Source organism: Syngnathus floridae, unplaced genomic scaffold (assembly GCF_059516105.1).
Source record: "Syngnathus floridae isolate MCC-2025c unplaced genomic scaffold, RoL_Sflo_1.0 HiC_scaffold_131, whole genome shotgun sequence".
NCBI classification, from domain to species: Eukaryota; Metazoa; Chordata; class Actinopteri; order Syngnathiformes; family Syngnathidae; genus Syngnathus; species Syngnathus floridae.
This window is the reverse complement of record NW_028284157.1, coordinates 1-64,246: the sequence shown is the minus strand read 5'-3', so window position 1 is coordinate 64,246 and position 64,246 is coordinate 1. Positions and strand designations below refer to the sequence as shown.

General features: G+C 45.5%; 2 protein-coding genes and 5 long non-coding RNA genes across 7 annotated transcripts; all 7 read right to left on the bottom strand.

Moving 5' to 3' along the window:
* Positions 1-8,840: 8,840 nt before the first annotated feature.
* On the bottom strand, positions 8,841-9,743 carry LOC148377540 (janus kinase and microtubule-interacting protein 3-like; the record flags this gene model as incomplete). Its single annotated transcript, XM_088368203.1, has 4 exons — positions 9,630-9,743; positions 9,349-9,411; positions 9,164-9,262; positions 8,841-9,074 (listed from the first exon to the last, which is right to left on the bottom strand). Coding segments are annotated over exons 1-4 (465 nt in total), but the record flags the coding sequence as incomplete, so codon positions are not given.
* A 45-nt stretch (positions 9,744-9,788) lies between these two features.
* On the bottom strand, positions 9,789-10,615 carry LOC148377539 (uncharacterized). The gene is made up of 4 exons (XR_015856640.1): positions 10,481-10,615; positions 10,326-10,396; positions 10,085-10,189; positions 9,789-9,940 (listed from the first exon to the last, which is right to left on the bottom strand). It is a non-coding gene; the product is annotated as an uncharacterized LOC148377539 (long non-coding RNA).
* Positions 10,616-32,558: 21,943 nt separating this feature from the next.
* On the bottom strand, positions 32,559-33,521 carry LOC148377538 (janus kinase and microtubule-interacting protein 3-like). The gene is made up of 4 exons (XM_088368202.1): positions 33,408-33,521; positions 33,127-33,189; positions 32,942-33,040; positions 32,559-32,852 (listed from the first exon to the last, which is right to left on the bottom strand). Exons 1-4 carry the CDS (start codon positions 33,474-33,476, stop codon positions 32,559-32,561), a joined length of 525 nt encoding a protein of 174 aa, XP_088224328.1. The 5' UTR covers positions 33,477-33,521.
* A 45-nt stretch (positions 33,522-33,566) lies between these two features.
* LOC148377537 (uncharacterized) lies at positions 33,567-34,393 on the bottom strand. Its single transcript, XR_015856641.1, has 4 exons — positions 34,259-34,393; positions 34,104-34,174; positions 33,863-33,967; positions 33,567-33,718 (listed from the first exon to the last, which is right to left on the bottom strand). It is a non-coding gene; the product is annotated as an uncharacterized LOC148377537 (long non-coding RNA).
* Positions 34,394-40,131: 5,738 nt separating this feature from the next.
* LOC148377536 (uncharacterized) lies at positions 40,132-47,303 on the bottom strand. Its single transcript, XR_015856638.1, has 4 exons — positions 47,247-47,303; positions 45,314-45,402; positions 40,457-40,486; positions 40,132-40,266 (listed from the first exon to the last, which is right to left on the bottom strand). It is a non-coding gene; the product is annotated as an uncharacterized LOC148377536 (long non-coding RNA).
* Positions 47,304-56,644: 9,341 nt separating this feature from the next.
* Positions 56,645-57,230, bottom strand: LOC148377535 (uncharacterized). The gene is made up of 3 exons (XR_015856639.1): positions 57,111-57,230; positions 56,831-56,893; positions 56,645-56,744 (listed from the first exon to the last, which is right to left on the bottom strand). It is a non-coding gene; the product is annotated as an uncharacterized LOC148377535 (long non-coding RNA).
* Positions 57,231-57,269: 39 nt separating this feature from the next.
* LOC148377534 (uncharacterized) lies at positions 57,270-58,096 on the bottom strand. The gene is made up of 4 exons (XR_015856642.1): positions 57,962-58,096; positions 57,807-57,877; positions 57,566-57,670; positions 57,270-57,421 (listed from the first exon to the last, which is right to left on the bottom strand). It is a non-coding gene; the product is annotated as an uncharacterized LOC148377534 (long non-coding RNA).
* Between the last annotated feature and the right edge of the window lie 6,150 nt (positions 58,097-64,246).

Sequence of the window (64,246 nt, the reverse complement as noted above, 5' to 3'; positions counted from 1 at the left end):
AAAATAAAGATATTTCTGTTGATAATCGTCGCTGCTCAGTGGCTCACGGCCATCGCGCCAACAGATTTGAATTTTGGCGGAGGTTCGGGCAATTACGTCATATCCACGGCACATGACTGCGACGTAATACCCGCTTATCTGAAACGGCAGTTAAAAGTAGAGTTACATCAAGTTTTCTTGGAACCTAAACGAATGAAAGAAAACTATCATTTGGCCACAACCAACATTCACAGATACAACACAACGTGCGGGGTTGGGGTTAAAGATTGAGTGAAGGGCCCTCGTTTTAAACTACTGTTTTGAAAAGGAGTGGGAACAAGTAAGACGTATTTAATTTATTTAATGGGAAGTAGTAAGATTTATTAAATTTATTTAATCTACTTTTCTTCCCAGGCAAAATTTGATGTGCTGCAATTCCAAATTTCCAAAGTGAATGAAGGAATGAAGTCCTTTAAATTATGATTTTGTATAAATACTAGGCATTAACACAAAATCGACGGCACAAAATGGGCAGACTTTACTTGTTTGAAAAGGACTGGTTACAAGACAGACTTTTTTAATTTATTTAATGGGAAGAAGACTTATTTAGTTTAATTGATCTATTTTTGTTCCCTGGCAAAATTCGATTTGCTGCAATTCCAAATTTCCAAAGTGAATGAAGGAAAGAAGTCGTTTAAATTATGATTTTGTTTAAATACTAGGCATAGACACAAAATCTACGGCACAAAATGGGCAGACTTTACTTGTTTGAAGAGGACTGGTTACAAGACAGACTTTTCTGATTTATTTAATGGGAAGAAGACTTATTTAGTTTATTTAATCTATTTTTGTTCCCTGGCAAAATTGGATTTGCTGAAATTGTATTTTGCCAAATCTTGCCTTGAGACCTGATAGGAAGTATTAAACGCTTAGTTAAATCAATACAAGTTGGTAATAAGAGCGAGTAATGTTGGTTGAACCGATGAATGAAGGTTGAAAGCAATTTAAATTATGACTTTGTATAAATACTAGATATTAACAGAACATCTACTGCGCGAAATGGGCAGAGTTTACTTGTTTGAGAAGGAGTGGCTTATTCAAAACTAAGATTTATTTAATCTGTTTGTTCCCAGGCAAAATTGGATGTGATGCAATTCCAAATTTCACCACATGATGGTGCCCAATTTTGACTTCATAGGACATATTAAACACTTAGCTTGTTATTATGTTCAAGGTAATCAGATTTGTTTATTATTCTAATGGCCTCTTCAAAACTATTCTGGATTACTACTTTGGATCTATTCTACATTACTTGGCAACAACATACTCTGTAACAGATTAGGCAGTATAATCATATCTGTTAACTTGAGAGTGCCCACACTCAATCTACTTATCGTGATGTGTTAAATCAATTACTGTTAGACATTATTTGTCTGATAATCTACCAAATCTTTGAATTGAAGAATTTGTGATTTAATTAATAGCTTGTTGTTATGTTAAGGGTAATCAGACTTGTATATAATTCTAATGGCCTTCTTTTGAAAACTATTCTGAATTACAACTTTGGATCTTATATTACTTTGCAACAATCTACTCCGTGACAGATTAGGCAGTATAATCACATATGTTAACTTCAGTGCCCACACTGTATTTATTTATGGTTATTTGTTAAATCAAGTACTGTTAGACATGAAATAGGAAGTGTTTAACATAAATGTTATGGCTACTCACCATTGTAGCTCGCTCCTGGTCAATGATACGAGCCTCTTCTTGCAGTGGAAAACTTGCAGCCAACAAACACCGTGGAACCTAAAGGAATGAAATTAAACATTAACATTTCGCCTCGACCAATTTTCACACGTACAACGCAACGCGGCTACACTTCTGCTATTACAAACGTAAATCTCCTTAACCACAATGAGTGTTACTTACCGTGTACGCTCTAGACGGTCCAGTTGCAAGCAGAAAATAAAGATATTTCTGTTGATAATCGTCGCTGCTCAGTGGCTCACGGCCATCGCGCCAACAGATTTGAATTTTGGCGGAGGTTCGGGCAATTACGTCATATCCACGGCACATGACTGCGACGTAATACCCGCTTATCTGAAACGGCAGTTAAAAGTAGAGTTACATCAAGTTTTCTTGGAACCTAAACGAATGAAAGAAAACTATCATTTGGCCACAACCAACATTCACAGATACAACACAAGGTGCGGGGTTGGGGTTAAAGATTGAGTGAAGGGCCCTCGTTTTAAACTACTGTTTTGAAAAGGAGTGGGAACAAGTAAGACGTATTTAATTTATTTAATGGGAAGTAGTAAGACTTATTAAATTTATTTAATCTACTTTTCTTCCCAGGCAAAATTTGATGTGCTGCAATTCCAAATTTCCAAAGTGAATGAAGGAATGAAGTCCTTTAAATTATGATTTTGTATAAATACTAGGCATTAACACAAAATCGACGGCACAAAATGGGCAGACTTTACTTGTTTGAAAAGGACTGGTTACAAGACAGACTTTTTTAATTTATTTAATGGGAAGAAGACTTATTTAGTTTAATTGATCTATTTTTGTTCCCTGCCAAAATTCGATTTGCTGCAATTCCAAATTTCCAAAGTGAATGAAGGAAAGAAGTCGTTTAAATTATGATTTTGTTTAAATACTAGGCATAGACACAAAATCTACGGCACAAAATGGGCAGACTTTACTTGTTTGAAGAGGACTGGTTACAAGACAGACTTTTCTGATTTATTTAATGGGAAGAGGACTTATTTAGTTTATTTAATCTATTTTTGTTCCCTGGCAAAATTGGATTTGCTGAAATTGTATTTTGCCAAATCTCGATTTGAGACCTGATAGGAAGTATTAAACGCTTAGTTAAATCAATACAAGTTGGTAATAAGAGCGAGTAATGTTGGTTGAACCGATGAATGAAGGTTGAAAGCAATTTAAATTATGACTTTGTATAAATACTAGATATTAACAGAACATCTACTGCGCAAAATGGGCAGAGTTTACTTGTTTGAGAAGGAGTGGCTTATTCAAAACTAAGATTTATGTAATCTGTTTGTTCCCAGGCAAAATTGGATGTGATGCAATTCCAAATTTCACCACATGATGGTGCCCAATTTTGACTTCATAGGACATATTAAACACTTAGCTTGTTATTATGTTCAAGGTAATCAGATTTGTTTATCATTCTAATGGCCTCTTCAAAACTATTCTGGATTACTACTTTGGATCTATTCTACATTACTTGGCAACAACATACTCTGTAACAGATTAGGCAGTATAATCACATATGTTAACTTGAGAGTGCCCACACTCAATCTACTTATCGTGATGTGTTAAATCAATTACTGTTAGACATTATTTGTCTGATAATCTACCAAATCTTTGAATTGAAGAATTTGTGATTTAATTAATAGCTTGTTCAGGGTAATCAGACTTGTATATAATTCTAATGGCCTTCTTTTGAAAACTATTCTGAATTACAACTTTGGATCTTATATTACTTTGCAACAATCTACTCCGTGACAGATTAGGCAGTATAATCACATATGTTAACTTCAGTGCCCACACTGTATTTATTTATGGTTATTTGTTAAATCAAGTACTGTTAGACATGAAATAGGAAGTGTTTAACATAAATGTTATGGCTACTCACCATTGTAGCTCGCTCCTGGTCAATGATACGAGCCTCTTCTTGCAGTGGAAAACTTGCAGCCAACAAACACCGTGGAACCTAAAGGAATGAAATTAAACATTAACATTTCGCCTCGACCAATTTTCACACGTACAACGCAACGCGGCTACACTTCTGCTATTACAAACGTAAATCTCCTTAAACACAATGAGTGTTACTTACCGTGTACGCTCTAGACGGTCCAGTTGCAAGCAGAAAATAAAGATATTTCTGTTGATAATCGTCGCTGCTCAGTGGCTCACGGCCATCGCGCCAACAGATTTGAATTTTGGCGGAGGTTCGGGCAATTACGTCATATCCGCGGCATTTGACTGCGACGTAATACCCGCTTATCTGAAACGGCAGTTAAAAGTAGAGTTACATCAAGTTTTCTTGGAACCTAAACGAATGAAAGAAAACTATCATTTGGCCACAACCAACATTCACAGATACAACACAACGTGCGGGGTTGAGGTTAAAGATTGAGTGAAGGACCCTCGTTTTAAACTACTGTTTTGAAAAGGAGTGGGAACAAGTAAGACGTATTTAATTTATTTAATGGGAAGTAGTAAGACTTATTAAATTTATTTAATCTACTTTTCTTCCCAGGCAAAATTTGATGTGCTGCAATTCCAAATTTCCAAAGTGAATGAAGGAATGAAGTCCTTTAAATTATGATTTTGTATAAATACTAGGCATTAACACAAAATCGACGGCACAAAATGGGCAGACTTTACTTGTTTGAAAAGGACTGGTTACAAGACAGACTTTTTTAATTTATTTAATGGGAAGAAGACTTATTTAGTTTAATTGATCTATTTTTGTTCCCTGCCAAAATTCGATTTGCTGCAATTCCAAATTTCCAAAGTGAATGAAGGAAAGAAGTCGTTTAAATTATGATTTTGTTTAAATACTAGGCATAGACACAAAATCTACGGCACAAAATGGGCAGACTTTACTTGTTTGAAGAGGACTGGTTACAAGACAGACTTTTCTGATTTATTTAATGGGAAGAGGACTTATTTAGTTCATTTAATCTATTTTTGTTCCCTGGCAAAATTGGATTTGCTGAAATTGTATTTTGCCAAATCTCGATTTGAGACCTGATAGGAAGTATTAAACGCTTAGTTAAATCAATACAAGTTGGTAATAAGAGCGAGTAATGTTGGTTGAACCGATGAATGAAGGTTGAAAGCAATTTAAATTATGACTTTGTATAAATACTAGATATTAACAGAACATCTACTGCGCAAAATGGGCAGAGTTTACTTGTTTGAGAAGGAGTGGCTTATTCAAAACTAAGATTTATGTAATCTGTTTGTTCCCAGGCAAAATTGGATGTGATGCAATTCCAAATTTCACCACATGATGGTGCCCAATTTTGACTTCATAGGACATATTAAACACTTAGCTTGTTATTATGTTCAAGGTAATCAGATTTGTTTATTATTCTAATGGCCTCTTCAAAACTATTCTGGATTACTACTTTGGATCTATTCTACATTACTTGGCAACAACATACTCTGTAACAGATTAGGCAGTATAATCACATATGTTAACTTGAGAGTGCCCACACTCAATCTACTTATCGTGATGTGTTAAATCAATTACTGTTAGACATTATTTGTCTGATAATCTACCAAATCTTTGAATTGAAGAATTTGTGATTTAATTAATAGCTTGTTCAGGGTAATCAGACTTGTATATAATTCTAATGGCCTTCTTTTGAAAACTATTCTGAATTACAACTTTGGATCTTATATTACTTTGCAACAATCTACTCGGTGACAGATTAGGCAGTATAATCACATATGTTAACTTCAGTGCCCACACTGTATTTATTTATGGTTATTTGTTAAATCAAGTACTGTTAGACATGAAATAGGAAGTGTTTAACATAAATGTTATGGCTACTCACCATTGTAGCTCGCTCCTGGTCAATGATATGAGCCTCTTCTTGCAGTGGAAAACTTGCAGCCAACAAACACCGTGGAACCTAAAGGAATGAAATTAAACATTAACATTTCGCCCGGACCAACATTCACACGTACAACGCAACGCGGCTACACTTCTGCTATTACAAACGTAAATCTCCTTAAACACAACGAGTGTTACTTACCGTGTACGCTCTAGGCAAAATTGGATGTGATGCAATTCCAAATCTATCTGAAACGGCAGTTAAAAGTAGAGTTACATCAAGTTTTCTTTTTTAATCAACACAATCATTTACAACCGTTGACCAGAAAGAATCGTCGAAATTCGACGTCCCCCACAAACGCCACGCTCACTCGCTTTTCAGGGCAACAAAAGTACTTCTTTTTAAAAACGATGAGTTGTACTTACCGTGTACGCTCTGGACGGTCCAGTTGCAAGCAGAAAATAAAAATATTTCTCTTGTTAGTCGTATGTTACCATCCGCTGTGTCTTTGTCAACATCGCCGCCATTTTCCTACTTCCTGCTGCGAGCCACGCCCACGGATTTAAATTTGGGCGGAAGCTCTTTCCATTGGCGTCGTTTTCGCGTATAGCAAATCCGATTGGTTGGGAAGGGGGCACGGTTATGCAGCCGAGGGGTCCTGTGATCGGTGGGATGTAAAGTAGGCGTCGACGTCACGTCCGCGTCACGTGACCACGACGTGGCAGACGTCAAATAGCAACCGCTGTTTTGTTTAGTAGACTTACAGTTGTTATGCATTGACATAATGGCGCACACACCAAATAGATTTAAATAAATTAAATAATTCTTCTGCCCACTCTCTTTTAAACAAGTTAACTCTCCCCGCGGATTTGAATTCCGGCGAAAGTTACGCCCATCGACGTCACGTATGTCACGTGACCACGACGTGGCAGATGTCATATAGCAACCGCTGTTTTGTTTAGTAGATTTACAGTTGTTATGCATTGGCATAATGGTGTGCACTCAAAATAGATTTAAATAAATTAAATATTTCTTCTGCCTACTCCCTTTTAAACAAGTTAACTCTGCCCACGTCCATTGACGTCTTGTCTGCGTCACGTGACCACGACGTAGCGACGTCATATAGTAACCGCTGTTTTGACCAGTAGACTTAGTTATTATGCGTTGACATAATGGCGCACTGGTTAGCATGGCCACCTCTTAAGCATGATGATGCGGGTTCGACGCCTGATCAATGTTAGCATGGAGTGAGCTGAAGTGCATGGCGCTGAAGATTTGAATCTTTGAAATGCGCTGAGGTCTGACATATCAGGCAGAATGGTTTGCCATCACGTTCAACAAAAAATAGAAACTTTCCCACTCTGATTAAAACGTCCTGTGTTCATCTACGTATTTTCGTTTTGCTGTGCATCTTTTCCCTGCCATTTCGAGAGCCCAATTGACACTCATAGTTTAAAGAAATGTGTTTGCCCATCCTACTTTGTGGAATTTCACCACATGCGCTTTTGACCAAAATACCAAATTGAACTCAAGTGAAGCCAACACGCACAACCCCCCCCCCCCCCACACACACACACACACACACAAATGTTGATATGAACATAAAAGAGCCGCATGCGGTTCGGGAGTTGCGGCTTGGCCAAACCTGTACTATACAACTTTATTTGTATAAAATTTTCACAACAGCTGTCACACAAACAAAGCGGGAAAAACCGAAGACGTGCGTGTTCCGCCCACGCTGGATTTATTTGCACCTTTGAAAAGACACCGTATTGCCGCAGATGTGGCAAAGAGTACTTTTGGGCATCTGAGACGGAAGGATGTCCAAAGCATCACGTCACCTGCTCTGGTAGGCATGGTGGTGGGACGTTGAGGTCAACCGCTTTGGGGTTGGCTGACTCTTTGATCGCAGGATGCCACACACTTGAAGACAGAAGCAGAAAAGCAGAGCTAAATGCAAAATGTACTCACCGGTGACTCCAATTTTTTTCCCCCCTGAAGAAACAGCTGGACGGGTGGCCCCGGCTGGCCAGTGGGACTCTTGTTATTCTGACCCTTTTTAGTGCGCGTTTGGGGCAACAACCGTTTTTTTGTGGCGCTCTCTTCTGGTTCAAAAGTGCCCTGCATGTGAATTTGCTTTTCCTGCCTTCTGATTGGATGAGCGCCGGTGTGACGCGGTGCCTCTGTCACCGTGGCGGGGGGTATACGTTGGCATCGGAGCGTCTGCCAACGTCTGAGACCGGCTGGCAGTGTATCGGAGGTGTCGAGTGCGGTGCCGCTGGAGCTCACTCACCAGCTGGTGTTAGGGCCACAGAATGAAGGCCAAGGAGAAGAATAGAAAGAGAAACAGAAACTTCTCCTCCAATTGTTTGATTTGTCTCTTCTGAGCTTCGATGAATTCTTTCAGCTCTTTGTTCCTCTAGGACGGACAAATGGAAAGTGGCATTCAAAAGCCAGTAAGCGTGCAAGTAAGTGCCGGGCTGGCTTTGGGCCCTTACCTGTTGCGCGCTGTGCAGCAGATCCATTCTCTCTTGGAGGATGCAAGCGTCGCGCTCCCTCAACTCGCACATCAGGGCTCGCTTCCATTGGTCCACGGCGCTCCTAAGCTCTTCTCTCTGATCCGCCGTCAGCACGTCATTCACGCCAGCGTGGCTGGCTTTTTCGCCGTCCGTGGCGGGGCAGTCCCGCTGCGGTAGCGCCTCGTACAACATGGCCTCCAGCTCCAGGATCCTCTGGGCCGCAATCCTCGTCCATCAGTGGTCCGGCGGGAGATTTGAGGGCGGCTTACCTTATGAGCCTGGTCCATGGAACACTTCCTGAAGTCCAACTCTTCATCCAGGTAGCCCTTCTGCTTGCAGAACATATCCTAGCACAGCTCAAGGTCAGAATTGTTGGGGCACATTGCCGGAGTTCCCCTTGGCTGATGTCGCGTGTCTGTCTACCTTCTCACTTTCAATGTCCAACATCTTCTGTTGAAGTGCTGACTTGGTCACTTTGATGTATTCTAACCACTGAGGAAAGGCTGCTGTCACATAAGCAGAATGCGAGAGCGTGCGTGGACGTGCGCGTTACCTTCTCGGCTAGGGTGAGAAGGGTCCTGGCGTGAATCACGACCACCTGCTCCTCGTTGGTGAGATTCTGCAAGAGCCCAAAGGCGCAGCGTCAACAAGCTTCTTTCAGCGCAAAGCCTTCCAAAAGTCACATTTGAGCCGCCGAGTCTCGTGGAGTGCGAACATAAGGAGTTCGACATACACTTACGGCGTTATAGCCCAGGATGTCCAGCTTCTTCATCAGATCACTGATGACGATGTCCGGGGGAAAGGCGCAAGGAGCAATGTAAGGTGTTCTGGGACCTCGGGTTAAGGTTAGGGTTGCGAGGGACGCCTTACGTACGCTCACGCCCTCGGCCTCGCAGTAGATCTGCAAAGGGCTGAGGCCGTCTGGGAAACGGACTTGCAGAAACTTCAAGACGGGGGAGCGCCACTCCCTCTCCTGAAAGGCAGAGGCATGCATCCGTCCGTCCGTCCGTCCGTCCGTCCGTCACATCTCTGGCCTCAACACGCTTGTGCGAGTCTTCCCACCTCCAGCTCCAGGATGCGGAACTCAAGGAGTTCGTTTTGGTCTCGGATATCCTGGATGTGCTCTTTCAGACGCGCTTCTTCCGCCTCCATCCGCCTGACCTGAAAAGACAGTCAGACCTCATCTGCGGGGCTTCCCGACAAGTGTGACGCCAAGCGACTCCGCCCAGCGCCTTTCTTTCCGTCACCTTTTCGGCCAACTGCTGATTGCTCTGACGCAGCAGCTGCTTCTCCTCCACCCACTTGACATTCTAGAAGAGACAAACGCGTGGACAGCTTTGGAATGTTGTGTCATTTTCATCCACAAATTCTTTGGTTGACTGGAAAATGACATTTGCTTTTCTCCGCATTTTCCCAGCCACGTTCGGGGGGGGGGGGGGGGGGTTGGTCCAGTAATGCCAGACGGATGAGTGACTGAAGAATGTAGCTATTTTGTCTGAGAAAAAGGTGTGCTCATTGATGAGCTTACCTGTCCTTGTTGCTTCAGCGCTGACTCCAGATCTGCTACTCTGCTTTGATAGTGACCCATTTCTACCATCAGCTTTTCTCTGGTCTGAAAGGAGGAGGAGGGAGGCTCCTCCTCCTCCTTTCAGACCAGAGAACACCCGAGGCTGGGTGAGAACGGGGAGGCTGCGACCCGGCCGGGGGTTGCGGGAAGGGGCGCCACCTTGATCTCCTTCTCGGCGTCGTAGTCCCCTTCGCTGGTCTGGGCTAGCAGAGCGTAGGCTCGTTGCAGCGCTTGATATTCTTGCGTCAGCTGGCGGTAGCGAAGCTCTGCCTCTTCATGCACACACCAATGCAACACAGCACTAGTACCAGAATCAGTCAGACCGGCGACAAAGCACCCGCGACGCAAAGACGAGTCCGATTCCAGGCTGAAGAGGAATGTTTGGTGCCAATACGCTGGCAGAAATGGCGGGCTACCTCTTCGGGTTCCGTGTCGGGGGTTCTGTCGGTGTGAAAAGACAAGGACGATCCGTCCGAGTCCACCAACACGTCTTCGTCGTAGCCGTAAAATGTTTCGATGACCTGCGGGCGCGGAAGCAAACATCTCTCTGAACAAACTGAAGCGACACCTCACGATGAATCGACGAGAGGAACGATAGCGAGAAAAAGGCCATTTCATCTTGCGCAACACCAAGCAGCCGCAAACAAACAGACTCACCTTGCAGGACCTCACGCTTTGTTCCTCCTCAGAGATTCTCGACGTCGGTATCGTAGCATCAAATCTCTCTCCTGTCGACACAAATAATCCGCCTTTGAGATTCTTTGGATGCAAAGGGAACGAACGGCTCCGGCGCAGAAACAAACGCGACTCACAATGACATTTCTGACATGAGCTCCTGTCTCCAGAGCCTGAAAAACACGTCACCGGCGATGATTGGAGGGACGCTCGTCTTTTCCAAAAGTGACAACTACAGGGTGTGTCAGGGTTTTCCAGATTATCTTTATCGTATCATTGTGTTGCTTTGACTTTGACTGCGACCTGTAATAAATAATATTATTTATCCCTTATTTATCCCTATCGCTTATCCCTTCCTACACAAAGTCGTAAAACACCCCTTGCTATGTTTTGACTAGAGGTCAAGGGCTTCCTCTATTCAATCCACTCTTACACCCACCCTGTTTCTCTTAATTAAAATGCTCGTGCAGGAGCCGAGAGTCAGACTTCATTCGTACAACGGATGGACTCTCCACCTGCAGGTGTCCAAAAGAACTTACTTGTCTCCCGTGTGGTTCTTGCAAAATAAGTTGGAGCGAGCGCAACTCTAACAGGGTGCATTTTGCCACTAGCTGCCTACGGACAATGACGTCGCGCTCGCGGCTCATGGTTGACGGGCTGAGCAGCCGGGCAAGTCCGTCGTTTTCAGCGCACAGCGAGTGGCAAAGGCGCTGACAAAACGGGAGCTTTGAGCTGCTGAAAACGGCAAAACAAGTCTAAAGCGTGTTCAAACGCGTGCGCACAATGCTCCTGCTTGAAAGGTCGGAATTTAAGGGGCCAATTTTTTGGATGGCGGCCGCCGGCCAAGCTTTGGACGGAAAAGGTTTCCTGGCGACAGCGAGCGAGCGCGGCGCTGCCGTACGTGCACCGAGTCGCCTGCCTGAAGACCTTGGACAAGTCGTCGATGATGTGCCGCTGCTCCACAACTTGAAGGAACTCCATTTCACCGTCCTGCTGGCCGCAACCGCGGTCCAGGTCATTGAGCGAACTAGGCCTTCTCTGTGGAACACAAATGCAGTGGACTCTGTTGGCACGCCGCCGTTGTCCGCGTCGACTTACCAAGCTTGCCATCTCCTCGTTCTCCTGGGTGACAAAGCGCACTTTGTTTTCAAGGCGACACAGCACCAGCGAGAGTTCTTCATTCTTCCTGCTCAGGCGTTTGTTTTTGTACAGGAGTGGCAGAAACTGGCTTTCTGTTTCTCTCAGTCGCTTTAGCTGCAAGCATGAAGTGCGGGATGTGAAAGACGCACAACACGCGGGCCAGAACGTATCCATTCCTTTTGCATCGGTTTGAACGGAATCGTGGCTTTGGCTCCCAATAAAAGACATCTACCAGGCAACCGACTCGCCGCGCCGCTCAACTAATAAGCAAGCGCAATGGGTGCCTCGCTGGATGGCGCGCATCAAACGTAGCGCAAACCTTCAAGCGTGCCGTCAATAAATTACCAGTTCATTGCGCTCTTCAGAAAGCAGGGCGTTTCGATCCTCCAGTTTCCTGATGACTGCGCTGAGCTCAGCGATTTTCAGATGAAACCGTCGCGTGTCCCGATCCTCCTGAGACTGAAAACGCCCCGCAACACACACACACAAGCACTCGTTCAAAGTTCAAAACTGTTTTTGTGCTACCTTCCTCCAGCAACGAACTAAGTCATGCGTACTGCAAGTGTGTGATGAGGTGGCTTACGCAATGAAGAGGATTGCTAGTAGCGGCGTTGACCCCACTTCCAGGGTAGTTTAGGCCCGCCCTTTGGGAATCCCTCAGGGCAGCGATCTGCTGCTCGGCAGCCTGAGTCTGCAGCTGAAGGCGGTGGACGTGGCCGGCCCCAGGGCTTCATCCAAAACACTAACCGCTCTGTCTTTCAGCTTGATCTCATCCGTCTGGATGTACAAACGGGGAGCGCTCAGGCAGGCGGGCAAACTCATTTGCCAGAATTGTGACAAAAACAAAGAGAGCAACCGGCCAATTTTTTTCTTGAATCGACTAGAACACCTTTGCTGTGACAAAAGCGAAGCGAGCAACCGGACATTTTCTTCTTGTGAAATAGAATAGAATAGAATGCCTTAGGTGTCATTGCACTGCAGGTATACAACGAAATTGGGAACATAGCCACGCACCGCGCATCTGATCAGTCCTACCAGTCGGCGGATCTCCCTCTCGCAGTCTCTCTTGGTTCGGCTCAGCTCCTCCCGATGCTGGTGATGAGCCGATCGGAGCTCGGCCGCTCGGGACTGCCAGGCCTGCTGGGCCGCTGCCAGGGCTTCTTCCGCGCTCCTGGTGGAGGCGACACCGCTCGGTCTCCCGACACCGCCGCGTCTCCTCCACCTCCGCCAGCAAAGCGCCCCCCCTCCTCACCTGAGCAGACATTGCGCCACACCGGGCCGTTGAGACCGCAACGGAGCGCCGCGACGCTTACTGGGGACAAGCTACACAATACGGTAGCGGCCGCATCGAAGCCCGACGTGGCGTGCGGATAGTCAGACACGGATAGAGCGGATCACCTTGTCCATGGAGCCGTCCCTCAGGCTGAGGACCAAGGCATTCAGTCGCTGGATCTCTCCATCTTTGATTTTGATCACTCTCATCAGCTCCATTTCATGCTGCCGCAGTAATGTCTCCCTGGTAATGGCTAACTCTTTCTGCTTCTCCTCATGGAGTTTGCTTTTGAGTTCCGTCATGGCGGCGGTGGCACGGTGGTGCTCCGCCCGCAGGTCCTGACTTCTCTCTCTCTCCAGACAGCTGACCTGATATGACTTAGACTTAGACTTAGACAAACTTTATTGTCATCTTGTCTGCACATGGTGCATACAAAACGAAATTCCGTTGCATACGTCTTACAACAAAGTAGTGATATTGCAGTTGAATAGAAGTAACATACCCTATGAAAATATATATATATACATATATACTATATATATATATATATATATATATATATATATATATTAAAAATAAGTATAAAGTGCAGCAGTGATAATTATGCAATAGTGCAAGTAGGCAAAACAGTATTCAAGAGTGTGCAGAGGAATGCTAAACCATGTATTAAACTTCTATTTAAAGGGTTTATACAAGTTCAGTAAAGTTGGTAGTGCGAGATAGTGCAAGATAGAGGTCCGTAGTGTCATAAAGTACAGTTCTGTGAATGTGTGATGCAGAGTTCAGTTTAGAGCTCAACAGTTCTAGTGTTCAACAGTCTGATGACAGCAGGGAAAAAGCTGTTGCAGAACCTGGTGGACCTGCAGCGGATGCTGCAAACCTCTTCCCAGAGGGCAGCAGGGAGAACAGTCCATGGTGGGGGTGTGATGGGTCATTGATGATGTTACGGGCACGGGACATGCAGCGCTGAGATGAAATGTCCTGAATGGAGGGAAGAGGAGCCCCTATGATCCTCTCTGCTGTCCTCACCACTCTCCTCACGTTCTTCCAATCGGAGGCGGTGCAGCCTCCACACCACACAGAGAGACAGCTTGTCAGAATGCTCTCTATGGTGCTCCTGTAGAACGTCCTCATGATGGGTGGGGGCAGGTGGGCTCTCCTCATCCTCCGCAGGAAGTACAAGCGCTTCTGTGCCCTCTTGACCAGTGCCGTAGTGTTCATAGTCCAGGTGAGGTCTTCTGTGATGTGGACCCCCAGGAATTTGGTGGTGCTGACCACCTCCACAGCTGAGCTGTTGATGATCAGTGGAGCGTGGTGAGGCTGTTTTTTCCTGAAGTCGACGATGATCTCCTTCATCTTCTCCTCATTCAGGATCAGGCTGTTTTCTCTGCACCAGCCCACCAGCTGCTCCACCTCCTCTCTGTAGTCCAGGTCGTTGTTGTCTCTGATGAGCCCCACCACCGTTGTGTCGTCTGCTGACTTCACGATGTGATTGGTGGTGAACCTGAGGACGCAGTCGTGTGTCATCAGGGTGCACAGCAGGGGGCTCAGGACGCAGCCCTGAAGGGAGCCTGTGCTGAGGGTGATGACATCAGAGGTGTTCTGTCCGACCCGGACTGACTGAGGTCTGTTGGTGAGGAAGTCTAGCAGCCAGTTGCGAAGGGGGGTGTTGAAGCCCAGGTGTTCCAATTTTCCTACCAGATGCTGTGGGATGATGGTGTTAAACGCTGAGCTGAAGTCCAGGAACAGCCTCCGCACATGGGTGTTCTTCTCCTCCAGGTGAGCCAGGCTCAGGTGAAGAACGGAGGAGATGGCGTCCTGAGTGGAGCGGTTTTGCCGGTCGGCAAACTGGAACGGGTCAAATAATAGGGGGAGTCTGGAAACGATGTGACCTTTAAGCAGCCTTTCGAAGCACTTCATCATAACCGGAGTCAGTGCAACAGGCCGGTAATCATTAAATGAGGTGATTTGAGGTTTCTTCGGCACCGGAATGATGGAGGCAGTCTTAAAGCACGCCGGCACTGTGGCTTGGCCCAGCGAGGTGTTAAAAATGTCTGTGATGACCCCAGCCAGATGACTTGCACATTCCCTGAACACACGCCCAGGAATGTTGTCGGGGCCAGGGGCCTTACAGGGGTTGACTCTCCTCAGGGTCTTCAACACATCGGCGGAGTCAAGGCAGAGTACCGCCTCTTCCTGATGGGGGACAGTTTTAACTGCTGGAGTGCCGTTTAGTGCCTCGAACCTCCCAAAGAAGTTATTTAGACCATTTAGAAAGTCAGCATCAACTACACCCACCGGGGGGGGGGGGAGGGTGAGTTGTAGTCTGTAATCGCCCGTATGCCTTGCCACATACTCCTGATGTTTTTGACGTCGTGGAAACGATCCTGAAATTTTCGACTGCGGTCTCGCTTCGCTATCCTGATGGCACGGTTCAAGTTGGCTCTCGCTGTCCTCAGTGTCTCCTTGTCGCCAGACTTGAAGGCAGAGTTCCGCGCTCGTAGCGTTTGACGTACCTCCTCAGTCATCCAGGGTCGTTGGTTGCCCCGGGTGATGATATTCTTAGTGGTGCTGACGTCCTCGGTGCATTTGTTGATGTAGGCTGACACAGTCATGGCACACGCATGTCTAATCTACATCGGGAAAACTGGGAGGGAGGGAGGCAGGCAGGGAGGCAGGCAGGGAGGCAGGCAGGGAGGCAGGCAGTGTCTGTCTGTTGAGGTTTTCACCTTGTTCTTCTCCTGCTGAAGTTCTAACTGGACGTCCATCAGTTTGGTTCTCAGCTCGTCATTGGCGGCCTGAAGGGCGTCCGTTCGCTCCGCCTTGGCCCGCCCTGCCGGAGCTCGTTTGGACATCTCTTACTCGAGTCTCGCCCGGTCGTCAGTCAGAGATCACAACATTTGTACCTGGAGAGCACAAACGCAGCGCTGTTTTCCACTGGCTTCGAACTCAACTTCAATCGGTACCGTAACTTACAACATCATAAACATAGAACTAGCTTGACTTAGTCATTGAATAAATGCATTTGGTTCTTCAAAACTGCATCACGCAACATAGCGTGACCGAGACGGCCGTTATCCACCTGCGTGAAGTTATTTGGTGAAATGAATGAGATGTTTAAGACACCATCGTTCTGTCTCTATGTAGATGAAGGTAAATAATCGATTGCTGAAGGTCCAAAGGTGTTGTGATAAACAAATAAACATATTAGTGATTAGTGACATATTTGTGATAAACATATTAGGCAGGATAATCACACATGTTAACGTGACTGCCCCCACTGTATTTATTTATGGTTATTTGTTAAATCGAGTACTGTTAGACATGAAATAGGAAGTGTTTAACATAAATGGAAGACGAAAGGGGTACTCACCATTGTAGCTCCTGCTGGTCAATGATACGAGCCTCTTCTTGCAGTGGAAAACATACAGCCAACAAACACCGTGGAACCTAAAGGAATGAAATTAAACATTAACATTTAGCCTCAACCAACATTCACAGATACAACGCAACGCAAACTACACAAACGTAAATCTTTTTAAACACAATGAGTTGTACTTACCGTGTACGCTCTAGACGGTCCACTTGCAAGCGGAAAATAAAGATATTTCTGTTGATAATCGTCGTGTTTGTATCCGGTGTCTCGCTCAAGGCCATTGCGCCCACAGATTTGAATTTTGGCGAGAGTTCAGCCTATTGACGTCATTTCCGCGGTGTAATACCCGCATATCTGAAACGGCAAAGTTAAGAGTAGAGTTAAATAAAGTTTTTAGTCAACGCAATAATTTACAACCGTTGACCAGTCGAAATAATCGTCGAAATTTGGCGTCTGTGGCTGGAAGCAGACGCCGAGTTCGACATTCCTCCCAAACGCCACACTCCCTCGCTTTTCAGGGCTAAAAAAAAACAGTTGTAATTACCTTGTACGCTCTAGACGGTCAAGTTGCAAGCTGAAAACAAAAATATTTGCCTTGTTAGTCATCGTGTTACTAACAGCTGTGTCTTGTTTGCCAGAACTGCCGCTTTCCTACTTCCTGTTGCAAGCCACGCCCACGGATTATAATTTTGCCGTGAGTTCCGCCTATTGACGTCATGTCCGCGTCACATGACTGCGACGTAATATTATCTAAAACTGTTTGTGCGGTATTGTGTTGTTCTGTGCGGTATTGTGTTATTCTGTGCGGCGTCGTGTTGTTCTGTGCGGCGTCGTGTTGTTCAGTGCGACGTCGTGTTGTTCAGTGCGGCATGGTGTTGTTCAGTGCGGCATGGTGTTGTTCAGTGCGGCATGGTGTTGTTCAGTGCGGCATAATGTTGTTCAGTGCGGCATAATGTTGTTCAGTGCGGCATGGTGTTGTTCAGTGCGGCATGGTGTTGTTCAGTGCGGCATGGTGTTGTTCAGTGCGGCATAATGTTGTTCAGTGCGCCATAATGTTGTTCAGTGCGGCATGGTGTTGTTCAGTGCGGGATGGTGTTGTTCAGTGCAGGATGGTGTTGTTCAGTGCGGCATGGTGTTGTTCAATGCGGCATGGTGTTGTTCAGTGCGGGATGGTGTTGTTCAGTGCGGCATGGTGTTGTTCAATGCGGCATGGTGTTGTTCAGTGCGGGATGGTGTTGTTCAGTGCAGGATGGTGTTGTTCAGTGCGGCATGGTGTTGTTCAGTGCGGAATGGTGTTGTTCAGTGCGGCATGGTGTTGTTCAGTGCGGCATGGTGTTGTTCAGTGCAGGATGGTGTTGTTCAATGCGGGATCGTGTTGTTCAGTGCGGCATGGTGTTGTTCAGTGCGGCATGGTGTTGTTCAGTGCGGCATAATGTTGTTCAGTGCGGCATGGTGTTGTTCAGTGCGGCATGGTGTTGTTCAGTGCGGCATGGTGTTGTTCAGTGCGGCATGGTATTGTTCAGTGCGGCATAATGTTGTCCAGTGCGCCATAATGTTGTTCAGTGCGGCATGGTGTTGTTTAGTGCGGGATGGTGTTGTTCAGTGCAGGATGGTGTTGTTCAGTGCGGCATGGTGTTGTTCAATGCGGCATGGTGTTGTTCAGTGCGGGATGGTGTTGTTCAGTGCGGCATGGTGTTGTTCAGTGCGGCATAATGTTGTTCAGTGCGGCATGGTGTTGTTCAGTGCGGCATGGTGTTGTTCAGTGCGGCATGGTGTTGTTCAGTGCGGGATGGTGTTCAATGCGGGATCGTGTTGTTCAGTGCGGGGTGGTGTTGTTCAGTGCAGGATGGTGTTGTTCAATGCGGGATCGTGTTGTTCAGTGCGGGGTGGTGTTGTTCAGTGCAGGATGGTGTTGTTCAGTGCAGGATGGTGTTGTTCAGTGCGGCATGGTGTTGTTCAATGCAGGATCGTGTTGTTCAGTGCAGCATAATGTTGTTCAGTGCAGCATGGTGTTGTTCAGTGCGGCATGGTGTTGTTCAGTGCGGCATGGTGTTGTTCAGTGCGGGATGGTGTTGTTCAGTGCGGCATGGTGTTGTTCAGTGCAGGATGGTGTTGTTCAGTGCGGCATGGTGTTGTTTAATGCGGCATGGTGTTGTTCAGTGCGGCATGGTGTTGTTCAGTGCGGCATGGTGTTGTTCAGTGCGGCATGGTGTTGTTCAGTGCAGGATGGTGTTGTTCAGTGCAGGATGGTGTTGTTCAATGCGGCATGGTGTTGTTCAGTGCGGGATGGTGTTGTTCAGTGCAGGATGGTGTTGTTCAGTGCGGCATGGTGTTGTTCAGTGCGGAATGGTGTTGTTCAGTGCGGCATGGTGTTGTTCAGTGCGGCATGGTGTTGTTCAGTGCAGGATGGTGTTGTTCAATGCGGGATGGTGTTGTTCAGTGCGGGATGGTGTTGTTCAGTGCAGGATGGTGTTGTTCAGTGCGGCATGGTGTTGTTCAATGCGGGATGGTGTTGTTCAGTGCAGGATGGTGTTGTTCAGTGCGGCATGGTGTTGTTCAATGCGGCATGGTGTTGTTCAGTGCGGCATGGTGTTGTTCAGTGCGGAATGGTGTTGTTCAGTGCGGCATGGTGTTGTTCAGTGCAGCGTGGTGTTGTTCAGTGCGGCATGGTGTTGCTCAGTGCGGCATGGTGTTGTTCAGTGCGGGATGGTGTTGTTCATTGCGGCATGGTGTTGTTCAGTGCGGCATGGTGTTGCTCAGTGCGGCATGGTGTTGTTCAGTGCGGCATAATGTTGTTCAGTGCGCCATAATGTTGTTCAGTGCGGCATGGTGTTGTTCAGTGCGGGATGGTGTTGTTCAGTGCGGCATAATGTTGTTCAGTGCGCCATAATGTTGTTCAGTGCGGCATGGTGTTGTTCAGTGCGGGATGGTGTTGTTCAGTGCAGGATGGTGTTGTTCAGTGCGGCATGGTGTTGTTCAGTGCGGCATAATGTTGTTCAGTGCGGCATAATGTTGTTCAGTGCGGCATAATGTTGTTCAGTGCGGGATGGTGTTGTTCATTGCGGCATGGTGTTGTTCAGTGCGGCATGGTGTTGTTCAGTGCGGCATGGTGTTGTTCAGTGCGGGATGGTGTTGTTCAGTGCAGGATGGTGTTGTTCAGTGCGGCATGGTGTTGTTCAGTGCGGCATGGTGTTGTTCATTTCGGCATAATGTTGTTCAGTGCGGCATAATGTTGTTTAGTGCGGCATGGTGTTGTTCAGTGCGGGATGGTGTTGTTCAGTGCGTTATAATGTTGTTCAGTGCGGCATGGTGTTGTTCAGTGCGGCATGGTGTTGTTCAGTGCGGCATGGTGTTGTTCAGTGCGGCATAATGTTGTTCAGTGCGGCATAATGTTGTTCAGTGCGGCATGGTGTTGTTCAGTGCGGGATGGTGTTGTTCAGTGCGGCATGGTGTTGTTCAGTGCGGCATGGTGTTGTTCAGTGCGGCATGGTGTTGTTCAGTGCGGCATGGTGTTGTTCAGTGCGGCATGGTGTTGTTCAGTGCAGGATGGTGTTGTTCAGTGCAGGATGGTGTTGTTCAATGCGGCATGGTGTTGTTCAGTGCGGGATGGTGTTGTTCAGTGCAGGATGGTGTTGTTCAGTGCGGCATGGTGTTGTTCAGTGCGGAATGGTGTTGTTCAGTGCGGCATGGTGTTGTTCAGTGCGGCATGGTGTTGTTCAGTGCAGGATGGTGTTGTTCAATGCGGGATGGTGTTGTTCAGTGCGGGATGGTGTTGTTCAGTGCAGGATGGTGTTGTTCAGTGCGGCATGGTGTTGTTCAATGCGGGATGGTGTTGTTCAGTGCAGGATGGTGTTGTTCAGTGCGGCATGGTGTTGTTCAATGCGGCATGGTGTTGTTCAGTGCGGCATGGTGTTGTTCAGTGCGGAATGGTGTTGTTCAGTGCGGCATGGTGTTGTTCAGTGCAGCGTGGTGTTGTTCAGTGCGGCATGGTGTTGCTCAGTGCGGCATGGTGTTGTTCAGTGCGGGATGGTGTTGTTCATTGCGGCATGGTGTTGTTCAGTGCGGCATGGTGTTGCTCAGTGCGGCATGGTGTTGTTCAGTGCGGCATAATGTTGTTCAGTGCGCCATAATGTTGTTCAGTGCGGCATGGTGTTGTTCAGTGCGGGATGGTGTTGTTCAGTGCGGCATAATGTTGTTCAGTGCGCCATAATGTTGTTCAGTGCGGCATGGTGTTGTTCAGTGCGGGATGGTGTTGTTCAGTGCAGGATGGTGTTGTTCAGTGCGGCATGGTGTTGTTCAGTGCGGCATAATGTTGTTCAGTGCGGCATAATGTTGTTCAGTGCGGCATAATGTTGTTCAGTGCGGGATGGTGTTGTTCATTGCGGCATGGTGTTGTTCAGTGCGGCATGGTGTTGTTCAGTGCGGCATGGTGTTGTTCAGTGCGGGATGGTGTTGTTCAGTGCAGGATGGTGTTGTTCAGTGCGGCATGGTGTTGTTCAGTGCGGCATGGTGTTGTTCATTTCGGCATAATGTTGTTCAGTGCGGCATAATGTTGTTTAGTGCGGCATGGTGTTGTTCAGTGCGGGATGGTGTTGTTCAGTGCGTTATAATGTTGTTCAGTGCGGCATGGTGTTGTTCAGTGCGGCATGGTGTTGTTCAGTGCGGCATGGTGTTGTTCAGTGCGGCATAATGTTGTTCAGTGCGGCATAATGTTGTTCAGTGCGGCATGGTGTTGTTCAGTGCGGGATGGTGTTGTTCAGTGCGGGATGGTGTTGTTCAGTGCGGCATGGTGTTCAATGCGGAATGGTGTTGTTCAGTGCAGGATGGTGTTGTTCAGTGCGGCATGGTGTTGTTCAGTGCGGCATAATGTTGTTCAGTGCGGCATGGTGTTGTTCAGTGCGGCATGGTGTTGTTCAGTGCGGCATGGTGTTGTTCAGTGCGGCATAATGTTGTTCAGTGCGGCATGGTGTTGTTCAGTGCGGCATGGTGTTGTTCAGTGCGGCATAATGTTCAGTGCGGCATAATGTTGTTCAGTTCGGCATGGTGTTGTTCAGTGCGGGATGGTGTTGTTCAGTGCAGGATGGTGTTGTTCAGTGCGGCATGGTGTTCAGTGCGGGATGGTGTCTTTCAGTGCGGCATGGTGTCGTTCAGTGCGGCATGGTGTCTTTCAGTGCGGCATGGTGTCGTTCAGTGAGGCATGGTGTTGTTCAGTGCGGCATGGTGTTGTTTAGTGCGGCATGGTGTTGTTCAGTGCGGGATGGTGTTGTTCAGTGTGGCATGGTGTTCAGTGCGGCATGGTGTTGTTCAGTGCGGTATCGTGTTGTTCAGTGCGGTATCGTGTTTCTCAGTGCGGTATCGTGTTGTTCAGTGCAGTATCGTTGTGTTGTTCGTATTGTGTTTAACACTTAGCCTCTAACACTTAGCCTCTAACACTTAGCCTCTAGCATCTAGAAGGTAAATAAATAGGAAGGAAGGACTCACCGGTCACGTCTTCGCCCACGTCCAAGCGTTGTACTTTGTATTTTCATCCTTCTGACAGTGGAAAACATAGCCAACAAACACCGTGGAACCTAAACGAATGAAAGAAAACTATCATTTGGCCACAACCAACATTCACAGATACAACACAATGTGACGTGCGGGGTTGAGGTTAAAGGTTGAGTGAAGGGCCCTCGTTTTAAACTACTTTTTTGAAAAGGATTGGGAACAAGTAAGACGTATTTAATTTATTTAATGGGAAGTAGTAAGAGCTATTGAATTTAATCTATGTATTATATTCTATTGTATTGTATTCTGTTGTATTCTTTTGGATTGTATTCACACTAACCCCACTAAAACTTCAGCCCACAAAAACTCGCCTCTGGCGCCTAGCCTCTGGCACTTAGCCTCTAACACTTAGCCTTTAACACTTAGCCTTTAACACTTAGCCTTTAACACTTAGCCTAGAAGGTGAATAAATAGGGTTAAAGGTTGAGTGAAGGGACCTCGTTTTAAACTACTTTTTTGTAAAGGAGTGGGAACAAGTAAGACGTATTTAATTTATTTAATGGGAAGTAGTAAGACTTATTAAATTTATTTAATCTACTTTTCTTCCCAGGCAAAATTTGATGTGCTGCAATTCCAAATTTCCAAAGTGAATGAAGGAATGAAGTCCTTTAAATTATGATTTTGTATAAATACTAGGCATTAACACAAAATCGACGGCACAAAATGGGCAGACTTTACTTGTTTGAAAAGGACTGGTTACAAGACAGACTTTTTTAATTTATTTAATGGGAAGAAGACTTATTTAGTTTAATTGATCTATTTTTGTTCCCTGGCAAAATTCGATTTGCTGCAATTCCAAATTTCCAAAGTGAATGAAGGAAAGAAGTCGTTTAAATTATGATTTTGTTTAAATACTAGGCATAGACACAAAATCTACGGCACAAAATGGGCAGACTTTACTTGTTTGAAGAGGACTGGTTACAAGACAGACTTTTCTGATTTATTTAATGGGAAGAAGACTTATTTAGTTTATTTAATCTATTTTTGTTCCCTGGCAAAATTGGATTTGCTGAAATTGTATTTTGCCAAATCTTGCCTTGAGACCTGATAGGAAGTATTAAACGCTTAGTTAAATCAATACAAGTTGGTAATAAGAGCGAGTAATGTTGGTTGAACCGATGAATGAAGGTTGAAAGCAATTTAAATTATGACTTTGTATAAATACTAGATATTAACAGAACATCTACTGCGCGAAATGGGCAGAGTTTACTTGTTTGAGAAGGAGTGGCTTATTCAAAACTAAGATTTATTTAATCTGTTTGTTCCCAGGCAAAATTGGATGTGATGCAATTCCAAATTTCACCACATGATGGTGCCCAATTTTGACTTCATAGGACATATTAAACACTTAGCTTGTTATTATGTTCAAGGTAATCAGATTTGTTTATTATTCTAATGGCCTCTTCAAAACTATTCTGGATTACTACTTTGGATCTATTCTACATTACTTGGCAACAACATACTCTGTAACAGATTAGGCAGTATAATCATATCTGTTAACTTGAGAGTGCCCACACTCAATCTACTTATCGTGATGTGTTAAATCAATTACTGTTAGACATTATTTGTCTGATAATCTACCAAATCTTTGAATTGAAGAATTTGTGATTTAATTAATAGCTTGTTGTTATGTTAAGGGTAATCAGACTTGTATATAATTCTAATGGCCTTCTTTTGAAAACTATTCTGAATTACAACTTTGGATCTTATATTACTTTGCAACAATCTACTCCGTGACAGATTAGGCAGTATAATCACATATGTTAACTTCAGTGCCCACACTGTATTTATTTATGGTTATTTGTTAAATCAAGTACTGTTAGACATGAAATAGGAAGTGTTTAACATAAATGTTATGGCTACTCACCATTGTAGCTCGCTCCTGGTCAATGATACGAGCCTCTTCTTGCAGTGGAAAACTTGCAGCCAACAAACACCGTGGAACCTAAAGGAATGAAATTAAACATTAACATTTCGCCTCGACCAATTTTCACACGTACAACGCAACGCGGCTACACTTCTGCTATTACAAACGTAAATCTCCTTAACCACAATGAGTGTTACTTACCGTGTACGCTCTAGACGGTCCAGTTGCAAGCAGAAAATAAAGATATTTCTGTTGATAATCGTCGCTGCTCAGTGGCTCACGGCCATCGCGCCAACAGATTTGAATTTTGGCGGAGGTTCGGGCAATTACGTCATATCCACGGCACATGACTGCGACGTAATACCCGCTTATCTGAAACGGCAGTTAAAAGTAGAGTTACATCAAGTTTTCTTGGAACCTAAACGAATGAAAGAAAACTATCATTTGGCCACAACCAACATTCACAGATACAACACAACGTGCGGGGTTGGGGTTAAAGATTGAGTGAAGGGCCCTCGTTTTAAACTACTGTTTTGAAAAGGAGTGGGAACAAGTAAGACGTATTTAATTTATTTAATGGGAAGTAGTAAGATTTATTAAATTTATTTAATCTACTTTTCTTCCCAGGCAAAATTTGATGTGCTGCAATTCCAAATTTCCAAAGTGAATGAAGGAATGAAGTCCTTTAAATTATGATTTTGTATAAATACTAGGCATTAACACAAAATCGACGGCACAAAATGGGCAGACTTTACTTGTTTGAAAAGGACTGGTTACAAGACAGACTTTTTTAATTTATTTAATGGGAAGAAGACTTATTTAGTTTAATTGATCTATTTTTGTTCCCTGGCAAAATTCGATTTGCTGCAATTCCAAATTTCCAAAGTGAATGAAGGAAAGAAGTCGTTTAAATTATGATTTTGTTTAAATACTAGGCATAGACACAAAATCTACGGCACAAAATGGGCAGACTTTACTTGTTTGAAGAGGACTGGTTACAAGACAGACTTTTCTGATTTATTTAATGGGAAGAAGACTTATTTAGTTTATTTAATCTATTTTTGTTCCCTGGCAAAATTGGATTTGCTGAAATTGTATTTTGCCAAATCTTGCCTTGAGACCTGATAGGAAGTATTAAACGCTTAGTTAAATCAATACAAGTTGGTAATAAGAGCGAGTAATGTTGGTTGAACCGATGAATGAAGGTTGAAAGCAATTTAAATTATGACTTTGTATAAATACTAGATATTAACAGAACATCTACTGCGCGAAATGGGCAGAGTTTACTTGTTTGAGAAGGAGTGGCTTATTCAAAACTAAGATTTATTTAATCTGTTTGTTCCCAGGCAAAATTGGATGTGATGCAATTCCAAATTTCACCACATGATGGTGCCCAATTTTGACTTCATAGGACATATTAAACACTTAGCTTGTTATTATGTTCAAGGTAATCAGATTTGTTTATTATTCTAATGGCCTCTTCAAAACTATTCTGGATTACTACTTTGGATCTATTCTACATTACTTGGCAACAACATACTCTGTAACAGATTAGGCAGTATAATCATATCTGTTAACTTGAGAGTGCCCACACTCAATCTACTTATCGTGATGTGTTAAATCAATTACTGTTAGACATTATTTGTCTGATAATCTACCAAATCTTTGAATTGAAGAATTTGTGATTTAATTAATAGCTTGTTGTTATGTTAAGGGTAATCAGACTTGTATATAATTCTAATGGCCTTCTTTTGAAAACTATTCTGAATTACAACTTTGGATCTTATATTACTTTGCAACAATCTACTCCGTGACAGATTAGGCAGTATAATCACATATGTTAACTTCAGTGCCCACACTGTATTTATTTATGGTTATTTGTTAAATCAAGTACTGTTAGACATGAAATAGGAAGTGTTTAACATAAATGTTATGGCTACTCACCATTGTAGCTCGCTCCTGGTCAATGATACGAGCCTCTTCTTGCAGTGGAAAACTTGCAGCCAACAAACACCGTGGAACCTAAAGGAATGAAATTAAACATTAACATTTCGCCTCGACCAATTTTCACACGTACAACGCAACGCGGCTACACTTCTGCTATTACAAACGTAAATCTCCTTAACCACAATGAGTGTTACTTACCGTGTACGCTCTAGACGGTCCAGTTGCAAGCAGAAAATAAAGATATTTCTGTTGATAATCGTCGCTGCTCAGTGGCTCACGGCCATCGCGCCAACAGATTTGAATTTTGGCGGAGGTTCGGGCAATTACGTCATATCCACGGCACATGACTGCGACGTAATACCCGCTTATCTGAAACGGCAGTTAAAAGTAGAGTTACATCAAGTTTTCTTGGAACCTAAACGAATGAAAGAAAACTATCATTTGGCCACAACCAACATTCACAGATACAACACAAGGTGCGGGGTTGGGGTTAAAGATTGAGTGAAGGGCCCTCGTTTTAAACTACTGTTTTGAAAAGGAGTGGGAACAAGTAAGACGTATTTAATTTATTTAATGGGAAGTAGTAAGACTTATTAAATTTATTTAATCTACTTTTCTTCCCAGGCAAAATTTGATGTGCTGCAATTCCAAATTTCCAAAGTGAATGAAGGAATGAAGTCCTTTAAATTATGATTTTGTATAAATACTAGGCATTAACACAAAATCGACGGCACAAAATGGGCAGACTTTACTTGTTTGAAAAGGACTGGTTACAAGACAGACTTTTTTAATTTATTTAATGGGAAGAAGACTTATTTAGTTTAATTGATCTATTTTTGTTCCCTGCCAAAATTCGATTTGCTGCAATTCCAAATTTCCAAAGTGAATGAAGGAAAGAAGTCGTTTAAATTATGATTTTGTTTAAATACTAGGCATAGACACAAAATCTACGGCACAAAATGGGCAGACTTTACTTGTTTGAAGAGGACTGGTTACAAGACAGACTTTTCTGATTTATTTAATGGGAAGAGGACTTATTTAGTTTATTTAATCTATTTTTGTTCCCTGGCAAAATTGGATTTGCTGAAATTGTATTTTGCCAAATCTCGATTTGAGACCTGATAGGAAGTATTAAACGCTTAGTTAAATCAATACAAGTTGGTAATAAGAGCGAGTAATGTTGGTTGAACCGATGAATGAAGGTTGAAAGCAATTTAAATTATGACTTTGTATAAATACTAGATATTAACAGAACATCTACTGCGCAAAATGGGCAGAGTTTACTTGTTTGAGAAGGAGTGGCTTATTCAAAACTAAGATTTATGTAATCTGTTTGTTCCCAGGCAAAATTGGATGTGATGCAATTCCAAATTTCACCACATGATGGTGCCCAATTTTGACTTCATAGGACATATTAAACACTTAGCTTGTTATTATGTTCAAGGTAATCAGATTTGTTTATCATTCTAATGGCCTCTTCAAAACTATTCTGGATTACTACTTTGGATCTATTCTACATTACTTGGCAACAACATACTCTGTAACAGATTAGGCAGTATAATCACATATGTTAACTTGAGAGTGCCCACACTCAATCTACTTATCGTGATGTGTTAAATCAATTACTGTTAGACATTATTTGTCTGATAATCTACCAAATCTTTGAATTGAAGAATTTGTGATTTAATTAATAGCTTGTTCAGGGTAATCAGACTTGTATATAATTCTAATGGCCTTCTTTTGAAAACTATTCTGAATTACAACTTTGGATCTTATATTACTTTGCAACAATCTACTCCGTGACAGATTAGGCAGTATAATCACATATGTTAACTTCAGTGCCCACACTGTATTTATTTATGGTTATTTGTTAAATCAAGTACTGTTAGACATGAAATAGGAAGTGTTTAACATAAATGTTATGGCTACTCACCATTGTAGCTCGCTCCTGGTCAATGATACGAGCCTCTTCTTGCAGTGGAAAACTTGCAGCCAACAAACACCGTGGAACCTAAAGGAATGAAATTAAACATTAACATTTCGCCTCGACCAATTTTCACACGTACAACGCAACGCGGCTACACTTCTGCTATTACAAACGTAAATCTCCTTAACCACAATGAGTGTTACTTACCGTGTACGCTCTAGACGGTCCAGTTGCAAGCAGAAAATAAAGATATTTCTGTTGATAATCGTCGCTGCTCAGTGGCTCACGGCCATCGCGCCAACAGATTTGAATTTTGGCGGAGGTTCGGGCAATTACGTCATATCCGCGGCATTTGACTGCGACGTAATACCCGCTTATCTGAAACGGCAGTTAAAAGTAGAGTTACATCAAGTTTTCTTGGAACCTAAACGAATGAAAGAAAACTATCATTTGGCCACAACCAACATTCACAGATACAACACAACGTGCGGGGTTGAGGTTAAAGATTGAGTGAAGGACCCTCGTTTTAAACTACTGTTTTGAAAAGGAGTGGGAACAAGTAAGACGTATTTAATTTATTTAATGGGAAGTAGTAAGACTTATTAAATTTATTTAATCTACTTTTCTTCCCAGGCAAAATTTGATGTGCTGCAATTCCAAATTTCCAAAGTGAATGAAGGAATGAAGTCCTTTAAATTATGATTTTGTATAAATACTAGGCATTAACACAAAATCGACGGCACAAAATGGGCAGACTTTACTTGTTTGAAAAGGACTGGTTACAAGACAGACTTTTTTAATTTATTTAATGGGAAGAAGACTTATTTAGTTTAATTGATCTATTTTTGTTCCCTGCCAAAATTCGATTTGCTGCAATTCCAAATTTCCAAAGTGAATGAAGGAAAGAAGTCGTTTAAATTATGATTTTGTTTAAATACTAGGCATAGACACAAAATCTACGGCACAAAATGGGCAGACTTTACTTGTTTGAAGAGGACTGGTTACAAGACAGACTTTTCTGATTTATTTAATGGGAAGAGGACTTATTTAGTTCATTTAATCTATTTTTGTTCCCTGGCAAAATTGGATTTGCTGAAATTGTATTTTGCCAAATCTCGATTTGAGACCTGATAGGAAGTATTAAACGCTTAGTTAAATCAATACAAGTTGGTAATAAGAGCGAGTAATGTTGGTTGAACCGATGAATGAAGGTTGAAAGCAATTTAAATTATGACTTTGTATAAATACTAGATATTAACAGAACATCTACTGCGCAAAATGGGCAGAGTTTACTTGTTTGAGAAGGAGTGGCTTATTCAAAACTAAGATTTATGTAATCTGTTTGTTCCCAGGCAAAATTGGATGTGATGCAATTCCAAATTTCACCACATGATGGTGCCCAATTTTGACTTCATAGGACATATTAAACACTTAGCTTGTTATTATGTTCAAGGTAATCAGATTTGTTTATTATTCTAATGGCCTCTTCAAAACTATTCTGGATTACTACTTTGGATCTATTCTACATTACTTGGCAACAACATACTCTGTAACAGATTAGGCAGTATAATCACATATGTTAACTTGAGAGTGCCCACACTCAATCTACTTATCGTGATGTGTTAAATCAATTACTGTTAGACATTATTTGTCTGATAATCTACCAAATCTTTGAATTGAAGAATTTGTGATTTAATTAATAGCTTGTTCAGGGTAATCAGACTTGTATATAATTCTAATGGCCTTCTTTTGAAAACTATTCTGAATTACAACTTTGGATCTTATATTACTTTGCAACAATCTACTCGGTGACAGATTAGGCAGTATAATCACATATGTTAACTTCAGTGCCCACACTGTATTTATTTATGGTTATTTGTTAAATCAAGTACTGTTAGACATGAAATAGGAAGTGTTTAACATAAATGTTATGGCTACTCACCATTGTAGCTCGCTCCTGGTCAATGATATGAGCCTCTTCTTGCAGTGGAAAACTTGCAGCCAACAAACACCGTGGAACCTAAAGGAATGAAATTAAACATTAACATTTCGCCCGGACCAACATTCACACGTACAACGCAACGCGGCTACACTTCTGCTATTACAAACGTAAATCTCCTTAAACACAACGAGTGTTACTTACCGTGTACGCTCTAGGCAAAATTGGATGTGATGCAATTCCAAATCTATCTGAAACGGCAGTTAAAAGTAGAGTTACATCAAGTTTTCTTTTTTAATCAACACAATCATTTACAACCGTTGACCAGAAAGAATCGTCGAAATTCGACGTCCCCCACAAACGCCACGCTCACTCGCTTTTCAGGGCAACAAAAGTACTTCTTTTTAAAAACGATGAGTTGTACTTACCGTGTACGCTCTGGACGGTCCAGTTGCAAGCAGAAAATAAAAATATTTCTCTTGTTAGTCGTATGTTACCATCCGCTGTGTCTTTGTCAACATCGCCGCCATTTTCCTACTTCCTGCTGCGAGCCACGCCCACGGATTTAAATTTGGGCGGAAGCTCTTTCCATTGGCGTCGTTTTCGCGTATAGCAAATCCGATTGGTTGGGAAGGGGGCACGGTTATGCAGCCGAGGGGTCCTGTGATCGGTGGGATGTAAAGTAGGCGTCGACGTCACGTCCGCGTCACGTGACCACGACGTGGCAGACGTCAAATAGCAACCGCTGTTTTGTTTAGTAGACTTACAGTTGTTATGCATTGACATAATGGCGCACACACCAAATAGATTTAAATAAATTAAATAATTCTTCTGCCCACTCTCTTTTAAACAAGTTAACTCTCCCCGCGGATTTGAATTCCGGCGAAAGTTACGCCCATCGACGTCACGTATGTCACGTGACCACGACGTGGCAGATGTCATATAGCAACCGCTGTTTTGTTTAGTAGATTTACAGTTGTTATGCATTGGCATAATGGTGTGCACTCAAAATAGATTTAAATAAATTAAATATTTCTTCTGCCTACTCCCTTTTAAACAAGTTAACTCTGCCCACGTCCATTGACGTCTTGTCTGCGTCACGTGACCACGACGTAGCGACGTCATATAGTAACCGCTGTTTTGACCAGTAGACTTAGTTATTATGCGTTGACATAATGGCGCACTGGTTAGCATGGCCACCTCTTAAGCATGATGATGCGGGTTCGACGCCTGATCAATGTTAGCATGGAGTGAGCTGAAGTGCATGGCGCTGAAGATTTGAATCTTTGAAATGCGCTGAGGTCTGACATATCAGGCAGAATGGTTTGCCATCACGTTCAACAAAAAATAGAAACTTTCCCACTCTGATTAAAACGTCCTGTGTTCATCTACGTATTTTCGTTTTGCTGTGCATCTTTTCCCTGCCATTTCGAGAGCCCAATTGACACTCATAGTTTAAAGAAATGTGTTTGCCCATCCTACTTTGTGGAATTTCACCACATGCGCTTTTGACCAAAATACCAAATTGAACTCAAGTGAAGCCAACACGCACAACCCCCCCCCCCCACACACACACACACACACACAAATGTTGATATGAACATAAAAGAGCCGCATGCGGTTCGGGAGTTGCGGCTTGGCCAAACCTGTACTATACAACTTTATTTGTATAAAATTTTCACAACAGCTGTCACACAAACAAAGCGGGAAAAACCGAAGACGTGCGTGTTCCGCCCACGCTGGATTTATTTGCACCTTTGAAAAGACACCGTATTGCCGCAGATGTGGCAAAGAGTACTTTTGGGCATCTGAGACGGAAGGATGTCCAAAGCATCACGTCACCTGCTCTGGTAGGCATGGTGGTGGGACGTTGAGGTCAACCGCTTTGGGGTTGGCTGACTCTTTGATCGCAGGATGCCACACACTTGAAGACAGAAGCAGAAAAGCAGAGCTAAATGCAAAATGTACTCACCGGTGACTCCAATTTTTTTCCCCCCTGAAGAAACAGCTGGACGGGTGGCCCCGGCTGGCCAGTGGGACTCTTGTTATTCTGACCCTTTTTAGTGCGCGTTTGGGGCAACAACCGTTTTTTTGTGGCGCTCTCTTCTGGTTCAAAAGTGCCCTGCATGTGAATTTGCTTTTCCTGCCTTCTGATTGGATGAGCGCCGGTGTGACGCGGTGCCTCTGTCACCGTGGCGGGGGGTATACGTTGGCATCGGAGCGTCTGCCAACGTCTGAGACCGGCTGGCAGTGTATCGGAGGTGTCGAGTGCGGTGCCGCTGGAGCTCACTCACCAGCTGGTGTTAGGGCCACAGAATGAAGGCCAAGGAGAAGAATAGAAAGAGAAACAGAAACTTCTCCTCCAATTGTTTGATTTGTCTCTTCTGAGCTTCGATGAATTCTTTCAGCTCTTTGTTCCTCTAGGACGGACAAATGGAAAGTGGCATTCAAAAGCCAGTAAGCGTGCAAGTAAGTGCCGGGCTGGCTTTGGGCCCTTACCTGTTGCGCGCTGTGCAGCAGATCCATTCTCTCTTGGAGGATGCAAGCGTCGCGCTCCCTCAACTCGCACATCAGGGCTCGCTTCCATTGGTCCACGGCGCTCCTAAGCTCTTCTCTCTGATCCGCCGTCAGCACGTCATTCACGCCAGCGTGGCTGGCTTTTTCGCCGTCCGTGGCGGGGCAGTCCCGCTGCGGTAGCGCCTCGTACAACATGGCCTCCAGCTCCAGGATCCTCTGGGCCGCAATCCTCGTCCATCAGTGGTCCGGCGGGAGATTTGAGGGCGGCTTACCTTATGAGCCTGGTCCATGGAACACTTCCTGAAGTCCAACTCTTCATCCAGGTAGCCCTTCTGCTTGCAGAACATATCCTAGCACAGCTCAAGGTCAGAATTGTTGGGGCACATTGCCGGAGTTCCCCTTGGCTGATGTCGCGTGTCTGTCTACCTTCTCACTTTCAATGTCCAACATCTTCTGTTGAAGTGCTGACTTGGTCACTTTGATGTATTCTAACCACTGAGGAAAGGCTGCTGTCACATAAGCAGAATGCGAGAGCGTGCGTGGACGTGCGCGTTACCTTCTCGGCTAGGGTGAGAAGGGTCCTGGCGTGAATCACGACCACCTGCTCCTCGTTGGTGAGATTCTGCAAGAGCCCAAAGGCACAGCGTCAACAAGCTTCTTTCAGCGCAAAGCCTTCCAAAAGTCACATTTGAGCCGCCGAGTCTCGTGGAGTGCGAACATAAGGAGTTCGACATACACTTACGGCGTTATAGCCCAGGATGTCCAGCTTCTTCATCAGATCACTGATGACGATGTCCGGGGGAAAGGCGCAAGGAGCAATGTAAGGTGTTCTGGGACCTCGGGTTAAGGTTAGGGTTGCGAGGGACGCCTTACGTACGCTCACGCCCTCGGCCTCGCAGTAGATCTGCAAAGGGCTGAGGCCGTCTGGGAAACGGACTTGCAGAAACTTCAAGACGGGGGAGCGCCACTCCCTCTCCTGAAAGGCAGAGGCATGCATCCGTCCGTCCGTCCGTCCGTCCGTCCGTCACATCTCTGGCCTCAACACGCTTGTGCGAGTCTTCCCACCTCCAGCTCCAGGATGCGGAACTCAAGGAGTTCGTTTTGGTCTCGGATATCCTGGATGTGCTCTTTCAGACGCGCTTCTTCCGCCTCCATCCGCCTGACCTGAAAAGACAGTCAGACCTCATCTGCGGGGCTTCCCGACAAGTGTGACGCCAAGCGACTCCGCCCAGCGCCTTTCTTTCCGTCACCTTTTCGGCCAACTGCTGATTGCTCTGACGCAGCAGCTGCTTCTCCTCCACCCACTTGACATTCTAGAAGAGACAAACGCGTGGACAGCTTTGGAATGTTGTGTCATTTTCATCCACAAATTCTTTGGTTGACTGGAAAATGACATTTGCTTTTCTCCGCATTTTCCCAGCCACGTTCGGGGGGGGGGGGGGGGGGTTGGTCCAGTAATGCCAGACGGATGAGTGACTGAAGAATGTAGCTATTTTGTCTGAGAAAAAGGTGTGCTCATTGATGAGCTTACCTGTCCTTGTTGCTTCAGCGCTGACTCCAGATCTGCTACTCTGCTTTGATAGTGACCCATTTCTACCATCAGCTTTTCTCTGGTCTGAAAGGAGGAGGAGGGAGGCTCCTCCTCCTCCTTTCAGACCAGAGAACACCCGAGGCTGGGTGAGAACGGGGAGGCTGCGACCCGGCCGGGGGTTGCGGGAAGGGGCGCCACCTTGATCTCCTTCTCGGCGTCGTAGTCCCCTTCGCTGGTCTGGGCTAGCAGAGCGTAGGCTCGTTGCAGCGCTTGATATTCTTGCGTCAGCTGGCGGTAGCGAAGCTCTGCCTCTTCATGCACACACCAATGCAACACAGCACTAGTACCAGAATCAGTCAGACCGGCGACAAAGCACCCGCGACGCAAAGACGAGTCCGATTCCAGGCTGAAGAGGAATGTTTGGTGCCAATACGCTGGCAGAAATGGCGGGCTACCTCTTCGGGTTCCGTGTCGGGGGTTCTGTCGGTGTGAAAAGACAAGGACGATCCGTCCGAGTCCACCAACACGTCTTCGTCGTAGCCGTAAAATGTTTCGATGACCTGCGGGCGCGGAAGCAAACATCTCTCTGAACAAACTGAAGCGACACCTCACGATGAATCGACGAGAGGAACGATAGCGAGAAAAAGGCCATTTCATCTTGCGCAACACCAAGCAGCCGCAAACAAACAGACTCACCTTGCAGGACCTCACGCTTTGTTCCTCCTCAGAGATTCTCGACGTCGGTATCGTAGCATCAAATCTCTCTCCTGTCGACACAAATAATCCGCCTTTGAGATTCTTTGGATGCAAAGGGAACGAACGGCTCCGGCGCAGAAACAAACGCGACTCACAATGACATTTCTGACATGAGCTCCTGTCTCCAGAGCCTGAAAAACACGTCACCGGCGATGATTGGAGGGACGCTCGTCTTTTCCAAAAGTGACAACTACAGGGTGTGTCAGGGTTTTCCAGATTATCTTTATCGTATCATTGTGTTGCTTTGACTTTGACTGCGACCTGTAATAAATAATATTATTTATCCCTTATTTATCCCTATCGCTTATCCCTTCCTACACAAAGTCGTAAAACACCCCTTGCTATGTTTTGACTAGAGGTCAAGGGCTTCCTCTATTCAATCCACTCTTACACCCACCCTGTTTCTCTTAATTAAAATGCTCGTGCAGGAGCCGAGAGTCAGACTTCATTCGTACAACGGATGGACTCTCCACCTGCAGGTGTCCAAAAGAACTTACTTGTCTCCCGTGTGGTTCTTGCAAAATAAGTTGGAGCGAGCGCAACTCTAACAGGGTGCATTTTGCCACTAGCTGCCTACGGACAATGACGTCGCGCTCGCGGCTCATGGTTGACGGGCTGAGCAGCCGGGCAAGTCCGTCGTTTTCAGCGCACAGCGAGTGGCAAAGGCGCTGACAAAACGGGAGCTTTGAGCTGCTGAAAACGGCAAAACAAGTCTAAAGCGTGTTCAAACGCGTGCGCACAATGCTCCTGCTTGAAAGGTCGGAATTTAAGGGGCCAATTTTTTGGATGGCGGCCGCCGGCCAAGCTTTGGACGGAAAAGGTTTCCTGGCGACAGCGAGCGAGCGCGGCGCTGCCGTACGTGCACCGAGTCGCCTGCCTGAAGACCTTGGACAAGTCGTCGATGATGTGCCGCTGCTCCACAACTTGAAGGAACTCCATTTCACCGTCCTGCTGGCCGCAACCGCGGTCCAGGTCATTGAGCGAACTAGGCCTTCTCTGTGGAACACAAATGCAGTGGACTCTGTTGGCACGCCGCCGTTGTCCGCGTCGACTTACCAAGCTTGCCATCTCCTCGTTCTCCTGGGTGACAAAGCGCACTTTGTTTTCAAGGCGACACAGCACCAGCGAGAGTTCTTCATTCTTCCTGCTCAGGCGTTTGTTTTTGTACAGGAGTGGCAGAAACTGGCTTTCTGTTTCTCTCAGTCGCTTTAGCTGCAAGCATGAAGTGCGGGATGTGAAAGACGCACAACACGCGGGCCAGAACGTATCCATTCCTTTTGCATCGGTTTGAACGGAATCGTGGCTTTGGCTCCCAATAAAAGACATCTACCAGGCAACCGACTCGCCGCGCCGCTCAACTAATAAGCAAGCGCAATGGGTGCCTCGCTGGATGGCGCGCATCAAACGTAGCGCAAACCTTCAAGCGTGCCGTCAATAAATTACCAGTTCATTGCGCTCTTCAGAAAGCAGGGCGTTTCGATCCTCCAGTTTCCTGATGACTGCGCTGAGCTCAGCGATTTTCAGATGAAACCGTCGCGTGTCCCGATCCTCCTGAGACTGAAAACGCCCCGCAACACACACACACAAGCACTCGTTCAAAGTTCAAAACTGTTTTTGTGCTACCTTCCTCCAGCAACGAACTAAGTCATGCGTACTGCAAGTGTGTGATGAGGTGGCTTACGCAATGAAGAGGATTGCTAGTAGCGGCGTTGACCCCACTTCCAGGGTAGTTTAGGCCCGCCCTTTGGGAATCCCTCAGGGCAGCGATCTGCTGCTCGGCAGCCTGAGTCTGCAGCTGAAGGCGGTGGACGTGGCCGGCCCCAGGGCTTCATCCAAAACACTAACCGCTCTGTCTTTCAGCTTGATCTCATCCGTCTGGATGTACAAACGGGGAGCGCTCAGGCAGGCGGGCAAACTCATTTGCCAGAATTGTGACAAAAACAAAGAGAGCAACCGGCCAATTTTTTTCTTGAATCGACTAGAACACCTTTGCTGTGACAAAAGCGAAGCGAGCAACCGGACATTTTCTTCTTGTGAAATAGAATAGAATAGAATGCCTTAGGTGTCATTGCACTGCAGGTATACAACGAAATTGGGAACATAGCCACGCACCGCGCATCTGATCAGTCCTACCAGTCGGCGGATCTCCCTCTCGCAGTCTCTCTTGGTTCGGCTCAGCTCCTCCCGATGCTGGTGATGAGCCGATCGGAGCTCGGCCGCTCGGGACTGCCAGGCCTGCTGGGCCGCTGCCAGGGCTTCTTCCGCGCTCCTGGTGGAGGCGACACCGCTCGGTCTCCCGACACCGCCGCGTCTCCTCCACCTCCGCCAGCAAAGCGCCCCCCCTCCTCACCTGAGCAGACATTGCGCCACACCGGGCCGTTGAGACCGCAACGGAGCGCCGCGACGCTTACTGGGGACAAGCTACACAATACGGTAGCGGCCGCATCGAAGCCCGACGTGGCGTGCGGATAGTCAGACACGGATAGAGCGGATCACCTTGTCCATGGAGCCGTCCCTCAGGCTGAGGACCAAGGCATTCAGTCGCTGGATCTCTCCATCTTTGATTTTGATCACTCTCATCAGCTCCATTTCATGCTGCCGCAGTAATGTCTCCCTGGTAATGGCTAACTCTTTCTGCTTCTCCTCATGGAGTTTGCTTTTGAGTTCCGTCATGGCGGCGGTGGCACGGTGGTGCTCCGCCCGCAGGTCCTGACTTCTCTCTCTCTCCAGACAGCTGACCTGATATGACTTAGACTTAGACTTAGACAAACTTTATTGTCATCTTGTCTGCACATGGTGCATACAAAACGAAATTCCGTTGCATACGTCTTACAACAAAGTAGTGATATTGCAGTTGAATAGAAGTAACATACCCTATGAAAATATATATATATACATATATACTATATATATATATATATATATATATATATATATATATATTAAAAATAAGTATAAAGTGCAGCAGTGATAATTATGCAATAGTGCAAGTAGGCAAAACAGTATTCAAGAGTGTGCAGAGGAATGCTAAACCATGTATTAAACTTCTATTTAAAGGGTTTATACAAGTTCAGTAAAGTTGGTAGTGCGAGATAGTGCAAGATAGAGGTCCGTAGTGTCATAAAGTACAGTTCTGTGAATGTGTGATGCAGAGTTCAGTTTAGAGCTCAACAGTTCTAGTGTTCAACAGTCTGATGACAGCAGGGAAAAAGCTGTTGCAGAACCTGGTGGACCTGCAGCGGATGCTGCAAACCTCTTCCCAGAGGGCAGCAGGGAGAACAGTCCATGGTGGGGGTGTGATGGGTCATTGATGATGTTACGGGCACGGGACATGCAGCGCTGAGATGAAATGTCCTGAATGGAGGGAAGAGGAGCCCCTATGATCCTCTCTGCTGTCCTCACCACTCTCCTCACGTTCTTCCAATCGGAGGCGGTGCAGCCTCCACACCACACAGAGAGACAGCTTGTCAGAATGCTCTCTATGGTGCTCCTGTAGAACGTCCTCATGATGGGTGGGGGCAGGTGGGCTCTCCTCATCCTCCGCAGGAAGTACAAGCGCTTCTGTGCCCTCTTGACCAGTGCCGTAGTGTTCATAGTCCAGGTGAGGTCTTCTGTGATGTGGACCCCCAGGAATTTGGTGGTGCTGACCACCTCCACAGCTGAGCTGTTGATGATCAGTGGAGCGTGGTGAGGCTGTTTTTTCCTGAAGTCGACGATGATCTCCTTCATCTTCTCCTCATTCAGGATCAGGCTGTTTTCTCTGCACCAGCCCACCAGCTGCTCCACCTCCTCTCTGTAGTCCAGGTCGTTGTTGTCTCTGATGAGCCCCACCACCGTTGTGTCGTCTGCTGACTTCACGATGTGATTGGTGGTGAACCTGAGGACGCAGTCGTGTGTCATCAGGGTGCACAGCAGGGGGCTCAGGACGCAGCCCTGAAGGGAGCCTGTGCTGAGGGTGATGACATCAGAGGTGTTCTGTCCGACCCGGACTGACTGAGGTCTGTTGGTGAGGAAGTCTAGCAGCCAGTTGCGAAGGGGGGTGTTGAAGCCCAGGTGTTCCAATTTTCCTACCAGATGCTGTGGGATGATGGTGTTAAACGCTGAGCTGAAGTCCAGGAACAGCCTCCGCACATGGGTGTTCTTCTCCTCCAGGTGAGCCAGGCTCAGGTGAAGAACGGAGGAGATGGCGTCCTGAGTGGAGCGGTTTTGCCGGTCGGCAAACTGGAACGGGTCAAATAATAGGGGGAGTCTGGAAACGATGTGACCTTTAAGCAGCCTTTCGAAGCACTTCATCATAACCGGAGTCAGTGCAACAGGCCGGTAATCATTAAATGAGGTGATTTGAGGTTTCTTCGGCACCGGAATGATGGAGGCAGTCTTAAAGCACGCCGGCACTGTGGCTTGGCCCAGCGAGGTGTTAAAAATGTCTGTGATGACCCCAGCCAGATGACTTGCACATTCCCTGAACACACGCCCAGGAATGTTGTCGGGGCCAGGGGCCTTACAGGGGTTGACTCTCCTCAGGGTCTTCAACACATCGGCGGAGTCAAGGCAGAGTACCGCCTCTTCCTGATGGGGGACAGTTTTAACTGCTGGAGTGCCGTTTAGTGCCTCGAACCTCCCAAAGAAGTTATTTAGACCATTTAGAAAGTCAGCATCAACTACACCCACCGGGGGGGGGGGGAGGGTGAGTTGTAGTCTGTAATCGCCCGTATGCCTTGCCACATACTCCTGATGTTTTTGACGTCGTGGAAACGATCCTGAAATTTTCGACTGCGGTCTCGCTTCGCTATCCTGATGGCACGGTTCAAGTTGGCTCTCGCTGTCCTCAGTGTCTCCTTGTCGCCAGACTTGAAGGCAGAGTTCCGCGCTCGTAGCGTTTGACGTACCTCCTCAGTCATCCAGGGTCGTTGGTTGCCCCGGGTGATGATATTCTTAGTGGTGCTGACGTCCTCGGTGCATTTGTTGATGTAGGCTGACACAGTCATGGCACACGCATGTCTAATCTACATCGGGAAAACTGGGAGGGAGGGAGGCAGGCAGGGAGGCAGGCAGGGAGGCAGGCAGGGAGGCAGGCAGTGTCTGTCTGTTGAGGTTTTCACCTTGTTCTTCTCCTGCTGAAGTTCTAACTGGACGTCCATCAGTTTGGTTCTCAGCTCGTCATTGGCGGCCTGAAGGGCGTCCGTTCGCTCCGCCTTGGCCCGCCCTGCCGGAGCTCGTTTGGACATCTCTTACTCGAGTCTCGCCCGGTCGTCAGTCAGAGATCACAACATTTGTACCTGGAGAGCACAAACGCAGCGCTGTTTTCCACTGGCTTCGAACTCAACTTCAATCGGTACCGTAACTTACAACATCATAAACATAGAACTAGCTTGACTTAGTCATTGAATAAATGCATTTGGTTCTTCAAAACTGCATCACGCAACATAGCGTGACCGAGACGGCCGTTATCCACCTGCGTGAAGTTATTTGGTGAAATGAATGAGATGTTTAAGACACCATCGTTCTGTCTCTATGTAGATGAAGGTAAATAATCGATTGCTGAAGGTCCAAAGGTGTTGTGATAAACAAATAAACATATTAGTGATTAGTGACATATTTGTGATAAACATATTAGGCAGGATAATCACACATGTTAACGTGACTGCCCACACTGTATTTATTTATGGTTATTTGTTAAATCGAGTACTGTTAGACATGAAATAGGAAGTGTTTAACATAAATGGAAGACGAAAGGGGTACTCACCATTGTAGCTCCTGCTGGTCAATGATACGAGCCTCTTCTTGCAGTGGAAAACATACAGCCAACAAACACCGTGGAACCTAAAGGAATGAAATTAAACATTAACATTTAGCCTCAACCAACATTCACAGATACAACGCAACGCAAACTACACAAACGTAAATCTTTTTAAACACAATGAGTTGTACTTACCGTGTACGCTCTAGACGGTCCACTTGCAAGCGGAAAATAAAGATATTTCTGTTGATAATCGTCGTGTTTGTATCCGGTGTCTCGCTCAAGGCCATTGCGCCCACAGATTTGAATTTTGGCGAGAGTTCAGCCTATTGACGTCATTTCCGCGGTGTAATACCCGCATATCTGAAACGGCAAAGTTAAGAGTAGAGTTAAATAAAGTTTTTAGTCAACGCAATAATTTACAACCGTTGACCAGTCGAAATAATCGTCGAAATTTGGCGTCTGTGGCTGGAAGCAGACGCCGAGTTCGACATTCCTCCCAAACGCCACACTCCCTCGCTTTTCAGGGCTAAAAAAAAACAGTTGTAATTACCTTGTACGCTCTAGACGGTCAAGTTGCAAGCTGAAAACAAAAATATTTGCCTTGTTAGTCATCGTGTTACTAACAGCTGTGTCTTGTTTGCCAGAACTGCCGCTTTCCTACTTCCTGTTGCAAGCCACGCCCACGGATTATAATTTTGCCGTGAGTTCCGCCTATTGACGTCATGTCCGCGTCACATGACTGCGACGTAATATTATCTAAAACTGTTTGTGCGGTATTGTGTTGTTCTGTGCGGTATTGTGTTATTCTGTGCGGCGTCGTGTTGTTCTGTGCGGCGTCGTGTTGTTCAGTGCGACGTCGTGTTGTTCAGTGCGGCATGGTGTTGTTCAGTGCGGCATGGTGTTGTTCAGTGCGGCATGGTGTTGTTCAGTGCGGCATAATGTTGTTCAGTGCGGCATAATGTTGTTCAGTGCGGCATGGTGTTGTTCAGTGCGGCATGGTGTTGTTCAGTGCGGCATGGTGTTGTTCAGTGCGGCATAATGTTGTTCAGTGCGCCATAATGTTGTTCAGTGCGGCATGGTGTTGTTCAGTGCGGGATGGTGTTGTTCAGTGCAGGATGGTGTTGTTCAGTGCGGCATGGTGTTGTTCAATGCGGCATGGTGTTGTTCAGTGCGGGATGGTGTTGTTCAGTGCGGCATGGTGTTGTTCAATGCGGCATGGTGTTGTTCAGTGCGGGATGGTGTTGTTCAGTGCAGGATGGTGTTGTTCAGTGCGGCATGGTGTTGTTCAGTGCGGAATGGTGTTGTTCAGTGCGGCATGGTGTTGTTCAGTGCGGCATGGTGTTGTTCAGTGCAGGATGGTGTTGTTCAATGCGGGATCGTGTTGTTCAGTGCGGCATGGTGTTGTTCAGTGCGGCATGGTGTTGTTCAGTGCGGCATAATGTTGTTCAGTGCGGCATGGTGTTGTTCAGTGCGGCATGGTGTTGTTCAGTGCGGCATGGTGTTGTTCAGTGCGGCATGGTATTGTTCAGTGCGGCATAATGTTGTCCAGTGCGCCATAATGTTGTTCAGTGCGGCATGGTGTTGTTTAGTGCGGGATGGTGTTGTTCAGTGCAGGATGGTGTTGTTCAGTGCGGCATGGTGTTGTTCAATGCGGCATGGTGTTGTTCAGTGCGGGATGGTGTTGTTCAGTGCGGCATGGTGTTGTTCAGTGCGGCATAATGTTGTTCAGTGCGGCATGGTGTTGTTCAGTGCGGCATGGTGTTGTTCAGTGCGGCATGGTGTTGTTCAGTGCGGGATGGTGTTCAATGCGGGATCGTGTTGTTCAGTGCGGGGTGGTGTTGTTCAGTGCAGGATGGTGTTGTTCAATGCGGGATCGTGTTGTTCAGTGCGGGGTGGTGTTGTTCAGTGCAGGATGGTGTTGTTCAGTGCAGGATGGTGTTGTTCAGTGCGGCATGGTGTTGTTCAATGCAGGATCGTGTTGTTCAGTGCAGCATAATGTTGTTCAGTGCAGCATGGTGTTGTTCAGTGCGGCATGGTGTTGTTCAGTGCGGCATGGTGTTGTTCAGTGCGGGATGGTGTTGTTCAGTGCGGCATGGTGTTGTTCAGTGCAGGATGGTGTTGTTCAGTGCGGCATGGTGTTGTTTAATGCGGCATGGTGTTGTTCAGTGCGGCATGGTGTTGTTCAGTGCGGCATGGTGTTGTTCAGTGCGGCATGGTGTTGTTCAGTGCAGGATGGTGTTGTTCAGTGCAGGATGGTGTTGTTCAATGCGGCATGGTGTTGTTCAGTGCGGGATGGTGTTGTTCAGTGCAGGATGGTGTTGTTCAGTGCGGCATGGTGTTGTTCAGTGCGGAATGGTGTTGTTCAGTGCGGCATGGTGTTGTTCAGTGCGGCATGGTGTTGTTCAGTGCAGGATGGTGTTGTTCAATGCGGGATGGTGTTGTTCAGTGCGGGATGGTGTTGTTCAGTGCAGGATGGTGTTGTTCAGTGCGGCATGGTGTTGTTCAATGCGGGATGGTGTTGTTCAGTGCAGGATGGTGTTGTTCAGTGCGGCATGGTGTTGTTCAATGCGGCATGGTGTTGTTCAGTGCGGCATGGTGTTGTTCAGTGCGGAATGGTGTTGTTCAGTGCGGCATGGTGTTGTTCAGTGCAGCGTGGTGTTGTTCAGTGCGGCATGGTGTTGCTCAGTGCGGCATGGTGTTGTTCAGTGCGGGATGGTGTTGTTCATTGCGGCATGGTGTTGTTCAGTGCGGCATGGTGTTGCTCAGTGCGGCATGGTGTTGTTCAGTGCGGCATAATGTTGTTCAGTGCGCCATAATGTTGTTCAGTGCGGCATGGTGTTGTTCAGTGCGGGATGGTGTTGTTCAGTGCGGCATAATGTTGTTCAGTGCGCCATAATGTTGTTCAGTGCGGCATGGTGTTGTTCAGTGCGGGATGGTGTTGTTCAGTGCAGGATGGTGTTGTTCAGTGCGGCATGGTGTTGTTCAGTGCGGCATAATGTTGTTCAGTGCGGCATAATGTTGTTCAGTGCGGCATAATGTTGTTCAGTGCGGGATGGTGTTGTTCATTGCGGCATGGTGTTGTTCAGTGCGGCATGGTGTTGTTCAGTGCGGCATGGTGTTGTTCAGTGCGGGATGGTGTTGTTCAGTGCAGGATGGTGTTGTTCAGTGCGGCATGGTGTTGTTCAGTGCGGCATGGTGTTGTTCATTTCGGCATAATGTTGTTCAGTGCGGCATAATGTTGTTTAGTGCGGCATGGTGTTGTTCAGTGCGGGATGGTGTTGTTCAGTGCGTTATAATGTTGTTCAGTGCGGCATGGTGTTGTTCAGTGCGGCATGGTGTTGTTCAGTGCGGCATGGTGTTGTTCAGTGCGGCATAATGTTGTTCAGTGCGGCATAATGTTGTTCAGTGCGGCATGGTGTTGTTCAGTGCGGGATGGTGTTGTTCAGTGCGGCATGGTGTTGTTCAGTGCGGCATGGTGTTGTTCAGTGCGGCATGGTGTTGTTCAGTGCGGCATGGTGTTGTTCAGTGCGGCATGGTGTTGTTCAGTGCAGGATGGTGTTGTTCAGTGCAGGATGGTGTTGTTCAATGCGGCATGGTGTTGTTCAGTGCGGGATGGTGTTGTTCAGTGCAGGATGGTGTTGTTCAGTGCGGCATGGTGTTGTTCAGTGCGGAATGGTGTTGTTCAGTGCGGCATGGTGTTGTTCAGTGCGGCATGGTGTTGTTCAGTGCAGGATGGTGTTGTTCAATGCGGGATGGTGTTGTTCAGTGCGGGATGGTGTTGTTCAGTGCAGGATGGTGTTGTTCAGTGCGGCATGGTGTTGTTCAATGCGGGATGGTGTTGTTCAGTGCAGGATGGTGTTGTTCAGTGCGGCATGGTGTTGTTCAATGCGGCATGGTGTTGTTCAGTGCGGCATGGTGTTGTTCAGTGCGGAATGGTGTTGTTCAGTGCGGCATGGTGTTGTTCAGTGCAGCGTGGTGTTGTTCAGTGCGGCATGGTGTTGCTCAGTGCGGCATGGTGTTGTTCAGTGCGGGATGGTGTTGTTCATTGCGGCATGGTGTTGTTCAGTGCGGCATGGTGTTGCTCAGTGCGGCATGGTGTTGTTCAGTGCGGCATAATGTTGTTCAGTGCGCCATAATGTTGTTCAGTGCGGCATGGTGTTGTTCAGTGCGGGATGGTGTTGTTCAGTGCGGCATAATGTTGTTCAGTGCGCCATAATGTTGTTCAGTGCGGCATGGTGTTGTTCAGTGCGGGATGGTGTTGTTCAGTGCAGGATGGTGTTGTTCAGTGCGGCATGGTGTTGTTCAGTGCGGCATAATGTTGTTCAGTGCGGCATAATGTTGTTCAGTGCGGCATAATGTTGTTCAGTGCGGGATGGTGTTGTTCATTGCGGCATGGTGTTGTTCAGTGCGGCATGGTGTTGTTCAGTGCGGCATGGTGTTGTTCATTTCGGCATAATGTTGTTCAGTGCGGCATAATGTTGTTTAGTGCGGCATGGTGTTGTTCAGTGCGGGATGGTGTTGTTCAGTGCGTTATAATGTTGTTCAGTGCGGCATGGTGTTGTTCAGTGCGGCATGGTGTTGTTCAGTGCGGCATGGTGTTGTTCAGTGCGGCATAATGTTGTTCAGTGCGGCATAATGTTGTTCAGTGCGGCATGGTGTTGTTCAGTGCGGGATGGTGTTGTTCAGTGCGGGATGGTGTTGTTCAGTGCGGCATGGTGTTCAATGCGGAATGGTGTTGTTCAGTGCAGGATGGTGTTGTTCAGTGCGGCATGGTGTTGTTCAGTGCGGCATAATGTTGTTCAGTGCGGCATGGTGTTGTTCAGTGCGGCATGGTGTTGTTCAGTGCGGCATGGTGTTGTTCAGTGCGGCATAATGTTGTTCAGTGCGGCATGGTGTTGTTCAGTGCGGCATGGTGTTGTTCAGTGCGGCATAATGTTCAGTGCGGCATAATGTTGTTCAGTGCGGCATGGTGTTGTTCAGTGCGGGATGGTGTTGTTCAGTGCAGGATGGTGTTGTTCAGTGCGGCATGGTGTTCAGTGCGGGATGGTGTCTTTCAGTGCGGCATGGTGTCGTTCAGTGCGGCATGGTGTCTTTCAGTGCGGCATGGTGTCGTTCAGTGAGGCATGGTGTTGTTCAGTGCGGCATGGTGTTGTTTAGTGCGGCATGGTGTTGTTCAGTGCGGGATGGTGTTGTTCAGTGTGGCATGGTGTTCAGTGCGGCATGGTGTTGTTCAGTGCGGTATCGTGTTGTTCAGTGCGGTATCGTGTTTCTCAGTGCGGTATCGTGTTGTTCAGTGCAGTATCGTTGTGTTGTTCGTATTGTGTTTAACACTTAGCCTCTAACACTTAGCCTCTAACACTTAGCCTCTAGCATCTAGAAGGTAAATAAATAGGAAGGAAGGACTCACCGGTGACGTCTTCGCCCACGTCCAAGCGTTGTACTTTGTATTTTCATCCTTCTGACAGTGGAAAACATAGCCAACAAACACCGTGGAACCTAAACGAATGAAAGAAAACTATCATTTGGCCACAACCAACATTCACAGATACAACACAATGTGACGTGCGGGGTTGAGGTTAAAGGTTGAGTGAAGGGCCCTCGTTTTAAACTACTTTTTTGAAAAGGATTGGGAACAAGTAAGACGTATTTAATTTATTTAATGGGAAGTAGTAAGAGCTATTGAATTTAATCTATGTATTATATTCTATTGTATTGTATTCTGTTGTATTCTTTTGGATTGTATTCACACTAACCCCACTAAAACTTCAGCCCACAAAAACTCGCCTCTGGCGCCTAGCCTCTGGCACTTAGCCTCTAACACTTAGCCTTTAACACTTAGCCTTTAACACTTAGCCTTTAACACTTAGCCTAGAAGGTGAATAAATAGGGTTAAAGGTTGAGTGAAGGGACCTCGTTTTAAACTACTTTTTTGTAAAGGAGTGGGAACAAGTAAGACGTATTTAATTTATTTAATGGGAAGTAGTAAGACTTATTAAATTTATTTAATCTACTTTTCTTCCCAGGCAAAATTTGATGTGCTGCAATTCCAAATTTCCAAAGTGAATGAAGGAATGAAGTCCTTTAAATTATGATTTTGTATAAATACTAGGCATTAACACAAAATCGACGGCACAAAATGGGCAGACTTTACTTGTTTGAAAAGGACTGGTTACAAGACAGACTTTTTTAATTTATTTAATGGGAAGAAGACTTATTTAGTTTAATTGATCTATTTTTGTTCCCTGGCAAAATTCGATTTGCTGCAATTCCAAATTTCCAAAGTGAATGAAGGAAAGAAGTCGTTTAAATTATGATTTTGTTTAAATACTAGGCATAGACACAAAATCTACGGCACAAAATGGGCAGACTTTACTTGTTTGAAGAGGACTGGTTACAAGACAGACTTTTCTGATTTATTTAATGGGAAGAAGACTTATTTAGTTTATTTAATCTATTTTTGTTCCCTGGCAAAATTGGATTTGCTGAAATTGTATTTTGCCAAATCTTGCCTTGAGACCTGATAGGAAGTATTAAACGCTTAGTTAAATCAATACAAGTTGGTAATAAGAGCGAGTAATGTTGGTTGAACCGATGAATGAAGGTTGAAAGCAATTTAAATTATGACTTTGTATAAATACTAGATATTAACAGAACATCTACTGCGCGAAATGGGCAGAGTTTACTTGTTTGAGAAGGAGTGGCTTATTCAAAACTAAGATTTATTTAATCTGTTTGTTCCCAGGCAAAATTGGATGTGATGCAATTCCAAATTTCACCACATGATGGTGCCCAATTTTGACTTCATAGGACATATTAAACACTTAGCTTGTTATTATGTTCAAGGTAATCAGATTTGTTTATTATTCTAATGGCCTCTTCAAAACTATTCTGGATTACTACTTTGGATCTATTCTACATTACTTGGCAACAACATACTCTGTAACAGATTAGGCAGTATAATCATATCTGTTAACTTGAGAGTGCCCACACTCAATCTACTTATCGTGATGTGTTAAATCAATTACTGTTAGACATTATTTGTCTGATAATCTACCAAATCTTTGAATTGAAGAATTTGTGATTTAATTAATAGCTTGTTGTTATGTTAAGGGTAATCAGACTTGTATATAATTCTAATGGCCTTCTTTTGAAAACTATTCTGAATTACAACTTTGGATCTTATATTACTTTGCAACAATCTACTCCGTGACAGATTAGGCAGTATAATCACATATGTTAACTTCAGTGCCCACACTGTATTTATTTATGGTTATTTGTTAAATCAAGTACTGTTAGACATGAAATAGGAAGTGTTTAACATAAATGTTATGGCTACTCACCATTGTAGCTCGCTCCTGGTCAATGATACGAGCCTCTTCTTGCAGTGGAAAACTTGCAGCCAACAAACACCGTGGAACCTAAAGGAATGAAATTAAACATTAACATTTCGCCTCGACCAATTTTCACACGTACAACGCAACGCGGCTACACTTCTGCTATTACAAACGTAAATCTCCTTAACCACAATGAGTGTTACTTACCGTGTACGCTCTAGACGGTCCAGTTGCAAGCAGAAAATAAAGATATTTCTGTTGATAATCGTCGCTGCTCAGTGGCTCACGGCCATCGCGCCAACAGATTTGAATTTTGGCGGAGGTTCGGGCAATTACGTCATATCCACGGCACATGACTGCGACGTAATACCCGCTTATCTGAAACGGCAGTTAAAAGTAGAGTTACATCAAGTTTTCTTGGAACCTAAACGAATGAAAGAAAACTATCATTTGGCCACAACCAACATTCACAGATACAACACAACGTGCGGGGTTGGGGTTAAAGATTGAGTGAAGGGCCCTCGTTTTAAACTACTGTTTTGAAAAGGAGTGGGAACAAGTAAGACGTATTTAATTTATTTAATGGGAAGTAGTAAGATTTATTAAATTTATTTAATCTACTTTTCTTCCCAGGCAAAATTTGATGTGCTGCAATTCCAAATTTCCAAAGTGAATGAAGGAATGAAGTCCTTTAAATTATGATTTTGTATAAATACTAGGCATTAACACAAAATCGACGGCACAAAATGGGCAGACTTTACTTGTTTGAAAAGGACTGGTTACAAGACAGACTTTTTTAATTTATTTAATGGGAAGAAGACTTATTTAGTTTAATTGATCTATTTTTGTTCCCTGCCAAAATTCGATTTGCTGCAATTCCAAATTTCCAAAGTGAATGAAGGAAAGAAGTCGTTTAAATTATGATTTTGTTTAAATACTAGGCATAGACACAAAATCTACGGCACAAAATGGGCAGACTTTACTTGTTTGAAGAGGACTGGTTACAAGACAGACTTTTCTGATTTATTTAATGGGAAGAAGACTTATTTAGTTTATTTAATCTATTTTTGTTCCCTGGCAAAATTGGATTTGCTGAAATTGTATTTTGCCAAATCTTGCCTTGAGACCTGATAGGAAGTATTAAACGCTTAGTTAAATCAATACAAGTTGGTAATAAGAGCGAGTAATGTTGGTTGAACCGATGAATGAAGGTTGAAAGCAATTTAAATTATGACTTTGTATAAATACTAGATATTAACAGAACATCTACTGCGCGAAATGGGCAGAGTTTACTTGTTTGAGAAGGAGTGGCTTATTCAAAACTAAGATTTATTTAATCTGTTTGTTCCCAGGCAAAATTGGATGTGATGCAATTCCAAATTTCACCACATGATGGTGCCCAATTTTGACTTCATAGGACATATTAAACACTTAGCTTGTTATTATGTTCAAGGTAATCAGATTTGTTTATTATTCTAATGGCCTCTTCAAAACTATTCTGGATTACTACTTTGGATCTATTCTACATTACTTGGCAACAACATACTCTGTAACAGATTAGGCAGTATAATCATATCTGTTAACTTGAGAGTGCCCACACTCAATCTACTTATCGTGATGTGTTAAATCAATTACTGTTAGACATTATTTGTCTGATAATCTACCAAATCTTTGAATTGAAGAATTTGTGATTTAATTAATAGCTTGTTGTTATGTTAAGGGTAATCAGACTTGTATATAATTCTAATGGCCTTCTTTTGAAAACTATTCTGAATTACAACTTTGGATCTTATATTACTTTGCAACAATCTACTCCGTGACAGATTAGGCAGTATAATCACATATGTTAACTTCAGTGCCCACACTGTATTTATTTATGGTTATTTGTTAAATCAAGTACTGTTAGACATGAAATAGGAAGTGTTTAACATAAATGTTATGGCTACTCACCATTGTAGCTCGCTCCTGGTCAATGATACGAGCCTCTTCTTGCAGTGGAAAACTTGCAGCCAACAAACACCGTGGAACCTAAAGGAATGAAATTAAACATTAACATTTCGCCTCGACCAATTTTCACACGTACAACGCAACGCGGCTACACTTCTGCTATTACAAACGTAAATCTCCTTAACCACAATGAGTGTTACTTACCGTGTACGCTCTAGACGGTCCAGTTGCAAGCAGAAAATAAAGATATTTCTGTTGATAATCGTCGCTGCTCAGTGGCTCACGGCCATCGCGCCAACAGATTTGAATTTTGGCGGAGGTTCGGGCAATTACGTCATATCCACGGCACATGACTGCGACGTAATACCCGCTTATCTGAAACGGCAGTTAAAAGTAGAGTTACATCAAGTTTTCTTGGAACCTAAACGAATGAAAGAAAACTATCATTTGGCCACAACCAACATTCACAGATACAACACAAGGTGCGGGGTTGGGGTTAAAGATTGAGTGAAGGGCCCTCGTTTTAAACTACTGTTTTGAAAAGGAGTGGGAACAAGTAAGACGTATTTAATTTATTTAATGGGAAGTAGTAAGACTTATTAAATTTATTTAATCTACTTTTCTTCCCAGGCAAAATTTGATGTGCTGCAATTCCAAATTTCCAAAGTGAATGAAGGAATGAAGTCCTTTAAATTATGATTTTGTATAAATACTAGGCATTAACACAAAATCGACGGCACAAAATGGGCAGACTTTACTTGTTTGAAAAGGACTGGTTACAAGACAGACTTTTTTAATTTATTTAATGGGAAGAAGACTTATTTAGTTTAATTGATCTATTTTTGTTCCCTGCCAAAATTCGATTTGCTGCAATTCCAAATTTCCAAAGTGAATGAAGGAAAGAAGTCGTTTAAATTATGATTTTGTTTAAATACTAGGCATAGACACAAAATCTACGGCACAAAATGGGCAGACTTTACTTGTTTGAAGAGGACTGGTTACAAGACAGACTTTTCTGATTTATTTAATGGGAAGAGGACTTATTTAGTTTATTTAATCTATTTTTGTTCCCTGGCAAAATTGGATTTGCTGAAATTGTATTTTGCCAAATCTCGATTTGAGACCTGATAGGAAGTATTAAACGCTTAGTTAAATCAATACAAGTTGGTAATAAGAGCGAGTAATGTTGGTTGAACCGATGAATGAAGGTTGAAAGCAATTTAAATTATGACTTTGTATAAATACTAGATATTAACAGAACATCTACTGCGCAAAATGGGCAGAGTTTACTTGTTTGAGAAGGAGTGGCTTATTCAAAACTAAGATTTATGTAATCTGTTTGTTCCCAGGCAAAATTGGATGTGATGCAATTCCAAATTTCACCACATGATGGTGCCCAATTTTGACTTCATAGGACATATTAAACACTTAGCTTGTTATTATGTTCAAGGTAATCAGATTTGTTTATCATTCTAATGGCCTCTTCAAAACTATTCTGGATTACTACTTTGGATCTATTCTACATTACTTGGCAACAACATACTCTGTAACAGATTAGGCAGTATAATCACATATGTTAACTTGAGAGTGCCCACACTCAATCTACTTATCGTGATGTGTTAAATCAATTACTGTTAGACATTATTTGTCTGATAATCTACCAAATCTTTGAATTGAAGAATTTGTGATTTAATTAATAGCTTGTTCAGGGTAATCAGACTTGTATATAATTCTAATGGCCTTCTTTTGAAAACTATTCTGAATTACAACTTTGGATCTTATATTACTTTGCAACAATCTACTCCGTGACAGATTAGGCAGTATAATCACATATGTTAACTTCAGTGCCCACACTGTATTTATTTATGGTTATTTGTTAAATCAAGTACTGTTAGACATGAAATAGGAAGTGTTTAACATAAATGTTATGGCTACTCACCATTGTAGCTCGCTCCTGGTCAATGATACGAGCCTCTTCTTGCAGTGGAAAACTTGCAGCCAACAAACACCGTGGAACCTAAAGGAATGAAATTAAACATTAACATTTCGCCTCGACCAATTTTCACACGTACAACGCAACGCGGCTACACTTCTGCTATTACAAACGTAAATCTCCTTAAACACAATGAGTGTTACTTACCGTGTACGCTCTAGACGGTCCAGTTGCAAGCAGAAAATAAAGATATTTCTGTTGATAATCGTCGCTGCTCAGTGGCTCACGGCCATCGCGCCAACAGATTTGAATTTTGGCGGAGGTTCGGGCAATTACGTCATATCCGCGGCATTTGACTGCGACGTAATACCCGCTTATCTGAAACGGCAGTTAAAAGTAGAGTTACATCAAGTTTTCTTGGAACCTAAACGAATGAAAGAAAACTATCATTTGGCCACAACCAACATTCACAGATACAACACAACGTGCGGGGTTGAGGTTAAAGATTGAGTGAAGGGCCCTCGTTTTAAACTACTGTTTTGAAAAGGAGTGGGAACAAGTAAGACGTATTTAATTTATTTAATGGGAAGTAGTAAGACTTATTAAATTTATTTAATCTACTTTTCTTCCCAGGCAAAATTTGATGTGCTGCAATTCCAAATTTCCAAAGTGAATGAAGGAATGAAGTCCTTTAAATTATGATTTTGTATAAATACTAGGCATTAACACAAAATCGACGGCACAAAATGGGCAGACTTTACTTGTTTGAAAAGGACTGGTTACAAGACAGACTTTTTTAATTTATTTAATGGGAAGAAGACTTATTTAGTTTAATTGATCTATTTTTGTTCCCTGCCAAAATTCGATTTGCTGCAATTCCAAATTTCCAAAGTGAATGAAGGAAAGAAGTCGTTTAAATTATGATTTTGTTTAAATACTAGGCATAGACACAAAATCTACGGCACAAAATGGGCAGACTTTACTTGTTTGAAGAGGACTGGTTACAAGACAGACTTTTCTGATTTATTTAATGGGAAGAGGACTTATTTAGTTCATTTAATCTATTTTTGTTCCCTGGCAAAATTGGATTTGCTGAAATTGTATTTTGCCAAATCTCGATTTGAGACCTGATAGGAAGTATTAAACGCTTAGTTAAATCAATACAAGTTGGTAATAAGAGCGAGTAATGTTGGTTGAACCGATGAATGAAGGTTGAAAGCAATTTAAATTATGACTTTGTATAAATACTAGATATTAACAGAACATCTACTGCGCAAAATGGGCAGAGTTTACTTGTTTGAGAAGGAGTGGCTTATTCAAAACTAAGATTTATGTAATCTGTTTGTTCCCAGGCAAAATTGGATGTGATGCAATTCCAAATTTCACCACATGATGGTGCCCAATTTTGACTTCATAGGCCATATTAAACACTTAGCTTGTTATTATGTTCAAGGTAATCAGATTTGTTTATCATTCTAATGGCCTCTTCAAAACTATTCTGGATTACTACTTTGGATCTATTCTACATTACTTGGCAACAACATACTCTGTAACAGATTAGGCAGTATAATCACATATGTTAACTTGAGAGTGCCCACACTCAATCTACTTATCGTGATGTGTTAAATCAATTACTGTTAGACATTATTTGTCTGATAATCTACCAAATCTTTGAATTGAAGAATTTGTGATTTAATTAATAGCTTGTTCAGGGTAATCAGACTTGTATATAATTCTAATGGCCTTCTTTTGAAAACTATTCTGAATTACAACTTTGGATCTTATATTACTTTGCAACAATCTACTCCGTGACAGATTAGGCAGTATAATCACATATGTTAACTTCAGTGCCCACACTGTATTTATTTATGGTTATTTGTTAAATCAAGTACTGTTAGACATGAAATAGGAAGTGTTTAACATAAATGTTATGGCTACTCACCATTGTAGCTCGCTCCTGGTCAATGATACGAGCCTCTTCTTGCAGTGGAAAACTTGCAGCCAACAAACACCGTGGAACCTAAAGGAATGAAATTAAACATTAACATTTCGCCCGGACCAACATTCACACGTACAACGCAACGCGGCTACACTTCTGCTATTACAAACGTAAATCTCCTTAAACACAACGAGTGTTACTTACCGTGTACGCTCTAGGCAAAATTGGATGTGATGCAATTCCAAATCTATCTGAAACGGCAGTTAAAAGTAGAGTTACATCAAGTTTTCTTTTTTAATCAACACAATCATTTACAACCGTTGACCAGAAAGAATCGTCGAAATTCGACGTCCCCCACAAACGCCACGCTCACTCGCTTTTCAGGGCAACAAAAGTACTTCTTTTTAAAAACGATGAGTTGTACTTACCGTGTACGCTCTGGACGGTCCAGTTGCAAGCAGAAAATAAAAATATTTCTCTTGTTAGTCGTATGTTACCATCCGCTGTGTCTTTGTCAACATCGCCGCCATTTTCCTACTTCCTGCTGCGAGCCACGCCCACGGATTTAAATTTGGGCGGAAGCTCTTTCCATTGGCGTCGTTTTCGCGTATAGCAAATCCGATTGGTTGGGAAGGGGGCACGGTTATGCAGCCGAGGAGTCCTGTGATCGGTGGGATGTAAAGTAGGCGTCGACGTCACGTCCGCGTCACGTGACCACGACGTGGCAGACGTCAAATAGCAACCGCTGTTTTGTTTAGTAGACTTACAGTTGTTATGCATTGACATAATGGCGCACACACCAAATAGATTTAAATAAATTAAATAATTCTTCTGCCCACTCTCTTTTAAACAAGTTAACTCTCCCCGCGGATTTGAATTCCGGCGAAAGTTACGCCCATCGACGTCACGTATGTCGCGTGACCACGACGTGGCAGATGTCATATAGCAACCGCTGTTTTGTTTAGTAGATTTACAGTTGTTATGCATTGGCATAATGGTGTGCACTCAAAATAGATTTAAATAAATTAAATATTTCTTCTGCCTACTCCCTTTTAAACAAGTTAACTCTGCCCACGTCCATTGACGTCTTGTCTGCGTCACGTGACCACGACGTAGCGACGTCATATAGTAACCGCTGTTTTGACCAGTAGACTTAGTTATTATGCGTTGACATAATGGCGCACTGGTTAGCATGGCCACCTCTTAAGCATGATGATGCGGGTTCGACGCCTGATCAATGTTAGCATGGAGTGAGCTGAAGTGCATGGCGCTGAAGATTTGAATCTTTGAAATGCGCTGAGGTCTGACATATCAGGCAGAATGGTTTGCCATCACGTTCAACAAAAAATAGAAACTTTCCCACTCTGATTAAAACGTCCTGTGTTCATCTACGTATTTTCGTTTTGCTGTGCATCTTTTCCCTGCCATTTCGAGAGCCCAATTGACACTCATAGTTTAAAGAAATGTGTTTGCCCATCCTACTTTGTGGAATTTCACCACATGCGCTTTTGACCAAAATACCAAATTGAACTCAAGTGAAGCCAACACGCACAACCCCCCCCCCCCCCCCCCCCCACACACACACACACACAAATGTTGATATGAACATAAAAGAGCCGCATGCGGTTCGGGAGTTGCGGCTTGGCCAAACCTGTACTATACAACTTTATTTGTATAAAATTTTCACAACAGCTGTCACACAAACAAAGCGGGAAAAACCGAAGACGTGCGTGTTCCGCCCACGCTGGATTTATTTGCACCTTTGAAAAGACACCGTATTGCCGCAGATGTGGCAAAGAGTACTTTTGGGCATCTGAGACGGAAGGATGTCCAAAGCATCACGTCACCTGCTCTGGTAGGCATGGTGGTGGGACGTTGAGGTCAACCGCTTTGGGGTTGGCTGACTCTTTGATCGCAGGATGCCACACACTTGAAGACAGAAGCAGAAAAGCAGAGCTAAATGCAAAATGTACTCACCGGTGACTCCAATTTTTTTCCCCCCTGAAGAAACAGCTGGACGGGTGGCCCCGGCTGGCCAGTGGGACTCTTGTTATTCTGACCCTTTTTAGTGCGCGTTTGGGGCAACAACCGTTTTTTGTGGCGCTCTCTTCTGGTTCAAAAGTGCCCTGCATGTGAATTTGCTTTTCCTGCCTTCTGATTGGATGAGCGCCGGTGTGACGCGGTGCCTCTGTCACCGTGGCGGGGGGTATACGTTGGCATCGGAGCGTCTGCCAACGTCTGAGACCGGCTGGCAGTGTATCGGAGGTGTCGAGTGCGGTGCCGCTGGAGCTCACTCACCAGCTGGTGTTAGGGCCACAGAATGAAGGCCAAGGAGAAGAATAGAAAGAGAAACAGAAACTTCTCCTCCAATTGTTTGATTTGTCTCTTCTGAGCTTCGATGAATTCTTTCAGCTCTTTGTTCCTCTAGGACGGACAAATGGAAAGTGGCATTCAAAAGCCAGTAAGCGTGCAAGTAAGTGCCGGGCTGGCTTTGGGCCCTTACCTGTTGCGCGCTGTGCAGCAGATCCATTCTCTCTTGGAGGATGCAAGCGTCGCGCTCCCTCAACTCGCACATCAGGGCTCGCTTCCATTGGTCCACGGCGCTCCTAAGCTCTTCTCTCTGATCCGCCGTCAGCACGTCATTCACGCCAGCGTGGCTGGCTTTTTCGCCGTCCGTGGCGGGGCAGTCCCGCTGCGGTAGCGCCTCGTACAACATGGCCTCCAGCTCCAGGATCCTCTGGGCCGCAATCCTCGTCCATCAGTGGTCCGGCGGGAGATTTGAGGGCGGCTTACCTTATGAGCCTGGTCCATGGAACACTTCCTGAAGTCCAACTCTTCATCCAGGTAGCCCTTCTGCTTGCAGAACATATCCTAGCACAGCTCAAGGTCAGAATTGTTGGGGCACATTGCCGGAGTTCCCCTTGGCTGATGTCGCGTGTCTGTCTACCTTCTCACTTTCAATGTCCAACATCTTCTGTTGAAGTGCTGACTTGGTCACTTTGATGTATTCTAACCACTGAGGAAAGGCTGTTGTCACATAAGCAGAATGCAAGAGCGTGCGTGGACGTGCGCGTTACCTTCTCGGCTAGGGTGAGAAGGGTCCTGGCGTGAATCACGACCACCTGCTCCTCGTTGGTGAGATTCTGCAAGAGCCCAAAGGCACAGCGTCAACAAGCTTCTTTCAGCGCAAAGCCTTCCAAAAGTCACATTTGAGCCGCCGAGTCTCGTGGAGTGCGAACATAAGGAGTTCGACATACACTTACGGCGTTATAGCCCAGGATGTCCAGCTTCTTCATCAGATCACTGATGACGATGTCCGGGGGAAAGGCGCAAGGAGCAATGTAAGGTGTTCTGGGACCTCGGGTTAAGGTTAGGGTTGCGAGGGACGCCTTACGTACGCTCACGCCCTCGGCCTCGCAGTAGATCTGCAAAGGGCTGAGGCCGTCTGGGAAACGGACTTGCAGAAACTTCAAGACGGGGGAGCGCCACTCCCTCTCCTGAAAGGCAGAGGCATGCATCCGTCCGTCCGTCCGTCCGTCCGTCCGTCACATCTCTGGCCTCAACACGCTTGTGCGAGTCTTCCCACCTCCAGCTCCAGGATGCGGAACTCAAGCAGTTCGTTTTGGTCTCGGATATCCTGGATGTGCTCTTTCAGACGCGCTTCTTCCGCCTCCATCCGCCTGACCTGAAAAGACAGTCAGACCTCATCTGCGGGGCTTCCCGACAAGTGTGACGCCAAGCGACTCCGCCCAGCGCCTTTCTTTCCGTCACCTTTTCGGCCAACTGCTGATTGCTCTGACGCAGCAGCTGCTTCTCCTCCACCCACTTGACATTCTAGAAGAGACAAACGCGTGGACAGCTTTGGAATGTTGTGTCATTTTCATCCACAAATTCTTTGGTTGACTGGAAAATGACATTTGCTTTTCTCCGCATTTTCCCAGCCACGTTCGGGGGGGGGGGGGGGGGTTGGTCCAGTAATGCCAGACGGATGAGTGACTGAAGAATGTAGCTATTTTGTCTGAGAAAAAGGTGTGCTCATTGATGAGCTTACCTGTCCTTGTTGCTTCAGCGCTGACTCCAGATCTGCTACTCTGCTTTGATAGTGACCCATTTCTACCATCAGCTTTTCTCTGGTCTGAAAGGAGGAGGAGGGAGGCTCCTCCTCCTCCTTTCAGACCAGAGAACACCCGAGGCTGGGTGAGAACGGGGAGGCTGCGACCCGGCCGGGGGTTGCGGGAAGGGGCGCCACCTTGATCTCCTTCTCGGCGTCGTAGTCCCCTTCGCTGGTCTGGGCTAGCAGAGCGTAGGCTCGTTGCAGCGCTTGATATTCTTGCGTCAGCTGGCGGTAGCGAAGCTCTGCCTCTTCATGCACACACCAATGCAACACAGCACTAGTACCAGAATCAGTCAGACCGGCGACAAAGCACCCGCGACGCAAAGACGAGTCCGATTCCAGGCTGAAGAGGAATGTTTGGTGCCAATACGCTGGCAGAAATGGCGGGCTACCTCTTCGGGTTCCGTGTCGGGGGTTCTGTCGGTGTGAAAAGACAAGGACGATCCGTCCGAGTCCACCAACACGTCTTCGTCGTAGCCGTAAAATGTTTCGATGACCTGCGGGCGCGGAAGCAAACATCTCTCTGAACAAACTGAAGCGACACCTCACGATGAATCGACGAGAGGAACGATAGCGAGAAAAAGGCCATTTCATCTTGCGCAACACCAAGCAGCCGCAAACAAACAGACTCACCTTGCAGGACCTCACGCTTTGTTCCTCCTCAGAGATTCTCGACGTCGGTATCGTAGCATCAAATCTCTCTCCTGTCGACACAAATAATCCGCCTTTGAGATTCTTTGGATGCAAAGGGAACGAACGGCTCCGGCGCAGAAACAAACGCGACTCACAATGACATTTCTGACATGAGCTCCTGTCTCCAGAGCCTGAAAAACACGTCACCGGCGATGATTGGAGGGACGCTCGTCTTTTCCAAAAGTGACAACTACAGGGTGTGTCAGGGTTTTCCAGATTATCTTTATCGTATCATTGTGTTGCTTTGACTTTGACTGCGACCTGTAATAAATAATATTATTTATCCCTTATTTATCCCTATCGCTTATCCCTTCCTACACAAAGTCGTAAAACACCCCTTGCTATGTTTTGACTAGAGGTCAAGGGCTTCCTCTATTCAATCCACTCTTACACCCACCCTGTTTCTCTTAATTAAAATGCTCGTGCAGGAGCCGAGAGTCAGACTTCATTCGTACAACGGATGGACTCTCCACCTGCAGGTGTCCAAAAGAACTTACTTGTCTCCCGTGTGGTTCTTGCAAAATAAGTTGGAGCGAGCGCAACTCTAACAGGGTGCATTTTGCCACTAGCTGCCTACGGACAATGACGTCGCGCTCGCGGCTCATGGTTGACGGGCTGAGCAGCCGGGCAAGTCCGTCGTTTTCAGCGCACAGCGAGTGGCAAAGGCGCTGACAAAACGGGAGCTTTGAGCTGCTGAAAACGGCAAAACAAGTCTAAAGCGTGTTCAAACGCGTGCGCACAATGCTCCTGCTTGAAAGGTCGGAATTTAAGGGGCCAATTTTTTGGATGGCGGCCGCCGGCCAAGCTTTGGACGGAAAAGGTTTCCTGGCGACAGCGAGCGAGCGCGGCGCTGCCGTACGTGCACCGAGTCGCCTGCCTGAAGACCTTGGACAAGTCGTCGATGATGTGCCGCTGCTCCACAACTTGAAGGAACTCCATTTCACCGTCCTGCTGGCCGCAACCGCGGTCCAGGTCATTGAGCGAACTAGGCCTTCTCTGTGGAACACAAATGCAGTGGACTCTGTTGGCACGCCGCCGTTGTCCGCGTCGACTTACCAAGCTTGCCATCTCCTCGTTCTCCTGGGTGACAAAGCGCACTTTGTTTTCAAGGCGACACAGCACCAGCGAGAGTTCTTCATTCTTCCTGCTCAGGCGTTTGTTTTTGTACAGGAGTGGCAGAAACTGGCTTTCTGTTTCTCTCAGTCGCTTTAGCTGCAAGCATGAAGTGCGGGATGTGAAAGACGCACAACACGCGGGCCAGAACGTATCCATTCCTTTTGCATCGGTTTGAACGGAATCGTGGCTTTGGCTCCCAATAAAAGACATCTACCAGGCAACCGACTCGCCGCGCCGCTCAACTAATAAGCAAGCGCAATGGGTGCCTCGCTGGATGGCGCGCATCAAACGTAGCGCAAACCTTCAAGCGTGCCGTCAATAAATTACCAGTTCATTGCGCTCTTCAGAAAGCAGGGCGTTTCGATCCTCCAGTTTCCTGATGACTGCGCTGAGCTCAGCGATTTTCAGATGAAACCGTCGCGTGTCCCGATCCTCCTGAGACTGAAAACGCCCCGCAACACACACACACAAGCACTCGTTCAAAGTTCAAAACTGTTTTTGTGCTACCTTCCTCCAGCAACGAACTAAGTCATGCGTACTGCAAGTGTGTGATGAGGTGGCTTACGCAATGAAGAGGATTGCTAGTAGCGGCGTTGACCCCACTTCCAGGGTAGTTTAGGCCCGCCCTTTGGGAATCCCTCAGGGCAGCGATCTGCTGCTCGGCAGCCTGAGTCTGCAGCTGAAGGCGGTGGACGTGGCCGGCCCCAGGGCTTCATCCAAAACACTAACCGCTCTGTCTTTCAGCTTGATCTCATCCGTCTGGATGTACAAACGGGGAGCGCTCAGGCAGGCGGGCAAACTCATTTGCCAGAATTGTGACAAAAACAAAGAGAGCAACCGGCCAATTTTTTTCTTGAATCGACTAGAACACCTTTGCTGTGACAAAAGCGAAGCGAGCAACCGGACATTTTCTTCTTGTGAAATAGAATAGAATAGAATGCCTTAGGTGTCATTGCACTGCAGGTATACAACGAAATTGGGAACATAGCCACGCACCGCGCATCTGATCAGTCCTACCAGTCGGCGGATCTCCCTCTCGCAGTCTCTCTTGGTTCGGCTCAGCTCCTCCCGATGCTGGTGATGAGCCGATCGGAGCTCGGCCGCTCGGGACTGCCAGGCCTGCTGGGCCGCTGCCAGGGCTTCTTCCGCGCTCCTGGTGGAGGCGACACCGCTCGGTCTCCCGACACCGCCGCGTCTCCTCCACCTCCGCCAGCAAAGCGCCCCCCCTCCTCACCTGAGCAGACATTGCGCCACACCGGGCCGTTGAGACCGCAACGGAGCGCCGCGACGCTTACTGGGGACAAGCTACACAATACGGTAGCGGCCGCATCGAAGCCCGACGTGGCGTGCGGATAGTCAGACACGGATAGAGCGGATCACCTTGTCCATGGAGCCGTCCCTCAGGCTGAGGACCAAGGCATTCAGTCGCTGGATCTCTCCATCTTTGATTTTGATCACTCTCATCAGCTCCATTTCATGCTGCCGCAGTAATGTCTCCCTGGTAATGGCTAACTCTTTCTGCTTCTCCTCATGGAGTTTGCTTTTGAGTTCCGTCATGGCGGCGGTGGCACGGTGGTGCTCCGCCCGCAGGTCCTGACTTCTCTCTCTCTCCAGACAGCTGACCTGATATGACTTAGACTTAGACTTAGACAAACTTTATTGTCATCTTGTCTGCACATGGTGCATACAAAACGAAATTCCGTTGCATACGTCTTACAACAAAGTAGTGATATTGCAGTTGAATAGAAATAACATACCCTATGAAAATATATATATATACATATATACTATATATATATATATATATATATATATATATATATTAAAAATAAGTATAAAGTGCAGCAGTGATAATTATGCAATAGTGCAAGTAGGCAAAACAGTATTCAAGAGTGTGCAGAGGAATGCTAAACCATGTATTAAACTTCTATTTAAAGGGTTTATACAAGTTCAGTAAAGTTGGTAGTGCGAGATAGTGCAAGATAGAGGTCCGTAGTGTCATAAAGTACAGTTCTGTGAATGTGTGATGCAGAGTTCAGTTTAGAGCTCAACAGTTCTAGTGTTCAACAGTCTGATGACAGCAGGGAAAAAGCTGTTGCAGAACCTGGTGGACCTGCAGCGGATGCTGCAAACCTCTTCCCAGAGGGCAGCAGGGAGAACAGTCCATGGTGGGGGTGTGATGGGTCATTGATGATGTTACGGGCACGGGACATGCAGCGCTGAGATGAAATGTCCTGAATGGAGGGAAGAGGAGCCCCTATGATCCTCTCTGCTGTCCTCACCACTCTCCTCACGTTCTTCCAATCGGAGGCAGTGCAGCCTCCACACCACACAGAGAGACAGCTTGTCAGAATGCTCTCTATGGTGCTCCTGTAGAACGTCCTCATGATGGGTGGGGGCAGGTGGGCTCTCCTCATCCTCCGCAGGAAGTACAAGCGCTTCTGTGCCCTCTTGACCAGTGCCGTAGTGTTCATAGTCCAGGTGAGGTCTTCTGTGATGTGGACCCCCAGGAATTTGGTGGTGCTGACCACCTCCACAGCTGAGCTGTTGATGATCAGTGGAGCGTGGTGAGGCTGTTTTTTCCTGAAGTCGACGATGATCTCCTTCATCTTCTCCTCATTCAGGATCAGGCTGTTTTCTCTGCACCAGCCCACCAGCTGCTCCACCTCCTCTCTGTAGTCCAGGTCGTTGTTGTCTCTGATGAGCCCCACCACCGTTGTGTCGTCTGCTGACTTCACGATGTGATTGGTGGTGAACCTGAGGACGCAGTCGTGTGTCATCAGGGTGCACAGCAGGGGGCTCAGGACGCAGCCCTGAAGGGAGCCTGTGCTGAGGGTGATGACATCAGAGGTGTTCTGTCCGACCCGGACTGACTGAGGTCTGTTGGTGAGGAAGTCTAGCAGCCAGTTGCGAAGGGGGGTGTTGAAGCCCAGGTGTTCCAATTTTCCTACCAGATGCTGTGGGATGATGGTGTTAAACGCTGAGCTGAAGTCCAGGAACAGCCTCCGCACATGGGTGTTCTTCTCCTCCAGGTGAGCCAGGCTCAGGTGAAGAACGGAGGAGATGGCGTCCTGAGTGGAGCGGTTTTGCCGGTCGGCAAACTGGAACGGGTCAAATAATAGGGGGAGTCTGGAAACGATGTGACCTTTAAGCAGCCTTTCGAAGCACTTCATCATAACCGGAGTCAGTGCAACAGGCCGGTAATCATTAAATGAGGTGATTTGAGGTTTCTTCGGCACCGGAATGATGGAGGCAGTCTTAAAGCACGCCGGCACTGTGGCTTGGCCCAGCGAGGTGTTAAAAATGTCTGTGATGACCCCAGCCAGATGACTTGCACATTCCCTGAACACACGCCCAGGAATGTTGTCGGGGCCAGGGGCCTTACAGGGGTTGACTCTCCTCAGGGTCTTCAACACATCGGCGGAGTCAAGGCAGAGTACCGCCTCTTCCTGATGGGGGACAGTTTTAACTGCTGGAGTGCCGTTTAGTGCCTCGAACCTCCCAAAGAAGTTATTTAGACCATTTAGAAAGTCAGCATCAACTACACCCACCGGGGGGGGGGGGAGGGTGAGTTGTAGTCTGTAATCGCCCGTATGCCTTGCCACATACTCCTGATGTTTTTGACGTCGTGGAAACGATCCTGAAATTTTCGACTGCGGTCTCGCTTCGCTATCCTGATGGCACGGTTCAAGTTGGCTCTCGCTGTCCTCAGTGTCTCCTTGTCGCCAGACTTGAAGGCAGAGTTCCGCGCTCGTAGCGTTTGACGTACCTCCTCAGTCATCCAGGGTCGTTGGTTGCCCCGGGTGATGATATTCTTAGTGGTGCTGACGTCCTCGGTGCATTTGTTGATGTAGGCTGACACAGTCATGGCACACGCATGTCTAATCTACATCGGGAAAACTGGGAGGGAGGGAGGCAGGCAGGGAGGCAGGCAGGGAGGCAGGCAGGGAGGCAGGCAGTGTCTGTCTGTTGAGGTTTTCACCTTGTTCTTCTCCTGCTGAAGTTCTAACTGGACGTCCATCAGTTTGGTTCTCAGCTCGTCATTGGCGGCCTGAAGGGCGTCCGTTCGCTCCGCCTTGGCCCGCCCTGCCGGAGCTCGTTTGGACATCTCTTACTCGAGTCTCGCCCGGTCGTCAGTCAGAGATCACAACATTTGTACCTGGAGAGCACAAACGCAGCGCTGTTTTCCACTGGCTTCGAACTCAACTTCAATCGGTACCGTAACTTACAACATCATAAACATAGAACTAGCTTGACTTAGTCATTGAATAAATGCATTTGGTTCTTCAAAACTGCATCACGCAACATAGCGTGACCGAGACGGCCGTTATCCACCTGCGTGAAGTTATTTGGTGAAATGAATGAGATGTTTAAGACACCATCGTTCTGTCTCTATGTAGATGAAGGTAAATAATCGATTGCTGAAGGTCCAAAGGTGTTGTGATAAACAAATAAACATATTAGTGATTAGTGACATATTTGTGATAAACATATTAGGCAGGATAATCACATATGTTAACGTGACTGCCCACACTGTATTTATTTATGGTTATTTGTTAAATCGAGTACTGTTAGACATGAAATAGGAAGTGTTTAACATAAATGGAAGACGAAAGGGGTACTCACCATTGTAGCTCCTGCTGGTCAATGATACGAGCCTCTTCTTGCAGTGGAAAACATACAGCCAACAAACACCGTGGAACCTAAAGGAATGAAATTAAACATTAACATTTAGCCTCAACCAACATTCACAGATACAACGCAACGCAAACTACACAAACGTAAATCTTTTTAAACACAATGAGTTGTACTTACCGTGTACGCTCTAGACGGTCCACTTGCAAGCGGAAAATAAAGATATTTCTGTTGATAATCGTCGTGTTTGTATCCGGTGTCTCGCTCAAGGCCATTGCGCCCACAGATTTGAATTTTGGCGAGAGTTCAGCCTATTGACGTCATTTCCGCGGTGTAATACCCGCATATCTGAAACGGCAAAGTTAAGAGTAGAGTTAAATAAAGTTTTTAGTCAACGCAATAATTTACAACCGTTGACCAGTCGAAATAATCGTCGAAATTTGGCGTCTGTGGCTGGAAGCAGACGCCGAGTTCGACATTCCTCCCAAACGCCACACTCCCTCGCTTTTCAGGGCTAAAAAAAAACAGTTGTAATTACCTTGTACGCTCTAGACGGTCAAGTTGCAAGCTGAAAACAAAAATATTTGCCTTGTTAGTCATCGTGTTACTAACAGCTGTGTCTTGTTTGC

Bases quoted from the DNA above. Each gene is read 5' to 3' on its own strand.
- LOC148377538 (XM_088368202.1), bottom strand. From the start codon at position 33,476: ATGGTAGAAATGGGTCACTATCAAAGCAGAGTAGCAGATCTGGAGTCA. The intron at 33,041-33,126 runs GTGACGGAAAGA...CTGTCTTTTCAG, and splicing joins ATCAGCAGTTGGCCGAAAAG to GTCAGGCGGATGGAGGCGGA. The intron at 32,853-32,941 runs GTGGGAAGACTC...TCTGCCTTTCAG, and splicing joins TCCGCATCCTGGAGCTGGAG to GAGAGGGAGTGGCGCTCCCC.